This window comes from Neoarius graeffei, chromosome 16 (assembly GCF_027579695.1).
Source record: "Neoarius graeffei isolate fNeoGra1 chromosome 16, fNeoGra1.pri, whole genome shotgun sequence".
Taxonomy (NCBI): Eukaryota; Metazoa; Chordata; class Actinopteri; order Siluriformes; family Ariidae; genus Neoarius; species Neoarius graeffei.
The window spans coordinates 63,813,052-63,885,140 of NC_083584.1; the positions used below are offsets into that span (position 1 = coordinate 63,813,052).

At 39.8% G+C, this 72,089-nt stretch overlaps 3 protein-coding genes across 4 annotated transcripts; 2 read left to right on the forward strand and 1 right to left on the reverse strand.

Moving 5' to 3' along the window:
• Positions 1-7,932: 7,932 nt before the first annotated feature.
• otx5 (orthodenticle homolog 5) lies at positions 7,933-14,691 on the forward strand. 2 transcript variants are annotated; one of them, XM_060942211.1, is made up of 3 exons: positions 7,933-8,033; positions 11,769-11,964; positions 14,056-14,691. In XM_060942211.1, the coding sequence occupies exons 1-3, from the start codon at positions 7,933-7,935 to the stop codon at positions 14,689-14,691; spliced, it is 933 nt and encodes a 310-aa protein (XP_060798194.1). The 2 variants fall into 2 exon arrangements, with proteins under 2 accessions (XP_060798194.1, XP_060798195.1); XM_060942212.1 differs by having other exon boundaries at positions 7,933-8,029; positions 11,813-11,964.
• Positions 14,692-29,397: 14,706 nt separating this feature from the next.
• psma6l (proteasome 20S subunit alpha 6, like) lies at positions 29,398-38,304 on the reverse strand. Its single transcript, XM_060942213.1, has 7 exons — positions 38,074-38,304; positions 35,399-35,493; positions 33,604-33,685; positions 33,335-33,490; positions 32,913-33,091; positions 31,989-32,083; positions 29,398-29,738 (listed from the first exon to the last, which is right to left on the reverse strand). The coding sequence occupies exons 1-7, from the start codon at positions 38,147-38,149 to the stop codon at positions 29,681-29,683; spliced, it is 741 nt and encodes a 246-aa protein (XP_060798196.1). The 5' UTR covers positions 38,150-38,304; the 3' UTR covers positions 29,398-29,680.
• A 6,187-nt stretch (positions 38,305-44,491) lies between these two features.
• On the forward strand, positions 44,492-66,019 carry LOC132900174 (inositol-tetrakisphosphate 1-kinase-like). Its single transcript, XM_060942214.1, has 10 exons — positions 44,492-44,574; positions 46,661-46,685; positions 48,255-48,377; positions 49,406-49,523; positions 51,590-51,688; positions 58,438-58,478; positions 58,672-58,837; positions 65,205-65,272; positions 65,475-65,637; positions 65,934-66,019. Exons 1-10 carry the CDS (start codon positions 44,492-44,494, stop codon positions 66,017-66,019), a joined length of 972 nt encoding a protein of 323 aa, XP_060798197.1.
• The last annotated feature ends 6,070 nt before the right edge of the window (positions 66,020-72,089 follow it).

Below are 72,089 nucleotides of genomic sequence, written 5' to 3' on the forward strand. Positions count from 1 at the left end.
GTAGTGCGTAGCCGCCCTTACAGACTACCTGAACACAAAAAAAAGGTGGTTCGGGAAGAACTTGAGACCATGCTCGAAATGGGCATTGTCGAGGAGTCCCACAGTGACTGGAGCAGCCCGGTGGTCTTGGTACCCAAGGCCAACGGGTCGGTCCGGTTCTGTGTGGACTACAGAAAAGTCAACGCGGTGTCTAAATTCGATGCGTACCCAATGCCTCGTATTGATGAGTTGCTCGATCGACTCGGCACTGCTCGCTTTTATTCGACACTGGATTTGATGAAGGGATATTGGCAGATCCCCTTGACTCCACTATCCCGAGAAAAAAACTGCCTTTTCCACACCGTTTGGTTTACACCAATTCGTCACCCTTCCGTTTGGGCTGTTTGGGGCACCCGCTACGTTTCAGCGGCTGATGGACAGAGTCCTCCGCCCCCACGCCACTTATGCGGCCGCTTATCTAGACGATATCATCTATAGTAATGACTGGCCGAGGCACCTTAAACATCTGAGGGCCATCCTTAGGTCACTGAGGCGAGCGGGGCTCACAGCCTCTGTGAAGTGTGCGATTGGGCGGGTGGAAGTACGGTATCTGGGCTTCCACTTGGGCAACGGGCAGGTGCGTCCCCAAATTAATAAGACAGCAGCAATTGCGGCCTGCCCAAGACCAAAAAGGGGGTGAGACAGTTCCTGGGGCTGGCTGGCTATTACTGTAGGTTTGTACCTAATTATTCGGACGTCACCAGCCCGCTGACTGATCTCACTAAAAAGGGGGCCCCAGATCTGGTCCAGTGGACGGAGCAATGCCAGCGGGCTTTTTCCGAGGTAAAGGCTGCACTGTGTGGGGGGCCACTTTTACACTCCCCTGACTTTTCTCTCCCCTTTGTGTTGCAGACTGATGCATCGGACAGAGGGCTGGGGGCAGTTTTGTCCCAGGAGGTGGAGGGGGAGGACCACCCCGTCCTCTACATCAGTAGGAAGCTGTCAGTGCATGAGGGGCGCTACAGCACCATTGAAAAGGAGTGTCTGGCGATCAAGTGGGCGGTCCTCGCCCTCCGTTACTACCTGCTGGGGCACCCTTTCACCCTCTGTTCGGACCACGCACCCCTCCAGTGGCTCCACCGCATGAAAGATGCCAACGCACGGATCACCCGTTGGTATCTGGCACTCCAACCCTTCAATTTTAAGGTGGTCCACAGGCTGGGGGCGCAGATGGTCGTGGCGGACTTCCTCTCCCGTCAAGGGGGGGGGGGGGGAGTCGGCTGCGGGCCGGACAGCCGCCCGGCCTGAGTCGGGAGGTGGGGGCATGTGGCAGCGGGGGTGTGGTCAAGCACCGGTCTGCGACAGGAGGGCGGAGTCAGGGAAGGTAAGTGGCAGAATCACTACACCTGACAGCAATTAACCTGTGTTGGTGTGTGTCTTCCCAGTGACCGCGCCCTATTTAAGGAGGGAGAGCGAGAGCAGAGGAGCTCATCCCTGAACAAGACGCCAGTCGTGTGTGTGTGTGTGTTCAAGTTATAATTGTTAGACTGAAAAGTGTAGCAATAAACGCTATTTTGAACCTGATCTCTGTCCTGCCGTCCTCTGTGCTCCACCCACCAGTACTGAACCGCTACAAAGGTGTACTTCTCTTCTTGGAGTTGGCCTTGCCCTTGTAGTCTGGTCTCTTCCAGTGCAGCTATGTCCATACCATAGCGATCTAATTCCTTTGCAACCAGGGCTGTGCGTCTCTCAGGTCAGGTGTCATTGTCCAGCATTGTTTGGACGTTCCAAGTAGCAACAGTCAGTTTCATCTTTTTGCATTTCATGCCGCTGCAGTGAAGACCCGCTGGTCGCGGTAAACCAGCCAGGTAGTTCTGGGCGAGCATTCTCTACCCCACCTTTTCTAGGGGCTTCCCCTTCCAGGGCAGGCTGTGCTCTCCCTAAATAGGGCAGCCTGGACACTCACACTGCTGCCTCAGCCTACTGTCGCCCAGATCTTCAGTTGAGCTGTGACCCTCAAATGTGAGCCGCCTACGTGCAGGAATCTTGCTAGCGGCTTCCAGCTTCTCAGGCCTTCCGCCATCGCATTCATCCCGTCGCCGCAGGACTTTCTCCTCTCCTCTCCTTGCATAACGCCTTGCACAGTGAGTAAGACAGGTGGTGTCATGCCCCCATCGAACTGTCTCTCTGGACCTCCAAGTCAGGCACCAGGTGGTGCACAGGTGTGCCACAGACCTGGCAGACGTGGAGGTTGCCCCGCAGTGACAACTAACTTGTCTGGTGATGCCATCTGTTGACCATGTATTGTTCCTCCACATGCCATCTGGTGATATGCCATTGACCTATAGGGGTTCCTCTGCCACAGAGCACCAAGGACACCCTGCTGCCAGTGCCCCTGTGAACCGTAACCCTATCAAGGGAGGCTACGGGTGTACTAACACTTGCCCAAGGTGTCCATCCAGGCTAGTGGAGGGAAGGAGGTACCTTACATCTCCCTTCTAGACCGGCTCCAAGCTGAGTCTAGCCACTGCCCACTGAGTTTTGGGATAGATAGATAGATAGATAGATAGATAGATAGATAGATAGATAGATAGATAGATAGATAGATAGATAGATAGATAGATAGATAGATAGATAGATAGATAGATAGACAGGCAGGCAGGCAGGCAGGCAATCTATCTATTTGTCAGTCTGAGATAGATAGATAGATAGATAGATAGATAGATAGATAGATAGATAGATAGATAGATAGATAGATAGATAGATAGATAGATACTGACTGGCAGGCAGATAGATAGACAGATAGTCTGCCTATCTATCTATCTAAGACTGACAGATTGTCTGCCTGCTTATCTATCCATCTATCTATCTGCCTGCCTGCCTGCCTACCTATCTCTCTGTCAGACTGACAAACAGGCAGGCAGGCAATCTATCTATTTGTCAGTCTGAGATAGATAGATAGATAGATAGATAGATAGATAGATAGATAGATAGATAGATAGATAGATAGATACTGACTGGCAGGCAGATAGTCTATCTATCTATCTATCTATCTATCTATCTATCTATCTATCTATCTATCTATCTCAGACTGACAAATGGATTGTCTGCCTGCCTACCTATCTCTCTGTCAGACTGGCAGGCAGGCAGGCTATCTATCTATCTGCCTGCCTATGTTTGTCAGTCAGTATCTATCTATCTATCTATCTATCTATCTATCTATCTATCTATCTATCTATCTATCTATCTATCTATCTGACTGACACACAGATAGTCTGCCTGCCTAACTGTTTGTCAGTCTGAGATAGATAGATAGATAGATAGATAGATAGATAGATAGATAGATAGATAGATAGATAGATAGATAGATAGACTTGTGAATATACGGTTTGTTATATAAAAGCTTCTGCTATTATTGAAGTTAGTGTTGTGTGTGTGTGTGTGTGTGTGTGTACAGATTATACAGTAAGCCTCTTATGAGGTTGCCATGTCCTTAATTTCAATCTCTGCTGGGTCCTAATGTCCTCCACTCTTTTCCTCCATTCCATGTAGTTCATTTCTTGAAGGACATTTTCACTGGGGGAAAAACAAGAAACTGAAATGTTTCCACTGATATAAAAGTCGGACCGGGTTTTATTGATAAGTTTTACATTTCTGGGGGTTTTTTTCAATCGGTGTGATGATGTAAACTAATATTCCAGTCTAATTATTGCATTTTAGTAATTCGTGAATAATGTGCAAAAAAAAAAAAGACTGACTGGGTTTTTGCGAAGGTCACGTGACTGCAAGAACACCCTCCCCCACCCAAAAGACAGAAAGAAAAAGAAAGAAATACCGGAAGTAGACAAATTCCTTTTTTATGCGGTTATGGTTCTTTTTTTAATAATAAATGTTTATTCCAATCTGAAATAAGTTTTCTTATATTTAGGAATTTTATTTTATACTATTGACATTTCTGTAACTTTTTTTTTTGCAGCATTTTGTTTTCCACATGAAACCGTTTCCAGTTTGGACTTGCTCAGGCTGCGTGAGACCATATACTGCAAATATTTTTCATTTTATTTATTTGGTATTTGCTTCATTTTAACTGATTGAAATTGTAATGGGTACAAAAATATTTAATTTTAATACATGAAAAAAATAGTGTTTTATCCCTAAATAGAGTTGAAATCCCCAATAGAGGTTTTTATTTTTAGTTCCTAAAACTTCAAAACATTTTATTATTAAACGTCGGTTTATTCACACGACTATAAACCCATGCTCATTTTCAGGCAGCACTCGGAAGCATGCAGCGAGGAGGTGTCAGCTCAGCTTACCTGTGTGAGCTCCACCAGGTGTGTCAGGATCACTTCCTCAGGTGTGCACGCGGACAGATGCTGCAGCTGTTTAAAAGAAGAAGAAAAGACTTTTTTTTTTCTTTCAGGTTTAAATGTGAAAATTCACCGTGAACAGGGCTAAAGTCAGAGAGCTGTGTGTGTGTTTAGATCTCCGCAGTGGCTTTGTAGATTCAGATAAACCCCTTATTGCAGTTTGGATTTTAAACTTATAATAAATCCGATTCAGTTCACAAAGCGCAGAGAATCGGCTTTGCACGCGCTCAGTTTGGAGCAGAGCTCGAGACCTCACTTTAGTGCACAGTGCCATCCTTCAGGGAGTTTAGTAACAACAACAATAATAATAATAATTGTTGTTTTTGTTATTATTATAAGAAGGAAAAAAGGAGACACACGAGTGCAAAAGTTATAAAATATGTAAAGAGTTGAAATAAAAAAAGAATTGAAAAAAGGAGGAAAGCAGGCATTAAATAAATCGAAGAATTCATTAAAAACTTCTATCTGATTATTTATTATTATATTTTTAATAAGTTAAAGAATCCTCAAATATTATTAGCTATATGTTCTCGTGTGTGTGTGTGCGCGCGCGCGTTATTTTAATAGTACCTCATTAATAATATAAAATAGTTTCATTTTCCTGAACACAATAAAAGACTGAAATTAAAGTTTAATTGACCTAAGTCAGTAGAGTTATAATGTTAAGTATTTAATTTGTACATTTGTGTGTGTGTGTGTGTGTGTGTGGATGGAGATGAATATTCAACTCTCATTTTAAATTATCAGTGATTATGAACTTTTCGTTTTGTTAATTTTTTTATTGTTTTACATTAAAATCCTCCTGATTAATCAGAGCATAAATAATAACCTGAGATGTTCATTATGGTCTGAGCAGAAGAAGGGGGGGGGGGGCAAACAGAGTAAAAGGAAGAATTATAGGAACACGAACATGGGAGAGATTTTTGTTGTTATTATTTATAGGATTGTGTGGGTGAGAAAGAATAAAGTTCTAAGGGATTAAAGGAAACGTGTGTGTGTGTGTGTGTGTGTGAGAGAGAGAGAGAGAGAGAGAGATATCCTCCTCCATCGCTCCGCTGTTTCGTGCAACAGCTCCAGTTATTTCCAGTATCTTGCCATTTGTATGTAATCCACATATACAGTTGCTGCACTGACACAATGATAACCTCCTTTTTTTTGTTATATTTGTTAAAGAATTACAGTATACTGAAGCCATAAAGTCTCTGTATGATTTCTTGCATTTCTGTAAATCAAAACTGTATTTAATGCAGCAGGATATCAGGAGTGCAAATGTAATAAAAATAATATAAATGTAGAGAATGGTTAAGGATTCAGTAGAAATAGAACGAATCCATTTACTATAATTATTTTTATTTCAACTTTTTTTTAATTTCTCTACAACTTTAGTTAATTTATACAGGTTTATTCTTGTTCTTATTATTGAACAAACATTCGTGATTTGGTTTTGTTTTCTTTTATAGTTTATTCTTAAATTGTTTGTCATGCTTGTGTTTTTCATTAAGCTTTTTCCTCACGTTTTACATTATTTATATACTTTAGGTTATTTTTATTGATACTCGACTTTGTAAGGATATTTCTTGTGTATCTATTTACATTTCAGTTAAATGCACTAATTAATCAGCAGTATTTATTTAATAATGTGTTTCATGAGCACATTTATAATGGAGCTTTTTGTGAAGATCTTTTGGAGACTGTTTTAAATCAAATACAAATAAAATTGATTTTACTTTTCATTTGGCTCACTGTTTTTATCCAAAGTGACTTCCAGCTGAGGGTGAAAGATGCTGCTTAAGGACACCACAATGGCACTTGAATGATGATGGGATTTGAATTCACAACCTTCCTCTTAGTAACACAAAGCTTCAACCACTGAAGCCTCAAGTGGCAACATTTCGCATGAACCCTGGAGTGTGTTACTGTCGAGTCTCACCACTTTATTCGGATGAAATTTAGTCAAGCTGCTGCTTCTGCTATTACCACCACTACTTTAACCCCTTCTGCTCTATTCGAGTCTTTTTTTAATCTTTACTGAAAGCAGAATCTTTTATTCAACATTATATAATACGTTTTTGACTCATTTTGTCTTTTAAAAAAGAATAAAAGTATAAATTTGCTGTTTTGGTGCAGCAGCCATTTTTGACCTGAGGATTATCATTTGACACAAATTGCTTCTTTAAATAAAAACAAATTCCCCTTGCTCATACATTCTCACTGTTCCCCAAAAAGCAGATATAAATTCAGTGTTATTCATTTCAAACATTATTTACTGTCTCTGCTGCTCAAAGCAAAGCACTGCTGAGTACCCAAGCTTAATAATGAATGAATGAATGTATTTATTTCAAATAATAATATCTGAGTGATTTCATAAAGATCACAGATATTAAGCTAATCATAAAGTATCACATGATTTCAGATTTCAATCAAGTCTAAAATATTTCATGCTTTATATCTGTAAGCACTGAAGATTATTATTATTGCATTAACACACATGACCTCATCAGTTCTGGTCATATTTTATCACAAGTCAGAATTTCAGAAATTAAAAAGCAATGAAAATCTATTAAAACATTAATTTATTTAAATATATATATATATATATATATATATATATATATATATATATATACACTTTGGTTTGTTTAGTTACTACCCTTGTTTTTGTTTTTTATCCTTGTTAAAGAGCTGTCTGATTTGTTAAACCTCTTTGTTTGTAATAAAACTCAACAACTCGCCAGATCACTGGTGGTGTAGTGGTTAGCACTGTTGCCTCACAGCAAGAAGGTTGTGGGTTCGAGCCCAGTGGCTGATGGAGGCCTTTCTACATGGAGTTTGCATGTTCTCCCCATGTCTGTGTGGGTTTCCTCCAAAGACATGCAGGTTAGGCTAATTGGTGGCTCTAAATTGAGTGTGAATGGTTGTCTGTGTCTGTCAGCCCAGCGATGATCTGGTGACTTGTCCAGGGTGTACCCCGCCTTTCGCCCGTAGTCAGCTGGGATAGGCTCCAGCTTGCCTGCGACCCTGTAGAACAGGATAAAGCGGCTACAGATAATGGATGGATGGATATATTTATTAGCACTTGAATAATTCAGTTCCTCCATTTGTGGGAACTGGGAATTGTAAAGAGTCCCATGATCCAAATGGACGGACAGAAGAAATTTAAGTCTTTTTTGGAGTGATTGGTGGTTTCTGGGGGTTCATTTTAAAGAAAATTTGCAGGACAAGGACTGACAAAAGAAAGAATGCCGAATGGAGGGGGGAATGGGGGGGGTTACAGTATGTTGGAGAGCTTGAGGAGGGAGGGGTTTTCTCCACCTTGTCTTCTAATTAGCCCTCCTCTTCCTTGGTGCTCTCAGTCCTCAGCTGTGTCCCAAACACAACACAACCCTCAGACACTGAGAGAGACAGACCAAGAGAGAGAGAGAGAGACAGAAAGAGCTTGTGAGGTTATATTGAGAGTTTCTGGTGAGACAAAAACAGGTCTAGAATTAGTTTTAGTTGGAACACTGAAGCTGGGTTTTTTCCTCCTTGATAAAGGCGAACAGTAGAGCTAGAGAGAGAGAGAGAGATTAAAGGCAGTGCAGGCATGATGTCCTACATTAAGCAGCCTCATTACGCAGTGAACGGGTTAACGCTGTCCGGCCCAGGCATGGACCTCCTCCACACCGCCGTGGGCTACCAGAGTAAGTGCTTTCAACTTTATTCAACAAAATTCATTGATTTTTTTTTCTTATTGTTATTATAGCTGAGCCAATATTTCCAAAGTTATTCCTCTCATCCTGGAGCATCAAAATCCAGTCCTTCACCCATCTACATCTACAAAGAGTTACAATATTATTATTATTATTATTATTATTATTATTATTATTATGCATTCTTGACTGGAGAACAGTCATTGCTCAAGTGTATCATATAAAGCAGTAGTATTTAAAGGGGCTATTTAGAGCAATGGCCCTCCAGCTTAATATACAGTACTGTGCAAAAGTACTCTTAGGCACCCTATTTTTTTTCATCCAAACTTTGTTATAGATTTCTATTTTATGACTTCTACATTATCGAGTCAGTACAAAAACATTTTAGAGTCCAAACATTCGTATTTTTCCAGCACAAAATTAAATGTTACAGAGAGAAAAAAATAGTTTGTATCTGAGCAGCATATTCCATAAGAGAGCACTTTTCAGATTAAAAAAGAAAGCATAATGAAGGCTGCTGGGTTTTGGTGCAAAATGAAGAAGCGAGTGTGACAGTCAAAGTGTCCAGAAGAACTGTGGCTGGTTCTGTAAGATGCTCAGTAAAACCTACAGCTCATTTCCGCATAAAACTGCACTCACTGGACCTCAGACTACTTTTTTTTTTTTTTTAAAGCAAAGGGTCATCTCACACCAAATATCGACTTTGTTTCATTTCTTATGGCTTACTGATTACTGTTTATAGTATTTTTTTTTAATGTTAACATTTCATTTCATGATTCTCTAATTTATGTCACAGAACAAGAAGAAGATGTTTTCATTTGACTCATCCTGGAATCTCTTAAAAAGAAAAGTTGTTGTTGTTGCACAGAGGTGCCATAATTTATGATTCTTAAATACACGGTTCTTAAAGTGGGGTCCAGGGACCACCAAGGTATCAACATTCTCCTCATTAATATTTTTATCTGAATGATCCAAACCTCAATAACCAAAAAAAAAAAGTAATGTCAACTTTTGTTAATATAAATTTTGCAATTTAAAAAAATTGTGTCCTGTAATTGAGGGGGAATAAAAACTCAAACAGGAATTAAAAAATAAAAAATTAAAAAAATTATGTACACATTAAAATACTTAACATTTCGTAAAGTGAATCAGATGGAGTGAAAATTTTATTTGTTTATTTCTGTATCTAGTTAGTTAGTTTGTTTGCTTGTTTGTTTGTTTGTAAGGTACAGTTAGTTTGTTAGTTAAAAAAGGATACTAAACTGTACCATCGAAATTTTGATAAATGTTCAGCAGGAGACATAAATAGACCCTAATTCATTTTCAGATTAGATTTAAAGGTGCCATGTTTTTAGGTAATGCTACAAAAGGTGCACACGTGATGGTCCCAGTCCAGCAGCGAGAAACGTATAGTTCAGTCCCTTTGTTTTCTCACACTGTGGGTCTTTAAGCATGATTTTATTTACAATGAACTGAATTCCACAAAATATAAACCAGATCTTAAGAGGCACAAAAAAAAACCTGATACCTAATTAATACATTCATGGTGGGACATCATTCTTCAGTCATTTATGGCAATTAAGAGTATCAAGTTAACTATTTACATTATCATCATTGTTAGCCACATAACAGCAAAAAAAGACAAAAGTGTCTTTTCACTTTTCTTTTTTCTGGTGTTTTTCTTGTTGATTTTTGTTGTTTGTGAAGTTTCAGAAAAATGCTGTTGTTGTTGTTGTTGTTGGTGGTGGTGGTGGTGGTGTTGGTGCTGTTCTTCATCATCATCATTATCATCATCATCATCATCATCATCATCAGTATTTCCAGCAGTCTTAATAGTACAGGTGATGTGAATGTGATTAAAATACCATTAATAACAATTTTAAAGAATTAACATTAACTTCCAGATCCTGTTTGCATGGACAAGAACAGTGAGTTATGTCAAAGACATAAACATCCATAAACTGAAAGGTTCCTTAAGGACCAAAGCTGCTAAAATCACCAAACATTTCCCTGAACCCAAATATGGTTCTATTCATATATGTTATCACAACACTTTTTTTTTTTTGAGAGTGCACTTTATTTAATGCAATTCATGAGCCAGTAATTAAAGCCTTCCTGAGCTGAATGTAATGCCTCAGAGGAGAGAAAACACAAATCCGTTATGAGAACCCGAGTTCTGTCCTGGAGCAAATCAAAACCAGACAACATCCTTAATGCTTTTATAACCTTTTACGAAAACTTTTTTTTTTAACAATCTGAAAAATAAGATAATTTTTTCACCATGTGTTGATATTTGTTTCTGTGACTAGAAGATTGGACTTCATACATTCTGTAAGTAGATTATTGGCGGGTTTTATTTGTCAGAGACTCACAGCATACATCATGACTTTGCTGATTGTTGTGATAATTTTATTCCTACTAAGTTTCACTGCTCTGTATATTACACATTAATGCACACAGACGAAGTTACTCCTAGAAGTAGCTTAAATAGTTTTACTTCATAACAGCAGCACAATTAAATTAAATGGGCCTATAATTAAACAATTTTTAAAATATTTACCACCATTTCTTGATTGTATGGTCAAGAGCAGTGATTTACGTCAATTCTGATTTATGTCTATCAAGCATGAAAAGAAAACACTTTTTTTTTTAAATAAAAAGGTTCCACAAGAATTATATCTCTTAACTTATATCTCTTAAGAATTATATATCTTACTTTGAGCGGCAATAAAATATTTTTTTCCCTAAGAATGGACTTTTGCCAAGTGTCCATGCTCACCATAAACATTTAAGGTGCTGTCCATATATTTAAAAAGATTTTAAAAAGAAAAATAAATAAAAATTATTAGTAGCTTGAAAAGCTTAAATTGTAAAAGCTTAAATTGTTTCTCTTCTGTGAGAAAAATCCATCCATTTCTGGTGTTGCTCTTGCTAATAATATAATATATTTCTGTTTTTTGTTTGTTTGTTTGTTTGTTTGTTTGTTTGTTTGTTTGTTTGTTTGTTTGTTTTACCCAATATGATTCAAATAACTCATTGTTCTTATCCATGCAATCAGGATATAGAGGTTAATGGATGTTGTTGGGGTTTTCTTTTCAATTATTGTTTTTAATGTAATTTTAATCACACTACTACTAACTATATTGATGGTGCAATAATAATAATAATAATAATAATAATAATAATGAAATTACACTTTTATTGAATTTTCAATTTTTAAAAACTAAAAAAAGTGACTCATTAGTTCCTCGTTAAATAAACAATTGCAGAACAATGACATCATGTTAATCCGTTTAAAAGTAATGAACATTTCAGCAGTTCAACTACAAACCTGTAAAATAAATTCTAACGCTTTGTTGTTTATGTGTAGCCGATAATAAGGACTCGAGTCATGGCAGATCTGAAGTCTGCTTTCTTTTTGTGTCCATGTTATAAAACATTGACTTTATAAAGCATTTTTCAGTCTCGAGTTATAAGTTTAATCCCACTTACAAATTACTGGCAAGTGGAAATGATGGTGAATAATAAAATATGCTATAAATCCTTTGTAATATTAGGGTGAAGTAATCAAAGATTAAGAATGTTTCCACCACAGACCTTGTAAATTAGAATTATTATTCCAGTGTAGATGTTTTATATTGTAGTTTTTTAATTACAATTTTGTAAAAGTGTATTTTAAAAAGCTCAACATTATTAAAAACATATGAAAGCCAAGGTTACTTAATAGCAGCTGGACTATTTATTTATTTGTTTGTTTGTTTATTTGTTTGGCAGACACACCCCGGAAGCAGCGGCGTGAAAGAACCACGTTCACACGTGCGCAGCTCGACGTGCTCGAGGCACTGTTCGCTAAAACACGCTATCCTGACATCTTCATGCGCGAAGAGGTGGCGTTAAAAATCAACCTGCCCGAGTCCAGAGTTCAGGTAAGAGTTCAGCTTAACAAGCAAAATGTACAACGTTACCCATTTCTATCACATCACTGTTAAATTCTGCTTTCTGACTGGCCAGAAAGAGTTGATTAATTTTCTGTGACCGCAGCTCAGTCAGTAGGACAGTTCTGATAATAACAGCAGCTCATTCGCATAATCTATATCCAATAATAAACAGATTAAAAACATGTCATCGTTGATATGGTGATGTTTTCTGTAACGAGTCTCCATGTCAGAGGTACAGCTATAGCTTTAAAGGAGACATTTTTATTTTTATATCTCACTTTTTCAGTGTTTGTGCACATATATTTGGGTATCTGGAGCCTACCAACCCACAAACTGACACCCTGTCTGTTTACTATGTGGCCTATTTCAGAAAACATGTGACTCAACAAGCTATTCAGATTTGGCTCCCCTTTCTACATCACAAGCTGATTAGAATTATGCCGCCCCCTCATTTGAGTACTTCTACTCATGGCTGTCTTTGAGAACTGGCTTTACGAATGAATATTCATGAGGAAAGTGTGAGGCCTACCAGTGGAGAGGGGGGTGGAGCTCATTATGAACATCTTACCGGGGTGGCATGGGACGCTGGCAGAAAAGAAATCCAAATTTTGAGATTTGCGTGATCGGATTTTTATCACTCATTTGCATGTCATGTCAGTGATACCATGTCCCTGTGTGGATCAATTAACCTGTCAGAGTGGCACCTGATTCTTGTTTGTACTTCCTGGTCTGCTACTCAGGAGTAGGAGATGGGGGGGTTGACCTATGACCTGAGGTCTCCCTGGAAGCCCAAGGTAGAGGGAGTGAGAGAGAATCTATACAATAATGCACCGAGTATTAATGTAAAGTAAATTCAGTCACACTACAAAACACTACCAAATAAACCACAATTCATTCATAACACTGTGACTTTATACTGTAATTTCACTGGCATGTTGCACACCACGAAGGTTAATTGGTTTAGTCTTGGCTCTCAGTTGAGAGTGTTAGGTGATGGATAATGGAGTGATGCTTGAGTACCAAATCAACACAAATGAATAAGAAAAAGTCAAGGGTCAGCCATCAGGTGTCCAGTTTCGGAAAAGAGAAGAAAGAAGAGGAAAAACGTGCAAAAGATAAAGGTGTGGAGCTACGTCATGTCTTTATGAGTATAATATTATGCATGCAATGAAATAGGCTCAGGAACACTTATGTTCACAAGTGGGGGGGGTTGTGGGGCTTGAATATTTACACAATTTTTGTCTTTTTTTGTGTGTGTGTGGTTGGGGGACGCAGAGTGGGGGTTCTTCCGGGGCGCCATTCAAGCTAGAACCAACACTGATGAATAGGCATTCGCTCAAATCGGGTGTTTTGAACAGGGCTGTTTAGACAGGGTGAGAAGGTGATGTGGTGCTTTATCCTTGTGGTGTTTTGACCAAAATATGTCAGACATTTCATTCAGACCTCAGGGAACTGTGTCACCTTTAAGTTTTCTTAAAATGAACTTCAATTTTCGCGAAATTCCACAACATTAAGTACAACTTTAAATGGATTAAAAAGTACGACATGGCACTCATTGATTTGTCAATTAAGTAAAAGTAAAAAAAATTATCATTGTCAATTTGCTGTGAGGGCGGCACGGTGGTGTAGTGGTTAGCGCTCTCGCCTCACAGCAAGAAGGTCCGGGTTCGAGCCCCGTGGCCGGCGAGGGCCTTTCTGTGTGGAGTTTGCATGTTCTCCCCGTGTCCACGTGGGTTTCCTCCGGGTGCTCCGGTTTCCCCCACAGTCCAAAGACATGCAGGTTAGGTTAACTGGTGACTCTAAATTGACCATAGGTGTGAATGTGAATGGTTGTCTGTGTCTATGTGTCAGCCCTGTGATGACCTGGCGACTTGTCCAGGGTGTACCCCGCCTTTCGCCCGTAGTCAGCTGGGATAGGCTCCAGCTTGCCTGCGACCCTGTAGAACAGGATAAAGCGGCTAGAGATAATGAGATGAGATTAATTTGCTGTGGTATCAGGTATGTGGTATGTGCTGTTACTGGAAAATAATCAACTGTTAATTTAGATTTCAAAATGTAATTTTTGTTATTTATTTACAGGTCTGGTTCAAAAACCGTCGTGCTAAGTGTCGGCAGCAGCAGCAACAGAGCAGCGGACAGCCGAAACCTCGGCCTCCGAAAAAGAAATCCTCCCCTGCCCGAGAGACAACCTCTGACCCGAATAATACTAATGCTACTGTTAATGCACCCTACAGTCCAGTAGCTCCACCCCCTCCAGCCCCACCTACAGCCATCACTCCAAGCTCAACTGGCACAAATGCTAACGCAAGTGTCTCCATCTGGAGCCCTGCATCCGTCTCGCCACTGGCTGATCCACTCTGTGTGTCGAGTAAAACCGCGTATGCAATGACGTACGCTCAGACTCCAGCGTACGCTCCAGCCTACGCAACTTCCTCGTCTTATTTTAACGGCCTAGATTGCAGCTCATACCTCTCCCCAATGCACGCACCACTCTCAGCCACTGGGAGTGGCCCCCTTAGCCCTATAGGCTCTTCCTCCTCCATGGCTCTGGGCCAATCACAGGTCTCACAAGGTTATGGCCCCGCCTCTCTCGGTTTTAGCACCATTGATTGTCTGGACTACAATAAAGACCAAACAGCTTGGAAGCTCAATTTTGGTGCAGCAGATTGCCTGGACTACAAGGACCAGAATTCCTGGAAGTTCCAGGTGTTATAGGCAGGGGGCGCAATCGAGGAGGGAATTTCAGACAAGTTAAAATTGTTCATAATTGTGTCTTTGATTTCATTTAATTGCATGATTTCTTGTGTTTCTTGTTGTTGTAAAACAGCAGATGATGTAAATAGAATAGACACTTGCTTTACGCAAATTCAAACTATTCTGATCAGAGTTCTGGTTTTTTTTTTTTTTAAATTAAATAAATAAAAACTGGCAAGCTTTTTTTTTCATTTTCATTTTCAAATTTGTATGAATTCATTTGAACCAAATTGTTCATAAAATTACAGGCAAATTTATGGTGAGTGTGGGGTGGGTTTAACGACTAGCTTATTTATGATTTTATTAATACTGTATGTAATTCCATAAAAATACTTTCGCTCTATAGTACTGTTATGAATTGTTTGCATACAAATGATGTGGGATTTTTAAAAGCCAAATTTTTCAGTAATTGTACAAGATATCAAAATGACAAATGTGTAAAATTTGTAACAAATGGTTTATATCAGGATGATTTAGTGGTTGTGGCTTTTTTGCTTTTTTTTAACAACTTAATTCATATGAAAATTGTCCATATTCACCATATAGACTAGGTGTGATAAACTTTTGCATATGATTGATTTGATTTGACATACACTAAATATGTTAAATGTTTTAAAGCATCTGAGAAGAAGTTTGCAAACATCTCAAAGTTTGATTTTTAGTTTTTGAAAATTCTAAAGAACTGAAGTGAAAATGTCAGTCTTGATCTTTTGTCTTTGTTCATTTGTGTAGACTGTAATAATTCTTGTTTTCATTGCGATTGTGAATTGTTGAATTGTGCTTAATTTGTTTTCAGTTAATAATATCATGGTGTTCAAAGATAATGGTGAGATATCTGTTTCAAAAATTATTTTTGGCTAATTGTATTTTTTTTTTGGGGGGGGGCAGTTGTGTGCTTTCCTATCATTGTTGCTTCTTCTGTAAATATTAAACTACTTGAAAATGGCAATCATGTCTAGTCTTGAATTACAGTTTAGAAAACTGCCAACTTTTTATTTTTAATCTTAGATTTTCTCTCTCCTTTTTTTTTTTTTAAATCTCAGGGGTTAACCTGTAAATGTAATAGTGTTATGGTTGGGTGTGAAAGCTACACAATCATTTTTATTCATAAAAATGAATTTATTCCTTATTTTCTTTCTTATTTTGATCCTTACGATTCTCTGCGTATGCTGTTTCTTCTTGTTTCCCTCACCCCACTTTGTGTTTGCTTTTTCCAACAGAATTTGATAGTTTGTCTGTTTAGAGACATTAAATTCAATTTCAATAAAACAATTATTTGTCCCTGTTCAGTTCTTTATCAGTAATTAGGCATATTAGATAGAGTTTGGCAGGAAGACAAACATGGATGTAATCTGATATGGCTTTTTGAAAGATGTTTATTGATTATTTAAGGAAGGAGTCTCCAGTGTCAGTGCTTTGTAACAGTCTGGAAGTTTCCTGATAAGGGAGAGTCTTTAAATAGAGGAGTTTGGTAACATGGACAGCTGCCTTTAGACCAGAAACAGAAATATTGTAGATTAGATTAGCTAACTAGCTAGCTAATCCCTGAGTGCAGCGTATGACTGGATGGAGACAGTAGACACACACAGGACTTAAAAATACTGTATGATTTATTTGTTTTCCGCCTAATCCCCTCAGAAAAACGTACAAGCTGGCAACCAGTCTGATCTTCCTGACCCCCCCCCCCCCCCCCCACACACACACACACACAGAGCCCTAATCCCTATTCCTTCCAGTTTTCTCATCAGAGTACAGAAAATGTAAATAAAAATATAATAACGGACAAGGAGACAAGTTAGAGATCATGGATGGAATAGGACATAATTTCAGAATCTCTCTCTCTCTCTCTCTCTTGGCTATTCAGACCTGCAGCACATTTTTCTTCAGCTTGGGTTAGGAACAGTATTACATCCAACGCAACTTATTTCTTTCAGTGCTTGAAACAATCTTCTCATTCAAAGATCACCGACTTAGTTTTTTGTATTTCATTTTGAAATTGCTTTTATGTTACATTATACAGCAAAGAACAGAAATATATTTCCTTCTTCAGTCTGCATTTTCTATCCCTGATATTCGTATTTAATAGTGAGTGTTTGTGTTTAAAGGCAGCTGTCGAGACAATAATGAAAAAGCCTGTCTTGGACATTTCTACTCAAGAAAAATCTGGCAACCTGGCAGGGATCAAATACATGCAGGTTATTTTAATAATCTGAATGTAGAGCATGCGCATAACCCGATTCAGAATATGCATAACTTTCCCAACATAAATATTGATGCAACTTCTGTGTCATTGAAAAGGCCTTCACATAGCTAATCATCACAGACTTGCCTCAGTGGGATATGTGGAGATGTTCAGACTTGCTGATGACATTGTTTGCTACACAATTATCTATTGGACAAAAAGAATGTTTCAAAGCTAAAAATAGTTTCAGCAGCCATTTTAAAGCCAGACATTGTTTTCGTCAGCTCATAGTTTGGTGCCATTCACGCCAGAATCAGACATAGGCTAAAGTTTAAAACAGAATTTTATGTTAGAAGTGATTTTTATCCATATAGTTAAGTTAATTTGCATGATGTGAATTGTTGACTATAAGCTTCCATTACATAGGTAAGATACATTAGCCTTGTAGCTCCAGTGCAAAACTACAGAAACATCTTCAGACAATGAAAATGTCTCAGCTGATTCGAATTCAAATACACTTGAAGTAAGAAGAGGCAATCCAAATGAAGAACCCGTGATTGAAGAATTATAAATAGTCACTTGCTTCACTTCTATAAATTTGGAATAACTGTCTTACTTCCTGTCTCTTACAACCTTACCTTGCATCGTGTTATTTATACTGGTCTAATTTTCCAATCCTCTTAGTGTCCTGCCCTCATCACTTCACTAAGTGAATTAGTCAGGATTACTCTCTCTTTCTCTCAGTCTTGTAGCCAATATTCTTTTTCCTCAAGTCTCTGTCTCCATCTACATGGCTTCACCATTTTTCCCTCCATTTTCTATTAGATGATAAGCACACATTTTCCCACCTGTGTGGCTTTCTTATCACTCTCTGTTCTGGAGCTTCTCTAGATAATGATCTGTAGTTGCTTTACAGAGTCTTCATATCCTGAAGATGATCCAGAGCGGCTATGTTCCACATATTCTGGAGATAATGTAAAGCATCATTAGTTCAAGAAATGCTGAACATATCAGAAACAACTCTAAAGATTTTTGAAATAATCTGAAGTTAGCACTAAGATTTCTTGAAATACCCTAGATAAGCCCTAGAGGTTCTGGTGATGGTTTCAAATGCTTTAGATGTTCTGGATATGACCTGAAGTTGCTCTCGAGATGCCATTCAGAGATTCTGAAGATGATTAAGAGCTGCTATAGTGATTCTAGAAAGGATCTGCTGCTAGCCTAGAGATCCTGAAAACGTGAAGCAGTTCTAGATGTTTAAAAACTGATCAAGAAATGTTCTAAATGTTTCAGACATTTCTTATAATAATATGATTATAAGATATGCTCTAAATGTGCTTTAAAGATTCTGTTGATGGTTTGGAAATTCTCTAGCTATTTTTGGATATTATCTGAAGTTGCTCGTGGGGTTACCAAAAAATATTCTGGGTATTCTGAACATTTTTAGGAGATGCTCAGGAGATTCTGGGGATAATGTGATCACTTCTAGTAAAGATTCTGAGATTCTCCTATTCTGGATATGAGGTAGTCAATAGCTACTCCGAAGATTCTCGAGTCATAATCAAGATGATGTGAAACAGAACTTGAAATAGTATTTCAAATCCACTTTAGAGATTCTGATCTAAAAATGCTCTACATATAGACCCCTTCGCATGTTTGTAAACAAACCGACCGTTGCCAGGATGCGCGCGCAGCCTGGACCCAGAAACAATGGCGCTGCCCATAGACCGGCATTATGAGCTGTCAGATTATGCCAAACAATTGTCGTTACAAGATCGAGAATGCTACATAAATAAGTTAACTCTAACAAGTGGACATCGCCTACCGGATCCGCATTTAATTAAAGAGTGGACGGACGATGTTAGTAAGTTCCCTGGTATACAATGGCCAGATATATACTCGTACCTTATTGACAAGACTTCAGTGTACACCCAAGAAAAACTTCGTGCCTACAAGTCTTTAGATGCATATGATTATGTTATGTGCGGGCATGTACAACTTGATTAACAATGGGACATTCATATTCATTTTGTTTTAATCAAATTATGCCAGTGATGTGATGGCAATGTGGCTTTAGCTACAACAGCAAATACCAACACTAAACAGCAATTTGCAGGAGGTAATGGCATGAAAGGAATGATAGTGTAAAGAGTGCAGCTAAGAGAAATCAGAGCTGCGTAAAAAGCGAGAGGCAGAGAGCAGAAATGAAACTGAACGGGCGGGAGCTAGGTTAGAGCAGTCAACATAAGTTGGCATTTAGAGTGAGGGCACACAATTTTACCTTTCCATCCTTGCTTTAAAATTGTGATTTTCGGCATACACAAATAATGATGGCACAAAATCTGGACTGCTTGAGTCAAGCGAGACCTCTCCTACAAACAAAATTGCATGCAAAGCTAAGTTAACATGCTAACAATATTCATTACATTGTGTAACTATGACCCAGCTAATCAGACAAACGTTACCAAAGTATTTTGCTACATCAATAAACGAAGACTAGAAAGAATAAAAAAGAAAGATTTAATAAATAGCCTGATCTTACCTGTGATGAAGTGGGCGCTGCAAACCCACGCATTTTTGATAGTGCTTTCATCCCAGTCTATATGTTTGATGGCTTGTAGCCATAGACGTCGGCGATTTTTTTGGAATGGGTGAGATCCTGCTGGAATTCTGAACATTTTAACCCCATCACTGCTACGATTCTGACACCTGAAAACACAACAACTAGGCATTTCTGAGTCTTTTTTGGGTCCAGGCTGCGCGCGCAATTTCCGCTTACGTATGAATGACGTTTACTGCGAAGGGGTCTATTCTACAGATGATCTGCAGTTGGCCAAGTGTCTTAAAGCAACCAAGAACTGCTCTGGAGATTCTGGAGATAAGGTAAAGCAGACCTGGATATTCTACTCAAGAAATGCTGAACATGCATGGAACAAGTGTCAAGATTCTAGAAAAGGACTTGAACTTCCCTAGACATGTTCTAGAACTTCTGAATTTATCATCTGAAAATTCTCTAGCTATTTTGGACAAAAAAAGGTGGTCTTGAAGTGCCTAAGAGCTGCTCTTGAGATTCTGGGGATGGTGTGCCATGAACACCTAGTGATCATCTAGAAATTTCAAAGATTATCTGGAGTAGCTCTCAAGGGTCTTGATGCACTCAAGAAATTCTACATATGATCTTAAATTGCCACACCTCCACTGGATATGCAAAAGAACTGAAATGCCGAAGAGCTGCCCTGGAGATTCTGGAGATGACCTGGAGCTACCCTAGAGATTTTGGAGATGGTGTAAAGCAGCTCTAGATATTTTAAAACTGATCTATTTTCCTGAATTCCACAGATGAAACTGACATGGTTTTGAAAATATGACAGAGGTGCTGTAGTGTTTTGAGGCATCCAACTTGGATGATCCAAGAACTGGATCTGGAACTACTCTAGTGGTTCTGAAGAGGATCTGAAGCAGCTAAAAGAATTCTGGAAATTATATGGGAAATTTTCTCTTTTAACGACAGCGGAAATGATTTGAACTTACTCAGAATTCTCGATAACTCTTCTAGAGATTCTATAGGTTATAAGTATGCTTTAGATATTCTGGAGATCTACAACCCTGATTCCAAAAAAGTTGGGACAAAGTACAAATTGTAAATAAAAACGGAATGCAATGATGTGGAAGTTTCAAAATTCCATATTTTATTCAGAATAGAACATAGATGACATATCAATGCAATCATTTACAAATCTCAAAAACTGATATTGTATTCACAATAGAACATAGACAACATATCAAATGTCGAAAGTGAGACATTTTGAAATTTCATGCCAAATATTGGCTCATTTGAAATTTCATGACAGCAACACATCTCAAAAAAGTTGGGACAGGGGCAATAAGAGGCTGGAAAAGTTAAAGGTACAAAAAAGGCACAGCCGGAGGACCAAATTGCAACTCATTAGGTCAATTGGCAATAGGTCATTAACATGACTGGGTATAAAAAGAGCATCTTGGAGTGGCAGCGGCTCTCAGAAGTAAAGATGGGAAGAGGATCACCAATCCCCCTAATTCTGCGCCAACAAATAGTGGAGCAATATCAGAAAGGAGTTCGACAGTGTAAAATTGCAAAGAGTTTGAACATATCATCATCTACAGTGCATAATATCATCAAAAGATTCAGAGAATCTGGAAGAATTTCTGTGCGTAAGGGTCAAGGCCAGAAAACCATACTGGGTGCCCGTGATCTTCGGGCCCTTAGACGGCACTGCATCACATACAGGCATGCTTCTGTACTGGAAATCACAAAATGGGCTCAGGAATATTTCCAGAGAACATTATCTGTGAACACAATTCACCGTGCCATCCGCCGTTGCCAGCTAAAACTCTATAGTTCAAAGAAGATGCCGTATCTAAACATGATCCAGAAGCGCAGACATCTTCTCTGGGCCAAGGCTTATTTAAAATGGACTGTGGCAAAGTGGAAAACTGTTCTGTGGTCAGACGAATCAAAATTTGAAGTTCTTTATGGAAATCAGGGACGCCGTGTCATTCAGACTAAAGAGGAGAAGGACGACCCAAGTTGTTATCAGCGCTCAGTTCAGAAGCCTGCATCTCTGATGGTATGGGGTTGCATTAGTGTGTATGGCATGGGCAGCTTACACATCTGGAAAGACACCATCAATGCTGAAAGGTATATCCAGGTTCTAGAGCAACATATGCTCCCATCCAGACGACGTCTCTTTCAGGGAAGACCTTGCATTTTCCAACATGACAATGCCAAACCACATACTGCATCAATTACAGCATCATGGCTGCGTAGAAGAAGGGTCCGGGTACTGAACTGGCCAGCCTGCAGTCCAGATCTTTCACCCATAGAAAACATTTGGCGCATCATAAAACGGAAGATACGACAAAAAAGACCTAAGACAGTTGAGCAACTAGAATCCTACATTAGACAAGAATGGGTTAACATTCCTATCCCTAAACTTGAGCAACTTGTCTCCTCAGTCCCCAGACGTTTACAGACTGTTGTAAAGAGAAAAGGGGATGTCTCACAGTGGGAAACATGGCCTTGTCCCAACTTTTTTGAGATGTGTTGTTGTCATGAAATTTAAAATCACCTAATTTTTCTCTTTAAATGATACATTTTCTCAGTTTAAACATTTGATATGTCATCTATGTTCTATTCTGAATAAAATATGGAATTTTGAAACTTCCACATCATTGCATTCCGTTTTTATTTACAATTTGTACTTTGTCCCACCTTTTTTGGAATCGGGGTTGTACATTGTTGTGAGATGCCCAAGAGATGCTCTAGAGATTTTAGAGATTATCTGAATTTACTCTGGTGTTTCTGGAGATAATCAAGTGCTTGAGTTTGTTGAGATGGTCTAGAGATGATCTATGTAGACTTTCTTGTTCTCTAGTTTTCATTGTGTCATTCTCAGATTGCATGTTTCTATGGCCTTTCTTATCAATACAGCAGATCCAGAAGATGCTGATTTCCAACAGATACCGGTTATGGCTCTAGGCTTGGAATAGTGAATCCAGTAGAAGCTCTAGGAAATTTGTTTGGTGCAGGAAATTGTTCTGGTGTATGGTGTCTTCCATATTTCTGAAGATGTTCTGTAGATATTCTTCACATAGTCAGGTTGTGGTTTCAGAAGATTCTCCAGTAATGACCTGGTGTTGATTTGGAGTCAGAGCTGGACTCTGGAACAACTCTAAAGATTCTGGAAATACCTGGTTAATTTTATATCTGTATATAAGCATCATGTTTTTTAAATTTGGAAACTAGTGGAGAAAAGATAGCAATGGAGTGACATGGGTGAAGGTTGAGGTTAAAGACATTCTGGGTTAAGAAGTCAAGCAAGATTGCAGAAGCCAGCTCTCAAGATGAGGAATGACTGAACACAAACCTGGGTGGGTTTCTTGGAAATAAATCTTTCTCATGCTGTACAAGCCTGTGTGCTTGCGAGGTCCAAGTGACTGACTGATGATACATGTATTTTAAAATTAATAATGTGCATAAATTAGATATAATTTGAATAATCATGCATGTGATGCAAAGTGTATAACTAACTTTTAGCCAAAAATGTCACTGACATGACATGTGAAGGCAGATTTGAAGGTCACCACCAGTCAACACCTCGCTAACATAGATCTATCCTTCTCCTCCACCTCATGCACTTTCCCTCCCTCTATTTTTCCCCTGTTTTTGTTTTTTCTAATAGCTTTCCCATCTCTCTGTTTTCCCTCTCACTCCCTCCATTCCTCACTTTCAATCTTACCGTTCTTAATCCAGCGGTGACCTCAATCCTGTGATGTAATGGATCACATGACACGGAATAGAAGTGGCAAAGGAGAGAAAAACACACGCTAATCCAGACAAGTGCAGGCATTTCGTCCAATCAGAGCACTCTATCAGGGTACATCTAGTTGGGGGGTGTTGTTGAGAGGGTAGAGTTCGGAAACAACATGTTGTTAATTTTTTCAGAATTCAAGGTCAAGAGTATTTTTTCCAATGGTGTTTAGGAGAAGTGGGATTTTCTAGAATATGGGGAAATCACAATGGAGGACAATGAAGTAGAAAACGCCTGAAAGAATTCCTTTTCATATTGTGCTAAAAACAGTAAAGAATGTTATATCATAATATTATGGTATGCTAAAAGTCCAAGCGTTCCTGTTTTACTTCATCACCATTTTCAGACAAAGTGATGGTTTCCTCTCTTTAAATGAGTTGTATGTTCTGCAAGCTTATAGGACAGCATTCTTGAGGTTCTTTCAACTTCAGAATTCAAACATTTCACAAGCCATGGAAGTTTACTTAGCAGTTAATGCCAGCCAAACTTCAATTACTGACTAAATTTGTTCATAGAGAGTCTTCATCTCATCTCATTATCTCTAGCCGCTTTATCCTGTTCTACAGGGTCGCAGGCAAGCTGGAGCCTATCCCAGCTGACTACGGGCAAAAGGCGGGGTACACCCTGGACAAGTCGCCAGATCATCACAGGGCTGACACATAGACACAGACAACCATTCACACTCACACCTATGGTCAATTTAGAGTCACCAGTTAACCTAACCTGCATGTCTTTGGACTGTGGGGGAAACCGGAGCACCCGGAGGAAACCCACGCGGACACGGGAAGAACATGCAAACTCCGCACAGAAAGGCCCTCGCCGGCCACAGGGCTCGAACCCAGGACCTTCTTGCTGTAAGGCGACAGCGCTAACCACTACACCACCGTGCCGCCCTTCATAGAGAGTCTTTTCTTAGTAAATTACTAACACATCTGAGGGAAATCCTGATATGCCTGACAGCTTTGTGTTTTTTCTACTGTCTCAGTGCCTTTACAACGTGCAATGCAAAAGCACTGAATGGCTATGTGCTAGCGAGCACAACTCTTAGTTTCATTTTCAGCAAAGCAACAGCAAAGTGTTCCAGTTGCCTAGCAACATAGTTCTCTCAACTCTCAACACTATTAATTAGTGTTATTTAGTACAGTATAACCATATCAAAAATAGAAATACATTCACAAGTTTAAAAAAAAGCACCATTTCTGACAAGTTGACATTTCCAACCAACTAGCTCTTACCTATAGATAGTTTTCACTGTCGTCACGGCATTCCGGGGAACGCCCTCCAGCCGCCATCTTGTGGGGCTAACAAAACGGACCATCGCTATTACCGGCTACGTTATCTCGGACGAATTTATAAAGTTATATAGTCAGTTTTCTAAAATAAAGATCAATGTCGGCAAAATCAAGCAAACGGAAGTATATGGATACATTGGGCAACATCTCACGACAATTGTATGCAGCCAAACTGGCCTTGATTGGGGGAATTGACCCCTACGAAGTGGACAAAGATGCATTTTCAAGTGACTATGCAGGGCTGCCATCCATATCGTACCCTGATATTGTGAACTATTTCGTGAATAGTAAAAGTGCCTACACACTTGATGACCTCAAAGCATACAAGTCGCTGGAGTCATACAATTATTTTGTCTGTGGCTGGGTCCGTGAAGTCCACCATATAAAACCAAGTGACAGTCGTGTCCTAATTACAGCCAAGGTATGTAAACATTGGAATTTTAGAGCTCTCAACACTGCATATAAATATATGTGTGTGTATAATATCGAGTTGATTTAAGACAAATTTTACATCCATTAGTGGTATTACAGTACCATGTCAGTTCCAGTTAGGCATCCTCCAGAGATTGTTTACACAATGTTTTGGTTTCCAAAAACAAACTTAAACACAATTGATTGTTTATTTAAACAACTTACCACTTATAAAATGATCGGAGCAGACTTTGCTGTGTTTGGAAGGCTGATAATCCTTGCGGTTGATTCTTGCAAGCCATAGATTTCTCCTTTGTATGCTGAGTTTCTTTGTTTGCTCGCCTTCGTGCTCCTGTACAGTGGGAATTCCATAAAAGCTCCACTTGACATCATCATTTGACCTATTACGACAGCCATGAATGCAACAGGTGTGCACCACTGCTAGCTTTAAATAGCCTGCTTGGGTTCTTTTGAAGACTTTGTACTCGTGCGTTACAATGTGTGCTCAGTGACCCGTACGGTAAGCTTGACCCTCAAGATGGCCGCCACTAGGGAATCCCCAACTCTGTGATGTCATGTGAAAACTATCTATTGCTACATGATATTGTATGACAAAAAAATGTTTATGTGACAAAAATTAAATCTTACCTGAAAAATAATTCACCATTCTACTCACAATATATGACGAAATGTACTAACTTACCTCACTGATGAAAATGTCAAGATGAGTTCATTGGAGAAATTCTTTTTTCCTCTCAGCTTCAGGCACTCACTTTGCAAATGTAACGATAAAGCTTAGTGGTTAAAGAAAAATCCTGTCATAATCAGAATTTACAATGACTTTCCATTCTGATAAAAACGTTCTATCCTCTTAGGGGGAAAAATCACCTTTTGTAATGTTTGTTGATTCTGTTTTGTTAGGTAAATAGAATACTATATATACTAGTGCATCTCAAACAATTAGAATATCATGAAAAAGTTAAATATTTTCCAGCAGTTGTTTAAGAAAGTGAACATTTAATATATTCCAGACTCATTACATATAAACTAAAGCGTTTCAAGCATTTTTCTATTTTAATTTTGATAATTATGGCCTACAGCACAAAAAAATAAAAATAAAAATCTCGAAATATTAGAATATTTCATTTTGAGTTTGCGTAAAACAGCATAAATACCGTGTACCTCTCTGTCTAGTTCAGTACACACAACCACAATCATGGGGAAGCCTGCTGACTTGACAATTGTCCAGAAGATGATCATCGACACCCTCCACAAGGAGGGTAAGCCACAGAAGGTCACTGCTGAAAAGACTGGCTGGAAAAGGTGCACAAGCAACAGGAATGACTGCAGCCTTGAGAGGATTGTCAAGAAGAGTCAATTCAAGAACTTGGGAGAGCTTCACAAGGAGTGGACTGAGGTTGGTGTCAGTGTATCAAGAGCCACCACACACAGATGTCATCAGGAAAGGGGATACAAATTTCGCATTCCTAATATCAAGCTACTCCTGAACCAGAGACAATGTCAGAAGCATCTTACCTGGACTAAGGAGAGAAGGAACTGGACTGTTGCTCAGTGGGCCAAAGTCTTCTTTTCAGATGAAAGCAAATTTTGCATTTCATTTGGAAATGAAGGTCCTAGAGTCTGGAGGAAGAATAGAGAGGCACAGAGTCCAAGGTGTTTGAAGTCCCGTGTGATGTTTCTGCAGTCTGTGACAATTTGGGGTGCCATGTCATCTGCTGGTGTTGGTCCACTGTGTTTTATCAAGTCCCAAGTCTATGCAGCCATCTACCAGGAGATTTTAGAGCACTTCATGCTTCCATCTGCTGACAGACTTTATGGAGATGCTGATTTCCTTTTCCAGCAGGACTTAGCACCTGCCCACAGTGCCAAAACTACTACCAAATGGTTTGCTGACCATGATATTACTGTGCTTGATTGGCCAGCCAACTCACCTGACCTGAACCCCACAGAGAATCTATGGGATATTGTCAAGAGCAAAATGAGAAACACCCGACCCAAAAATACAGATGAGCTGAAGGTCACTATCAAAGCAACCTGGGCTTCAATAACACCTCAGCAGTGCCACAGACTGATCGCCTCCATGCCACGCAACACTGATGCAGTAATTCATGGTAAAGGAGTTCCAACCGAGTACTGAGTATATAAATGAACATACTTTTCAGAAGTTGGACATTTCTGTATTGTAAATCATTTTTTGATTGATCTTAGGAAATATTCTAATAATTTGAGATACTGGATTTCTGATTTTCATGGGCTATAAGCCATAATCATCAAAATTAAAACAAAAAAAGGCTTGAAATATTTCACCTCGTTTCTGTTTGTTTCCGACCTTGACTTTTGTGTACGCTCTGATATTACATTCGCACATCGATCAACCCTTGCCTGACTTTGATTACAACTTCCGTATAACGATTTGGATTTTGCTGCCAGTTTGCAAAGCACCCGCTCTCCTCTGCGCATGCATCAGTAAGTGCCTGCACTCTGACAGTAGGACTCAATTAAATGTCAAAGTTTTTGACATTCTTTGGTTGGTTTATGACTTAATGTATTAAATTATAATCATTTCTTTAATAACATATGATTTATTTATGCATTACTCTGTCAAGCCATATTAATTACTTTTATGTGTGATAAGTGCTTTACAAATAACCTTTGCACTTATGAAAATTTAAGGACATCTATTAAAGGAATGCTTTATAAATGGGGACTTTAGGTTTATGATAATATCTATGACTATCCAACAAAATTCTTATTTATTTTACATTTATTGCTAAACTGATTTGTTTACAGCGGCACGGTGGTGTAGTGGTTAGCGCTGTCGCCTCACAGCAAGAAGGTCCGGGTTCGAGCCCCGGGGCCGGCGAGGGCCTTTCTGTGTGGAGTTTGCATGTTCTCCCCGTGTCCACATGGGTTTCCTCCGGGTGCTCCGGTTTCCCCCACAGTCCAAAGACATGCAGGTTAGGTTAACTGGTGACTCTAAGTTGACCATAGGTGTGAATGTGAGTGTGAATGGTTGTCTGTGTCTATGTGTCAGCCCTGTGATGACCTGGCGACTTGTCCAGGGTGTACCCCGCCTTTTGCCCGTAGTCAGCTGGGATAGGCTCCAGCTTGCCTGCGACCCTGTAGAACAGGATAAAGCGGCTAGAGATAATGAGATGAGATGAGATTTGTTTACAAAGAATGTAAAATAGAAAAATGAAGATTATTAGTACAATGGTTTGTGTAAAAACTATTTTTCTTTCCAGGGATCATCTGAATGTCTCCATAATACAGTGTCATGTTCTCCAGTTATTATGAGGACCCTGTCATATGAGGACCCTGTCATTTGGTCCTCACAAAAACTAAACACATGCTCTCTCTCTCACACACTCACAGAAATTGAAATGACCACACACGCACACCAAGCAGCAAGTGTTTGATGATGAGGGGTGTCCTCACAAAGCCTTTGTCCCTGACTGGTACCATTGTGTGTGTATGTGTGTTGGGGCATGACTGCAGAGCTGCAGGTTGAGCTCGTGGCTGAACAAGGTTAATCCCTCTGTGCACTATGCTGTACTAATCACCGGGCCTCACTAATCTCTCTCTTTCTCCCTCTCTCTCTCACACACACACACTTACTTTCTAGCTTGTCTCTCATCTTTCCCTGTCTGTCTGTCTTTAAAAGAAATGTAGTAAAGCAGATTTAAATGAAATTGTCATATTTGTCTCACACACACACAATGTATGTGGCAGAGCTTTTAGCATCCTGTTCCAACCCCCCTTCTAGACATCTGCCCTCTTTTCTACCCTCTTCCTCTCTCACTCTCAGATTAATCTGCATTCTGTTGGTCAGCATTTTGCAAAAGCAGACAGACGGCTTGCCAGTAATCCTGCTGCCTACGAAAGCACACATAAAACACACACACACACACACACACCTTGGAGAAGGTGAACTTGCACAAGGACCCGCATACACACGTGTATATCTAAACACCATACACAAATGCTGTCATATAATACATTACATACATCCACATAGCAGCAAATATGGAAGTTTCAGCAATGTACCAACTAAATACTAACTATAACAGCTTTGTGTTGTATTGCAATCACCACAGCTGTCACAAAATTAAAAATAAAAATCACAGATCATCTGCATATGCTTCAGAAACCCACTCTGAGAACCACTATCAACCTGATTCAATAGAATTGTTGTCATTGTAACCAAAATCCATGATGCCAACATGGTCAGGAGGCATCAGTTAATTTGGGAAGTGCCCCTGATCTGACACACCCATTTTCACTTCATGAAGTGTTACAGAAAAAGCAGATGAGTTGAAGTAAAATGTGCAGTTCTCCTATTTTTCTATGCATTTGGTGCCATCTGTTGGTCGGACGAAGAACTGCACACTCAGGCATTAAAAACAGAACATTTTTGCTGGTGGATGTTTTTTATTTCAGTGATGTGCTATAAGTTAAAACGGTGTGTTTAATAAAAAATATATATACCTATAGAGATATGTATGTCATCAATAGCATCAAATTCCTCTCACTGAAGATTTTTTATCTCATCTGGGACTCAGCAAAACTGCAACATGGTGTGTGTTTCTCATGAGACATTATTATTATTAGGGAAAAAACAGCTGTACTGAAACATAACAGCAGGTTCAACATGGTGACCCCACCCGTGATGGGTGTGGTTGATAAAGGCACGCCTACTCCCTTTCTGCTATTGCCATCAGGTGAGTCTCGATCTCCTCCTCACTTAGAGTTCTGTGAGAGAGAGAGAGAGAGAGAGAGAAATTCTGACACATTTTCTAATGTACAAGTTGTTAAGCAACTGGTTTAAAAGCCAGGAGAAATAAAGAAAGAAAGATTTGCTGAAGAAGTTAAAGGAAAAGAAATATTGAGACTCCAAAGAATATAAGCGATAGATAGATAGATAGATAGATAGATAGATAGATAGATAGATAGATAGATAGATAGATAGATAGATAGATAGATAGATAGGTGCTTGAAAGTTTGTGAACCCTTTAGAATTTTCTCTATTTCTGCATAAATATGACCTAAAACATCATCAGATTTTCACACAAGTCCTAAAAGTAGATAAAGAGAACCCAGTTAAACAAATGAGACAAAAATATTATACTTGGTCATTTATTTATTGAGGAAAATGATCCAATATTACATACTTGTGAGTGGCAAAAGTATATGAACCTCTAGGATTAGCAGTAGATTTGAAGGTGAAATTAGAGTCAGGTGTTTTCAATCAATGGGATGACAATCAGGTGTGAGTGGGCACCCTGTTTTATTTAAAGAACAGGGATCTATCAAAGTCTGATCTTCACAACACATGTTTGTGGAAGTGTATCATGGCACGAACAAAGGAGATTTCTGAGGACCTCAGAAAAAGAGTTGTTGATGCTCATCAGGCTGGAAAAGGTTACAAAACCATCTCTAAAGAGTTTGGACTCCACCAATCCACAGTCAGACAGATTGTGCACAAATGGAGGAAATTCAAGACCATTGTTACCCTCCCCAGGAGTGGTCGACCAACAAAGATCACTCCAAGAGCAAGGCGTGTAATAGTCAGCGAGGTCACAAAGGACCCCAGGGTAACTTCTAAGCAACTGAAGGCCTCTCTCACATTGGCTAATGTTCATGAATCCACCATCAGGAGAACACTGAACAACAATGGTGTGCATGGCAGGGTTGCAAGGAGAAAGCCACTGCTCTCCAAAAAGAACATTGCTGCTCGTCTGCAGTTTGCTAAAGATCACGTGGACAAGCAGAGAAGGCTATTGGAAAAATGTTTTGTGGACGGATGAGACCAAGATAGAACTTTTTGGTTTAAATGAGAAGCGTTATGTTTGGAGAAAGGAAAGCACTGCATTCCAGCATAAGAACCTTATCCCATCTGTGAAACATGGTGGTGGTAGTATCATGGTTTGGGCCTGTTTTGCTGCATCTGGGCCAGGACGACTTGCCATCATTGATGGAACAATGAATTCTGAATTATACCCGCGAATTCTAAAGGAAAACGTCAGAACATCTGTCCATGAACTGAATCTCAAGAGAAGGTGGGTCATGCAGCAAGACAACGACCCTAAGCACACAAGTCGTTCTACCAAAGAATGGTTGAAGAAGAATAAAGTTAATGTTTTGGAATGGCCAAGTCAAAGTCCTGACCTTAATCCAATGGAAATGTTGTGGAAGGACCTGAAGCGAGCAGTTCATGTGAGGAAACCCACCAACATCCCAGAGTTGAAGCTGTTCTGTACGGAGGAACGGGCTAAAATTCCTCCAAGCCGGTGTGCAGGACTGATCAACAGTTACCGCAAACGTTTAGTTGCAGTTATTGCTGCACAAGGGGGTCACACCAGATACTGAAAGCAAAGGGTCACATACTTTTGCCACTCACAGATATGTAATATTGGATGATTTTCCTCAATAAATAAATGACCGAGTATAATATTTTTGTCTCATTTGTTTAACTGGGTTCTCTTTATCTACTTTTAGGACTTGTGTGAAAATCTGATGATGTTTTAGGTCATATTTATGCAGAAATATAGAAAATTCTAAAGGGTTCACAAACTTTCAAGCACCACTATAGATAGATAGATAGATAGATAGATAGATAGATAGATAGATAGATAGATAGATAGATTTGTTGAGTAAGTTAAAAAAGGAAGTACTGAGACTCCAAAGAATGCAGCAGAAAGAAAGAAAGAAAGAAAGAAAGAAAGAAAGAAAGAAAGAAAGAAAGAAAGAAAGAAAGAAAGAAAGAAAGGTAAAATGTGATGGAGAAGGGGAGAGTGGGAAAGAAAGATGGAAAGAGAATGGAAGAGTGAAGGGAAGAAATGTATACACTGGGATAAAAATGTTCAGGAAGAAGAGAGAGGAAGGATAGAGGGATAGAGGGGCTTCGCTCATCACAGGAAAGTGAGATGAATTACAGTAATAATGAACTTGATTGACAGTTCTTCATACTCAGTGCAGAAACATTACATTTTTGCTTCATACCTGAATTTGGGCTTGTCTTTACTAACCACGCCCACCTCCAGTTCAGTGGCCTTAAAGTCCATGGATAACACCGATGAGAGGCAGGAGATCGCCAACTAGAGGACAGGAGGAGAACAACACTCAAAGACACGCCAAGGATGTGCTCTAACACTGTTTTTAGTCACAGGTTGATTCGACATCATTGTAAACTCCAGAGTGTGATTTATCCAGCTTTAACCAACAAATCAGAAGTCAGTGAGCTGATCTGGCTCTGTATGGAAGTTTTTGTGTTCAAAAGAATCTTGTGTATTTGTGGTTGCAATGTGAGCAGGCAACACATTTGCCATTCATCCAGGTGAAGTCATAAGAAGAGTGCTGCTAGGCAACATGCTAGTAGGCTAGCTAAAGACTGAGGGTAGTGAATCAACACGTAGCCATAACGTCCTGAGAGGCCTTGGTGCAGTTCATGTGGAAATGATATCCGGTGACGTGTCATGCTTGTGGCAGATCAGCAAACTGAATGGACGAACACACTACGCGACTTGCTATTAACAAGTTGTGCCCAAGATACAGACTATGAGACTACTTTTTTCTATGTAGCCTTGAAGAGTGCCAACCTTTTTTCTGTAGTCATGGAAATTGTTCTAAAATTTTAAGAGCACCACCTGCAGTATTGGCGCACTTGTATGTCTAGTTCAGTGGTTTGCGCAGCTCTCACAGATATCATCTCCGTGTGACGTACACTCAGGCCTTTCCATAGACAATGCATGTAATGGTGCAGTAACAATGAAATCAAGAAAAAAACAGTTAGGCATATCGACATTTTTTTCAGATGTTTGTTTGTGTTTTACTTTCAAAAATGACTGAAAATATGCCAGAATTACACTTAGCATCACGTGCTAACCAAATGTCCTTATATTCTGCCATACAGGAAAACCGATCTACCTGTACTGTCCTGTCGAAAGTAAGCTCTGGTTTTTTCTTTATTTTTTTCTCCAGGTAGCTGTTGGCCTCTGTCTGTTTGGCTCCGACAGCCGTGGCGTGAAAACCACAGAAATATCCGGCCGGGTCGCACTTATACAGGACGGGGCCGTGCTGAGGATCCACAGCTATCAGCATCATACCTGACGCAGGTCAAGACAGGTTTTGTGATTATGTGCATGAAATAAAAAGGACTTAATGATAAACTATATTAGTCTCATAGGCAGTTGGCCTTGAAATAATCTAATGCCATACATAGACTCATAATTAACTCCAGTTAATTCAGTTCCAAGTTGTGACGCTTCAAAATGTTTAAGGGGTCAATACTTATGCACTGTAGGACAGAGAAATAAGCAGGAACTAGTCAAGAATGAACAGGAACTCACAGCAGCCCAGAGGCCTCATTTCAGCGTTTTGTGTGTAAACCTGCGAGATATCAGCGATGCGTCGACACAACATGTCCGCCGTGATGTCATAGCCGAACTTATACTTCCACTCAGCAGCCTCCACGCGGGCACGGTGCACCTGAGAGCGGCTGTCGGCTACAGAACACAACACGACAACAGTCAAACAGTCTGTGTGTGTGTGTGTGTGTGTGTGTGTGTGTGTGTGTGTGTGTGTGTGTGTGTGTAAGAAGACAAAATGAGAGCCTCACCATAATGTCCAGTCATCACACACCCAATGCGCGGCGTGAGGCGGAACATGTTTGTAATCGTAGAAGCGTCCAGAAGCTTATCCTGCGTGTGAGAGGAGGCAGAATAACCGATAACACACACACACACACAAAATAACTGTCTTGCAAAATGTAATGCAATAACTTTCTGCTTTCTCTCTTTCTCTCTTCATTTCTGTGGAAACTTAATACCTCGCTTGAACACTGAAATCCAAATGAACCCACAGACATCTTATCTTTCTTCCTCCAAATGTTAGTGGATGAAGTTTGCTTAATATCTCTTTAACATTTTTTAAAAAATCAGTTTATCTCAATATAAACTATCTTGATGGAAATGCAGCCCTGAATGCTTGGTGGCAGGTGTGTGTGCTCAGGTGAGATTAGAAATAAGGGATTGATGAATTAGGACATCAGGTTTTAACTTGAAATAGAAGATCATAGTAAACTTTACCCCATTAACTCATCCTGCCTTTCTTGCTAATTTAGACCGTCATTTATCAATCTTTTTTTTTTTTTGTAAAATTGTCAAAATTTTCATGGACAAACTGAATGAAAAATTCAGACCAGGTTTACAAAAGTCGCTGATTGTCTTCAGAATCATGTGCGTATGTTAATAAATAGAGACTAAACGGTGAAAGAGAGCCTCCTCAATGTAGAGTGCACTAAATTATCTGATAATTCAGCTACTGACAGCTATCATAGATACATAACCACTCTTGTCTCTGTTTTCTGATTAAACTGCTGTCCGTAAGATTTGATGGATTTGTTTTGGATCATTTTCTAAGCTGTTAATATAAAATGGCTCAATTTCACAAATATAATCCATATATCAAATTGCAGTAACTCACTAACTATTATACGATTTGAATTGAATCATGTTAGTGAATGTCCTTATATGTAAATCTATGCTAAATCAGGAGCCCTTATGGGATACGAACAATTTGACGAACTTTCCACGAATGCTACATTTTCTGAGTTAAAGGGTATATTCTGGACCAGTTTCGGGTTTTTTTATATGAAAGTACGTCCCTTTACACACTCATCCAGAAGGGTAATTTTGCACAAGGCCATCTGTCTACAGCAGAAAAAAAATAAAATAAAAAAACGCGTCTGGAAAAATCCCAAGGGAGTCTGGAGCCAGATTCGTGACGTCACCTGCGGAAGCGCCAGCAGGCTGCGCGAGCTTTGCACGGTTTCAGTCCACAGCCTGTGTAGACCAAGCGCTCCCATTTCTCTCTCATTGTCCGGTCTTTTGGGAAACGATGAGTCCTAATCCCATCATGATTGGTGTTGCTACACCCTCCTACGATACATCTGTTAACCATTTTAATAATTACGCGATAACATTGAAGAAATTTGCAGAAAACCACCAGGTCGTTTTCTCATAAACAAACCAGCGCTGACATAGGATTCAGAAAGAGGTGTCCTGCATGCGACGTCACGAAAACCAATGTTTGCCGGGAAATCCAAATGCCAAGTTTTTTCAGAGGCGGACCAATTCGCCTCAAATGGCTTGATTTCAACTGAATTTTTCTGGTATTGAGCAAGGTAAAAAAATTGCAGAGAATGCAAAATGTGACAGATATTTGACCAAAGTTGAATATAAAATAGGAGAATTACATTGATCTTGCTCCTGAATTTACCCATGATATGCACTTTAACCTTCCTGTGAATGTTTTACAAATAAATTAACTCGTATCTAGCTTGATACTCAAGGGACAATATCTGAATAAATGAGAAGTACGACACTTCGGGGTTTAGTTGTAACGAGACCTACCGGAACTTTCTTCTGTGTGACAACGATGGCGCATTCTTGTCCTCTGATGCCCACCGAGGTCAATCCGCTCTGACTGATAGCCTTAAAGGCGTACTCTGAAAAAACAGACACACAATGCAAAATAACGTGATGTCAAGATACAACCCCGATTCCAAAAAAGTTGGGACAAAGTACAAATTGTAAATAAAAACGGAATGCAATGATGTGGAAGTTTCAAAATTCCATATTTTATTCAGAATAGAACATAGATGACATATCAAATGTTTAAACTGAGAAAATGTATCATTTAAAGAGAAAAATTAGGTGATTTTAAATTTCATGACAACAACACATCTCAAAAAAGTTGGGACAAGGCCATGTTTACCACTGTGAGACATCCCCTTTTCTCTTTACAACAGTCTGTAAACATCTGGGGACTGAGGAGACAAGTTGCTCAAGTTTAGGGATAGGAATGTTAACCCATTCTTGTCTAATGTAGGATTCTAGTTGCTCAACTGTCTTAGGTCTTTTTTTGTCATATCTTCCGTTTTATGATGCGCCAAATGTTTTCTATGGGTGAAAGATCTGGACTGCAGGCTGGCCAGTTCAGTACCCGGACCCTTCTTCTACGCAGCCATGATGCTGTAATTGATGCAGTATGTGGTTTGGCATTGTCATGCTGGAAAATGCAAGGTCTTCCCTGAAAGAGACGTCATCTGGATGGGAGCATATGTTGCTCTAGAACCTGGATATACCTTTCAGCATTGATGGCGTCTTTCCAGATGTGTAAGCTGCCCATGCCACACGCACTAATGTAACCCCATACCATCAGAGATGTAGGCTTCTGAACTGAGCGCTGATAACAACTTGGGTAGTCCTTCTCCTCTTTAGTCCGAATGACACGGCGTCCCTGGTTTCCATAAAGAACTTCAAATTTTGATTCGTCTGACCACAGAACAGTTTTCCACTTTGCCACAGTCCGTTTTAAATGAGCCTTGGCCCAGAGAAGACGTCTGCGCTTCTGGATCATGTTTAGATATGGCTTCTTCTTTGAACTATAGAGTTTTAGCTGGCAACGATGGATGGCACGGTGAATTGTGTTCACAGATAATGTTCTCTGGAAATATTCCTGAGCCCATTTTGTGATTTCCAATACAGAAGCATGCCTGTATGTGATGCAGTGCCGTCTAAGGGCCCGAAGATCACGGGCACCCAGTATGGTTTCCCGGCCTTGACCCTTACGCACAGAGATTCTTCCAGATTCTCTGAATCTTTTGATGATATTATGCACTGTTGATGATGATATGTTTGAACTCTTTGCAATTTTACACTGTCGAACTCCTTTCTGATATTGCTCCACTATTTGTCGGAGCAGAATTAGGGGGATTGGTGATCCTCTTCCCATCTTTACTTCTGAGAGCCGCTGCCACAATGACCTATTGCCAATTGACCTAATGAGTTGCAATTTGGTCCTCCAGCTGTTCCTTTTTTGTACCTTTAACTTTTCCAGCCTCTTATTGCCCCTGTCCCAACTTTTTTGAGATGTGTTGCTGTCATGAAATTTCAAAATGTCTCACTTTCGACATTTGATACATTGTCTATGTTCTATTGTGAATACAATAGCAGTTTTTGAGATTTGTAAATTATTGCATTCCGTGTTTATTTACAATTTGTACTTTGTCCCAACTTTTTTGGAATCGGGGTAATTCTCTCAGCAGACTGGACATAAAGTGTATGCTACGTACTGTACGTAGGACGACGCAGAAAAAAGATGTGACGCCGTCTATGAGGGAATCTTTTCCCAACAATGCTAACAATTTTTTTTTCTTCAGATTCACTAAATTATTTAACTTATCCAGCTAGTTTGTTTATGCTAATATTTCAATTGTTAGCAAAACTAGCTAAAGTCAACTGGGGGGAGGGGGAAGGGTACTAGCTATACTGTACTTTTTTTGCTTGTTCCTTAACTTTTGTACCCTTTCAAAGATTCACATGGAAATGTGAATTTAGTGAACGTTAAAAAAAAAAGCTCAACCAATGAATGAAAATATGAATAAATACAAACCAAACACAATTCATTTGCTAGCTGAAGTGTCTTTTGGTTTGCTCTGTAAATAATGCTAAGCTAACGTTTTGTTAAATTATAACTCGCTAAGCTCATCTTGCCAGCCAAACAAAGTCACAAATGAGTTATTTCTGTGACAAGATTTGTGTTGCTTGTTGTTCATAAAACTAAATGATTGTATGACATGCTCATTTTAATAGGTCGTGTTAGAAGGCTAAGCTAACACTGAAAGTGTTAGCCTCTCACCAGCTAAGCTAGGCTAGCTAACCTGACGATGGCATGACAGTCCAAACCTGGACTAGACCTGTGGCACATAAAGTGCACTGGACAGGGCGGAAGAGACATTATTTTATTTAAAAAGTCAAATTAAATTTTAAAATAAATACATTTTTACAAGTGGGTCCGGACTCCCTAGTTGTGTAGTGCATTTATAAATGGACTAAAAGAGCAACAGGTTTGTGTTGAACCTGCCGAATACCAAACAGGACAGGATTTACAGCCTAAAAAATAAGCTTTACACGCATATGATGCTTGCTATAATAATAATAATAATAATAATAATAATAATAATAATATGAAGCATGTTGAGATCGCATTGTGCAGCCCATCAGCCCTGTGTTAGAGATCTCACCGACTTGATACAGGCGCCCTTCAGGAGAGAAGATGGTGATATGGCGGTCAAAGCCAGCGTTTGAACCCCGAGACATTGCGGATAAATGTTAAAAATACAGATTATTCTACACAGTTTAGAGTTTAAACATTGGCAAGAGAGATTCCTGAACTCTTGTGTGCCCAAAGCCGCTTTCCGCTGTGTGTCTGTGTGTGCTTTTTTTTTTTTTATTTTACTTTCACTTTCTTTTTAAACGCCGTTGCCGACAGGAGTGTGAGTGAGCGTGAGTGTTTCTCATACTTCCGTACTAGACAGTAGGCCAAAATAGTAGCCATGTCTCTACCTCACATATGGCCTGCGCCTACTACTGAGTAGGGTAGTATGCAGTGTTGAATTGTTCTCATATGAAATATAAGGAAGTCAAGAACTGTTACAAGGAAGTGTGGATATTAAAGTAACATTCAGCTCTACTGCCCAGTGTCAAAATCATCATCAGTAATAAATCATGAATTTAACAATATAATTAGTACGATACAATCAGCGGCGGCACGGTGGTGTCACGGTGTCGCCTCACAGCAAGAAGGTCCTGGGTTCGAGCCCCGGGGCCGGCAAGGGCCTTTCTGTGTGGAGTTTGCATGTTCTCCCCGTGTCCGTGTGGGTTTCCTCCGGGTGCTCCGGTTTCCCCCACAGTCCAAAGACATGCAGGTTAGGTTAACTGGTGACTCTAAATTGATCGTAGGTGTGAATGTGAGTGTGAATGGTTGTCTGTGTCTATGTGTCAGCCCTGTGATGACCTGGTGACTTGTCCAGGGTGTACCCCGCCTTTCGCCCGTAGTCAGCTGGGATAGGCTCCAGCTTGCCTGCGACCCTGTAGAAGGATAAAGCGGCTAGAGATAATGAGATGAGATGAGATACAATCAGCTTTATTTTACATGCAAATTACAAAATAGCCTATATGACGTCATGAAGTCGGGCAAGTGACATAAAATTGGTCATTTGGGTTATAGGAAGCCTTTATTCAGATAGATAGATAGATAGATAAATAGGGCGGCACGGTGGTGTAGTGGTTAGCGCTGTCGCCTCACAGAAAGAAGGTTCCGGGTTCAAGCGGCGAGGGCCTTTCTGTGTGGAGTTTGCATGTTCTCCCCGTGTCCGCGTGGGTTTCCTCCGGGTGCTCCGGTTTCCCCCACAGTCCAAAGACATGCAGGTTAGGTTAACTGGTGACTCTAAATTGACCGTAGGTGTGAATGGTTGTGTGTCAGCCCTGTGATGACCTGGCGACTTGTCCAGGGTGTACCCCACCTCTCACCCATAGTCAGCTGGGATAGGCTCCAGCTTGCCTGTGACCCTGTAGGACAGGATAAGCGGCCACAGATAATGGATGGATATATATAGATAGATAGATAGATAGATAGATAGATAGATAGAGAGAGAGAGAGAGAGAGAGAGAGAGAGAGAGAGAGAGAGAGAGGATGGCACGGTGGTGTAGTGGTTAGCACTGTCCAGGTTAGGTTAACTGGTGACTCTAAATTGACCGTAGGTGTGAATGGTTGTGTGTCAGCCCTGTGATGACCTGGCGACTTGTCCAGGGTGTACCCCACCTCTCACCCATAGTCAGCTGGGATAGGCTCCAGCTTGCCTGCGACCCTGTAGGACAGGATAAGTGGCCACAGATAATGGGTGGATGGATGGATATATATATATAGAGAGAGAGAGAGAGCGGCACGGTGGTGTAGTGGTTAGCACTGTCGCCTCACAGCAAGAAGGTTCTGGGTTCGAGCCCAGCAGCCGGTGAGTTTGCATGTCCTCCCTGTGTCTGCATGGGTTTCCCCCACAGTCCAAAGACATGCAGGTTAGGTTAACTGGTGACTCTAAATTGACCGTAGGTGTGAATGGTTATTTGTCTCTATGTGTCAGCCCTGTAATAACCTGCCAACTTGTCCAGGGTGTACCCTGCCTCTCACCCATAGGCTCCAGCTTGCCTGCAACCCTGTAGAATAGGATAAGCAACTACAGATAATGGAGATATATATATATATATATATATATATATATCAGAATACAATAGGTCACTACAAAAGTGATAAAGAATCTAAATAGAGTGACAGTTACAATTATCGACACCTTAATGATCTTTTGGCTGTTGCAAAAGTAGAAAAGCCTTTCAATACATAAACTGTGCATGAATACTCACTCAAACTTTCACTTGAAAAAAAATGAGTTGATTCCCGATTACTTAGCGTATCAGATCACGTGACACCGTTCCACAGTTATCGACACCATTCCACAATTATCAACATCCAGATGGTTATTTATTAAAAAAAATAATCAGTATGTGGTATTAAGTTAAAAAAACATAGTTTGTATTTAAAATTTGTTTTATATAGATTTATATTTAGTATAAAATATCTTTTATTTAAATATATGGATGTCGGTGTTTATGTAAATGAGGAAGCAATTCTCATGTTTGTAAACAAATGAACTGATAATGTTTAACGTGCGTCAGAAAATCTTTCTGTTCCACTTTCTAAGTATTTTCGTAGATCACCTTTTGTTCATCATTCATTGTTGTTTGTATTAATTTCTAGTTGTGTAGTTTACCAATAAATGTCAATAGGGAATTGACATTGTAACCACATGAAAATACAGGTCAAAGATCGCATGTCACTCCTTGAGCCAAAATATAAAATGTCTACTGATATTGTAATATGTGGTCGATATTTACAACAAACTGCAAAAAAAAAAATTCTGAATGGAATAGAAAAATCTGAATATTTCAAGCATGTAATTTTTATATGCTTGGAATTGAATTCTGGTCTAATTCTATTTATTGCAATTGGACTCCAAATACTCTCTAAACATTCCATTCTGTAATGAATCAGAAAAAAAATTGTCAAAGATCCCAGTACTTTTATTTTTTTAAAGTTCTTTATCTACTTCAACAATGTTACACACAGATCGATCCATAACAGTTGTAAATGTCCCTTTATTCCACAGGGTGTCAATAATGGTGGACACCGGTGAAAGTGATCACTATTATCGACACCTCACGTGACTTCTCAAACGCACGTTTAAATACAAAATGGTGACTGTCAAATGAAAGCATAAGAAACAAAGTAGGTTTCGACAAGAAGATCATGAAATATCTGTGAATTTGATGAGTAAAAGCATGTCCATGATCTTTCCACCTTGCTTACCTGCGATGATAATGTCTGGATTTTGCTCAAATTGCTGATTGTGATTAAAAAAAATCCATCTCAGATAACGAGTTGTGTCATCAGACGACAAGATCAAAGGGCGAGGCAGGTCTTCCGATTGATTAATTAACCAATAATAACTGTTGGACCTGAAACTCACCTTTTAAATAAATTGTTTTTATTGGTAAATCTGAAAAGGTGTCAATAATTGTAGCCACTGCTCTAGTTTTATAATCACTGCATTATGAATAGTAGAATAAGAAACCATTATTTGTCACATGCACACTCAAGCACAGTGAGATTCATCCTCTGCATTTAACCCATCTGAAGCAGTGAACACACACACTGAGAGCAGTGGGCAGCCACACTAGAGTGCCCGGGGAGCAGTTAGGGGTTAGGTACCTTGCTCAAGGGCACTTCAGCCCAAGGCCGCCCCATGTTAACCTAACTGCATGTCTTTGGACTGTGGGTGAAACCGGAGCACCAGGAGGAAACCCATGCAGACACGGGGAGAACATGCAAACTCCACACAGAAAGGCCCCTGTCGGCCACTGGGCTCGAACCCAGAACCTTCTTGCTGTGAAGCGACAGTGCTAACCACTACACCACCGTGCCTCCTATTCTTAAATAGTATTCCATATTATTGAGTAATGATCCATCTACCTCGTTTTAATTCATTTTTCCTTCTTTTATTCCTTTTAGACGTCTTTTTCTATATTTCTATTCTTCTTTGAGCGTTTCAGATTTGAATATTAATGTCAGGGAGTAAAACATCGGGTTTCATTTGCAAGAAATTCAAAAGTAAATGAAGCAACACACACTTAAAAAAATCTATATTTAAATATTTAAATTGAAATTCATTTAAATATATAAACATTCTTAAATACTAGCCTATAAGTTAAAAACTGATTCAATCTGGAATGTCGAAATGCTATAAATTTTAATCAGCCTAAATAAACTGTAAGCTATGACCAACATTCTCTCAACGTTCTCCAAGTTTCATATTTATTCCAGTAAATTTACATATACAAAGGATATAAAAAGTGCACACACCCTGTTAAAATGATTGGTTTTTCTGATGTAAAAAAAAATGAGACCACGATAAATAATTTCAAAACTTTTCCCACCTTTAATGTGACCTATAACCTGTACAATTCAATTGAAAAACGTAAAAAATAAAAAAATGTACAATAAGCTGGTTGCATAAGTGTGCACACCCTTAAACTCATACTTTCTGATTTACATTCTGATTAACCCCAAATAAAGTTCAGACATTTACTCAGTTGCATCCTCCAACAAAAGCCATGGTTTGCAGAGAGCTTACAAAGCATCGACGGGATCTCACTGTTGAAAGGTATCAGTCAGGAGAAGGGGACAAAAACATTTCCACGGCATTAGATATACCATGGAGCACAGTGAAGACAGTCAAGAAGCGGAGAAAATATGGGACAACAGTGACATTACCGAGAACTGGACGTCTCTCCAAAGTTGATGAAAAGACAAGACAAAAACTGGTCAGGGAGTCTGCCGAGAGGCCTACAGCAACACTGAAGGAGCTGCAGGAATTTCTGGCAAGTACTCGTTGTGTATTACATGTGACAGCAATCTCCCGTATTCGCCATATGTCTGGACTATGAAGTAGGGTCAAAGAAAAACATCCAGGCCTAGCTAAATTTTGCAAAGAAAAAAAAAACATCAACTCTCCCAAAACCATGTGGAAAAATGTGTTATGAAACCAAGGTTGAACTTTTTGGCCACAATTCCAAAAGGTATGTTTGGTGCAAAAACAACACTGCACATCACCAAAAGAACGCCATACCCACGGTGAAGCATGGTGGTGGCAGCATCATGTTTTGGGGTTGTTTTTCTTCAGCTGGAACAGGGGCTTTAGTCAAGGTGGAGGGAATTATGAACAGTTCTAAATACCAGTCAGTTTTGGCCCCAAACCTTCAGGTGTCTGCTAGAAAGCTGAAGATGAAGAGGAATTTCATCTTTCAGCATGACAATGACCCCAAAAAAGTTTTGGAATGGCCCAGCCAGAGCCCAGACCTAAATCCAATTGAAAATCTGCGGGGTGACCTGAAGAGGGCTGTGCACAAGAGACGCCCTCGCAATCTGACAGATTTGGAGTTCTTTTGCAAGGAAGAGTGGGCAGATATTGCCAAGTCTAGATGTGGCAGGCTGATAGACTCCGACCCAAAAAGACCGAATGCTGTAATTAAATCAAAAGGTGCTTCAACAAAGTATTAGTTTAAGGGTGTGCACACTTACGCAACCAGCTTATCTCATCTCATTCATCTCATTATCTCTAGCCGCTTTATCCTGTTCTACAGGGTCGCAGGCAAGCTGGAGCCTATCCCAGCTGACTACGGGTGAAAGGCGGGGTACACCCTGGACAAGTCGCCAGGTCATCACAGGGCTGACACATAGACACAGACAACCATTCACACTCACATTCACACCTACGGTCAATTTAGAGTCACCAGTTAACCTAACCTGCATGTCTTTGGACTGTGGGGGAAACCGGAGCACCCGGAGGAAACCCACACGGACACGGGGAGAACATGCAAACTCTGCACAGAAAGGCCCTCATCGGCCACAGGGCTCGAACCTGGACCTTCTTGCTGTGAGGCGATAGCGCTAACCACTACACCACCGTGCCGCCCCCAACCAGCTTATTGTATATTTTTTATTTATTATGTTTTTCCCCCAAACAGATTTGTTTTTCAATTGAATTGTACAGGTTATAGGTTACATTATAGGTGGGAAAAGTTTTGAAATTATTTATCGTGGACTCATTTTTTTGCATCAGAAAAATCTATCATTTTAACGGGGTGTGTAGACTTTTTGTAGCCACTATAGGTCAATAAAATGCAAAATATGAGGCTGTAGAATGATTTTAAAAACATTTGTTATTAGTTTTATATATTACGTGCTGCAGCACTGTAACATCTGCAGTGTCATAAAAAGTCTACATAAATGCAATCAATAATTTATTCTTATTCCTTTTTTATCACTTTTATTGTTGTTTTAAAATACTAGTGATGTAAACTGTGTATGCAAATCGCAACATATTTAAATATGTATTAAGGAGAACCTTTGGCTCTGCCTCCCCTGTCCTGAGCCCCTGAGCATCCCGATGTCCACTTTCCTACTCACTCACTCACTCACTCACTCTCTCTGTCTCTCTCTCTCTCCCTCTTTCTCTCTCTCTCACTCTCTCTCTGGAGGTCGAAGCGGACATGGCGAGCCGGAGAGTGGGCTTCTGTCTGAGTGTGAAGAAACGGCGGAGGATGAACCTGAGCGTGTTCGCTCACCTGTGCGCGTGAGAACCGGAAACCTTTTTTTCCCCTTGAGTTAATTAACAGAAGTTTAATTTTCATGCATTATATGATGTGGAAAGAATCCAGCGTATTCTGTGTAGTGCACTTATACAGGAAGGAGGAACGTCATATATTATTGTATTAATTAATGTGGTGGACTCTTTGTTGCACTACATAGGGTGTAGAGTGCATTTTATAGTGAGCAGGACCCTTAATAGGTCAAGGTTAGATAGAAATGCACATTAAAATTCATATTTTGTTGTTATTTGATTGGATATCTAGTGCACTACTTGTCACTCCGTGACGTCATTATGCCATACCGTTGCATATAAGAAGCAGGGACGAAAGTAGTCGGCTATATGCAGTACACACACACACACACACACACACACCTGGATTAGTCTGCTTCTATAGGCTATTAGTGAGCTGAATTACACTCACTATTGACCATTTACTGTATTTCATCCTGTACTTACAGGCAGTAGGGAGCTGAAGCCCAATTTGCATTTTTATGAGACTAAATAGTGTGTATATACAACATATTTCTCTATTATACATTCAGGAGATATGTTGCTATTAATGTGGTCATGTGGTTTCTAATCGCAATACATAATGTAATATTTTATATACCATAGTAATCTAATGCATATCACCTATTTAGTGTATTAGATATCTAATAAACACTAATTAGGATGCAGCTCCAGACTCCCAATAAATACTCTCAGTGGCCACTTTAATAGGAACTTGTTGTTGATTCTAAGATCCCTGTTCTTGGCTGCAGGAGTGGAACCCAATGTGTTCTTCTGCTGTTGCATGCTGAGCTGCTTTTCTGCTCACCACGGTTGTAAAGAGTGATATGAGTTACTGTATCCTTCCTCGCAGCTCAAACCAATCTGGCCATTTTCCTCTGACCTCTTTTATCAACATGGCGTTTGTTTCCACCCACAGAACTGTCACTCACTCACTGGCTGATTAGAGAACTGCATAAAACTGCACGTGGATGGGTGTTCCTAATAAAGTGGCCAGTGACTGTACATAGCATATGTATTGAGTTCCAATAGTCTGATACCACACTGAAAATCTGGGATGATTTTTTTTTTTTTTTGTAATTTATTTATTTATTTATTTTAATTTTTACAACTTAAAACTGCTCCTTACTGGTGCAACAGAAATGTGTTCAACCTATCATCCAGACATCATAAGTTTAAACCCCAACAATGCCACAGTTATCTGTGGCCAGGAGGCCAAAACAATAAACCTGGAAATGCTCTATGTGTGGGAGGGGCATAATTTCTCTCTCCCCTGTCAATCACAGCCACACTACCCAGCTGTTCACATTTGTGAGACCATGTTTGCAAAAAAAGCAAAGGGGAGTCCCATATACGATTCATACATTGGGGGAGTGCCTGTTAGAGAGTGCACTTGTCCTGGGCCATCGGCATAGTGAGGTAGGGTGGCCAGTTCCTTTCCTCGCCGCCTTTAACTTCCCCAGTGTTTCCACCAGGTCCCCATTCACTGCTGGGTGGACAGGGAGCGAGCCCCAGATCCCCGTCGAGCCAAGGCTCGAACCAGGGACCGTTCGCTTAGCGGTCAAGCGCTCTAACCACTTGGCCACCTGCGCTCCACCATGTTTGCAGAATAGGGCAGATAACACTTTCCTTGGTATTTAAGACTCTCTGAAGGATTATGTATATATCATCAGACATGAGAATTACATTTATATCAAGGTTGTCATTAAAGCAAAAGGGGATTGCCAAATAATAACAAATTCTGAAATTCATGTAAATTTTGAAGAAGATAGTATTTCAGACTCAAGTTGTTGCTTATATAATTTGGAATGAATTTGTACAATTATAATGGAAAAAATGCATTAAATTTGAAAAGAATGTAAAATAAAAGTATCTCCACAAGTGGCCTCATATTTTTGTACCCCACTATATTTCATACCGCACATATAGGGAACATAATCCCAGTTAGCTTTTTATTAGACATCTAGCACACTAAAAGGGTATATGTAGTCTGGAGATTAAGTAGAACAAACCTTAGTAGACATGTTGATATTAATGTGGTTATTTGGTCTCTCTTTAGAGGCAGAGGGATTGAGGTGGTTGAGGTAAGTTTCTCTAAACGGCTCATTATTTTTAGCAGTTGTATTTGTTACTTAATTAGATGTACATAAAAGTATTTTATTGTAATTAGAAATAAGTCCAATTATGAGTAAATCTGTGAGTCAATCAAGAAGTCAATCACTGAGTCAACTACTGTGTCAAACAATGAATGAATCACTGAGTCAATCACTGAGTCAACCATAGTGTCAAACAATGAGTCAATCAATCAAACAATGAATCAAACAATGAGTCAATCAATGAGTCAAACAATGAGTCAATCAATGAGTCAATCACTGAGTCAACCATAGTGTCAAACAATGAGTCAATCAATCAGTGAAACAATGAATCAAACAATGAGTCACTCAATGAGTCAATCAATGAGTCAAACAATGAGTCAATCACTGAGTGAGTCAATGAGTCAGTCAATGAGTCACTCAATGAGTCAATCACTGAGTCAACCATAGTGTCAAACAATGAGTCAATCAATCAGTGAAACAATGAATCAATGAGTCACTCAATGAATCAAACAATGAGTCAATCACTGAGTCAACCATAGTGTCAAACAATGAGTCAATCAATGAATCAATCAGTCATGGTTAGCTCATCTCATTATCTCTAGCCGCTTTATCCTGTTCTACAGGGTTGCAGGCAAGCTGGAGCCTATCCCAGCTGACTACGGGCGAAAGGCGGGGTACACCCTGGACAAGTCGCCAGATCATCACAGGGCTGACACATAGACACAGACAACCATTCACACTCACATTCACACCTACGCTCAATTTAGAGTCACCAGTTAACCTAACCTGCATGTCTTTGGACTGTGGGAGAAACCGGAGCACCCGGAGGAAACCCACGCGGACACGGGGAGAACATGCAAACTCCACACAGAAAGGCCCTCGTCGGCCACGGGGCTCGAACCCGGACCTTCTTGCTGTGAGGCGACAGCGCTAACCACTACACCACCGTGCCGCCGTCATGGTTAGCTGTCTATCAATAATGATGAAGTAAGAGCTGGTAGTCCTCAGGATAATAGGGGTAAGATCTGGAAACAGTGTTTGGGGTAACAAGGAAAGTAAGAAAAGACTACATTGAGTCATAAGTGTCAGTGTTCAGGTCTAAGAATAAAAATAGGTGAGTCAGTAGACGACACAGTCATGACGACTCCCTAAAACACCAGAACCTCCTTATTCATTGGTTAAGAAACTTAAAAAGACAAATATCATTGTACACACACATTCTCTCTCTCTCTCTCTGTCTATTGCAGGTGGCTTTGTTTTCATTCCTGTGTTACTGTCACAGGCACCTGCGGTCATCAATTCTACAACTCACACACACACACACACACACACACACACACACACACACATTGTCTGTCAAAAACACTAGAATCCATGTCTACTTACTGTTTTGTCCAATGTAAAATAACAAATTGTGCTGAACACAAATGAAAACTGATAATGAATAGTCCTATGGATTGTCCTCCGTTTTTTCTTTTGATCAGGTCCCACTGATATTTTAAATCTTCTTGATAACCACCGCTTGTCTGAGAGATGCAAACTTATTTTTCCACTCAGATAGACCTAAGTCAGCCAATGGAGTCTCAGGGCCCATTCGACATCATCATACACAAACTCTCTGATGTGATTGTAGAGGCAGAACATGACAGCCAATCACGTCAGCTTCTCGACAACTTCCAGGTAGCACAGCCAAACATGAAAATACAACTTTAATACACCACACTATACCAAAGAATCATTTGGTAACAGTTATATTGGGTAAAATAATTAGACTCCAGTGGAAATCACTCCCTGGAAAGTGAGACTCACTGATCAATCAGATAATCCAATAGGTCAGCTCATCAAATAATGCAATCAAATCATCCAAGGAGATAATCCAACAGGTAACAGGTCAGAATAGGTCCAGATCAGACTATCCAATCTGTTTATCCCATCAAGTCATCCAGTTAAACAATCTAATCAGTTTATAAATTAGTTAATACAATGGAATGTCCAATCAGATCCTCCAACAGGTTACCAGTCAAATTATCCAATAGGTCATCTAATAGATCACCAGTCAGGATCATCCAACTGGACAAACCAGAAAGATCAGTCAAAAGATAATCTAAAAGTCATCCAACTAGCTTATTCAATGGGATCATCCAACAAGTGACTGATTAGATCCTTCAGTAGATCACATGTCAGACACACACAGCATCATTCAGTTAGATTATCAGATCAGATCATCCAGAAAACACCCAATCAGTTACTTCAATAGGTCACCAGTGCAGTGAAAGAATCCATTAATCCAATTAGTGATCCAATCACATCATTAATTCAGGTGGCTGATTAGAGATTCTCCAGTGGGTCACAAATCAGACTTTCAAATTAGACTGTCCAATTAGATCATCTAGTAAGGCATCCAATCAGTTTATCCAGTAAGTCATCTGCTTCCATGATCTAATCAGATCATCCAACTATATAATGCAATTGTTTGATGCAATGAGCTATCCAATCAGATCACCCAAAAGGTCATTAATAAGGTCACTTACATTCACTAACAAAGTTTTCCATCAGATAATTCATTTGGATTATTGTTACTACCAGTGCTGTATGTTTGTATATGATTATCAGTGTATGTCTATGAGTACCTCGTGTGTGTGTGTGTGTGTGTGTGTGGACACCTGTGAGTGATAAAGACCATATAATGTGCTTTTATTTTATTTCAGACTTACGTGTACACACACCCTCACACTGTCCTACTGGATCCATTGCCGGCCATGAGACAGTTACTGGACCGCTTTGCCTCATGCCGCATCATCAGCAAACTCCAAAACACACTGCAAGGTCCAACATACACTCTTCACACACACACATACACACACATACTCTTCAAATTAAATCCCTTTTGCTTTATGAATACATACAATGTCTTGCAAAAGTATTCATCCCCCTTGGTGTTTATCCTATTTTGTTACATTACAAGCTGGAATTAAAATGGATTTTTGTAGTATTAGTACCATTTGATTTACACAACATGCCTACCACTTTAAAGGGGAAAATTGTTTTATTGTGACACAAACAATAATTAAGAAGAAAACACAGAACTCTGGAGTGTGCATAGGTATTCACCCCCTTTCATATGAAACCCCTAAATAAGAGCTGGTCCAAACAATTCACTTCATAAGTCCCATAATTACTTGATTAAGCTCCACCTGTGTGCAATCAAAGTGTCACATGATCTGTCACATGATGTCTGTATAAATCAACCTGTTCTGGAAGGACCCTGACTCTGCAACACTACTAAGCAAGCAACATGAAAACCAAGGAGCCTCCAAACAGGTCAGAGACAAAGTTGTGGAGAAGTATAGATCAGGGTTGGGTTATAAAAAATATCCCAAACTTTGAATATCCCAGGGAGCACCATTAAAGCCATTATAGCAAAATGGAAAGAATATGGCACCACTACAAACCTGACAAGAGAAGACCGCCCACCAAAACTCACAGACCGGGCAAGGAGGGCATTAAACAGAGATGCAACAAAGACACCAAAGTTAACACTGAAGGAGCTGCAAAGATCCACAGCGGAGATGGGAGTATCTGTCCATAGGACCACTTTAAGCCACACACTCCACAGAGTGGGGCTTTATGGAAGAGTGGCCAGAAAAAAGTAACTGCTTAAAAAAATCACATTTGGAGTTTGCCCAACAGCATGTGGTAGACTCCCCAAACACATGGATGAAGATTCTCTGGTCAAATGAGACTAAAATTGATCTTTTCGACCATCATGGGAAATGCCATGTGTGGCACAAACCCAACACTCTGAGAACACCATTCCTACAGTGAAGCATGGTGGTGGCAGCATCATGCTGTGGGGATGTTTTTCATCTGCAGGGACAGGAAAGCTGGTCAGGGCTGAAGGAAAGATGGATGGCACTAAATACAGGGCAATTCTGGAGGAAAACCTGTTTGAGTTGGCCAGAGGTTTGAGACTGGGATGAAGGTTCACAAGCCAGCAGGACCCGAAACATACTGCTAAAGCTACACTGGAATGGTTTAAAGGGAAATATTTAAATGTCTTAGAATGCCCTAATCAAAGCCCAGACCTCAATCCAATTGAGAATGTGTGGCATAACTTGAATATTGCTGTACACCAACGCAACCCATCTAACTTGAAGGAGTTGGAGCAGTTTTGCCTTGAGGAATAGGCAAAAATCCCAGTGGCTAGATGCGCTAAGCTAATAGAGACATACCCCAAGAGACTTGCAGCTGTAATTGCAGCAAAAGGTGGCTCTACAAAGTATTGACTTTGGGGGTGAATACCTATGCACACTCCAGATTTCTGTTTTTTCATCTTAATTATTGTTTGTGTCACAATAAAACAACAATTTTCACTTTTAAAGTGGTAGGCATGTTGTGTAAATCAAATGGTGCTAACCCTGCAAAAATCCATTTTAATTCCAGCTTGTAATGCGACAAAACAGGACCAACACCAGGGGGTTACTTTTGCAAGACACTGTAACATAGTAACAGTTTAGACATATTGTTAAAGCCTAAGTTACGCAATTTGGAAAATAAAGCATAACATAATCTACGTACCTTTGTAATACATAGCTAATTGACCCTGTGTTCTGTATCACAAATTAGCATGGGGTGAAGAAGAGATTAGCACTTTTATGTAGAGTAATAATTTCATATGAATCCCAAATTCACACAAGCTAGCCGGTTACCAAGCATTAGGCTATAAAAGTCTAAAATGAAATGTTCACATCAAACCAGTTCACAAACCTTAAGCTCCAAATATTTGTTACCTGCAATGTTTTAGGTTTACTTGGGTGTGTTGATTTATGTTCTCATTTTTTTTCAAAATGTATTTATTGCAGTAACTTTCCTTTTTGTTCCCTCTTGTACAGGAAAGAGTATTTGCTGCCCACCGTATTTAGAAATGAACACCACCGACATGTCTGCCATCCAGGAAGCAGTGGACCGGAAACAGCTCACTTACCCTTTAAGTCAGTCAAACTATCACACAACCCCAAATCAGAAAAAGTCAGGACGGTATGTTGAAGTTGAAACTAAAACTAAAAACAATTATTTGTAAATAATCTTTGACCTGTATTGCATTCAAAACAATCCAACAGCACGTTATTTCATGTTTTACCTCATATTAATTTGATTAGTTTTTCAAAGTAAACACTTATTTCAATTTTGGTTCCTGCAACACATTTGAAAAAAGTTGGGACGGTAAAGCATTTACCACTTTATAATGTTGCCATTCCTTCTCACAACACTTAAAAGGTGTTTAGGAACTGAAGACAACAAGTGATTAAGTGTTTCAGGTGGTGTTTCCCGTTCTTCCTGCAAACAGGTCTTAAGGTGTGAAACAGTACTGGGTTGTCACTGTCGTATCTTGTGTTTCCGAACTCTTCACACTTTCTCTATTGGGGACACACCCTCTTCTTCCACAGCCATGCCTTTGTAATGTGAGCAGAATGTGGTTTTGCATTGTCTTGTTAAAATCTCCCTGGAAAAGATGTCATCTCGAAGACAGCATATGTTGCTCCAAAATCTCAGTGTACTTCTCTGCATTAACGCTCCATCACAGTAGTGTAAGTTACAGTGGTGCTTGAAAGTTTGTGAACCTTTTAAAATGTTCTATATTTCTGCATAAATATGACCTAAAACATCATCAGATTTTCACACAAGTCCTAAAAGTAGATAAAGAGAACCCAGTGAAACAAATGAGACAAAAATATTATACTTGGTCATTTATTTATTGAGGAAAATGATCCAATATTACATATCTGTGAGTGGCAAAAGTATGTGAACCTTTGCTTTCAGTATCTGGTGTGACCCCCTTGTGCAGCAATAACTGCAACTAAACGTTTCCAGTAACTGTTGATCAGTCCTGCACACCGACTTGGAGGAATTTTAGCCCATTCCTCTGTACAGAACAGCTTCAACTCTGGAATGTTAGTGGGTTTCCTCACATGAACTGCTCACTTCAGGTCCTTCCACAACATTTCGATTGGATTAAGGTCAGGACTTTGACTTGGCCATTCCAAAACATTAACTTTATTCTTCTTTAACCGTTCTTTGGTAGAACGACTTGTGTGCTTAGGGTTGTTGTCTTGCTGCATGACCCACCTTCTCTTGAGATTCAGTTTATGGACAGATGTCCTGACATTTTCCTTTAGAATTCGCTGGTATAATTCAGAATTCATTGTTCCATCAGTGATGGCAAGCCGTCCTGGCCCAGATGCAGCAAAACAGGCCCAAACCATAATACTACCACCACCATGTTTCACAGATGGGATAAGGTTCTTATGCTGGAATGCAGTGCTTTCCTTTCTCCAAACATAATGCTTCTCATTTAAACCAAAAAGTTCTATCTTGGTCTCATTCGTCCACAAAACATTTTTCCAATAGCCTTCTGGCTTGTCCACATGATCTTTAGCAAACTGCAGACGAGCAGCAATGTTCTTTTTGGAGAGCAGTGGCTTCCTCCTTGCAACCCTGCCATGCACACCATTGTTGTTCAGTGTTCTCCTGATGGTGGATTCATGAACATTAACATTAGCCAATGTGAGAGAGGCCTTCAGTTGCTTAGAAGTTACCCTGGGGTCCTTTGTGACCTTGACGACTATTACACGCCTTGCTCTTGGAGTGATCTTTGTTGGTCGACCACTCCTGGGGAGGGAAACAATGGTCTTGAATTTCCTCCATTTGTACACAATCTGTCTGACTGTGGATTGGTGGAGTCAATTCTTTAGAGATGGTTTTGTAACCTTTTCCAGCCTGATGAGCATCAACAATGCTCAGAAATCTCCTTTGTTCATGCCATGATTCACTTCCACAAATGTGTTGTGAAGATCAGACTTTGATAGATCCCTGTTCTTTAAATAAAGCAGGGTGCCCACTCACACCTGACTGTCATCCCATTGATTGAAAACACCTGACTCTAATTTCACCTTCAAATTAACTGCTAATCCTAGAGGTTCACATACTTTTGCCATTCATGGATATGTACATAATATTGGATCATTTTCCTCAATAAATAAATGACCAAGTGTAATATTTTGGTCTCATTTGTTTAACTGGGTTCTCTTTATCTACTTTTAGGAGTTGTGTGAAAATCTGATGATGTTTTAGGTCATATTTATGTAGAAATACAAAAAATTCTAAAGGGTTCACAAACTTTCAAGCACCACTGTACTTTTGCCAAGTTGATGCTCATCAGTGCTTCCACCCTTATTGAAGTAGCTCCCCCAAATTTTAATTTTTTGAATGTTACTCAACAAGGGAAAGGTGGAGGGATCGCAAATATATTCAAAGTCTCTTTTCAGTGTAAACAATCCTCACTTGGTGATTTTATGTCCTTTGAACACTTATGTGCACTTGTTACATGCTCTCCTAACATATTATTATTAACTATTTATAGGCCTCCGAGACATTCAGCCAAAGTCTTTCTTGAAGAGTTTGGTGAACTGTTATCAGTCATTTGCTTAGAGTTTGATTGTCTTATTATATCTGGGGATTTTAACTTGCATGTAGATAATACTGATAACATTTATGCCAAAGAACTACTTGCAATTATTGACAACTTTAACCTAGTACAACATGTACAGGGGCCGACCCACTCTCGTGGTCATACTCTTGACCTCGTCATCAAAAAGGGTCTTACTGTTTCTAATACTGTTGTTGACCTGGCCTTATCCAATCATTTCTGTGTTTTCTTTGATGTTTCTATGTCTCCTCACATTCAGAATAGCTCAACGACTATAGGTAGGAGAGTCATAAAAGACAACACATGTGCTCTCTTTGAGCAAGCTCTCTCGCAGAAATCAACCAAAATGTCAGACTCTGTAGATGATTTACTGGAATTTTTTAATTTAAATATGACCCAAATTATGGATGATATTGCTCCATTCAAAATCAAAAGAGTCAATGATAAGCAGAAAGCACCATGGAAGCAGTACCCGGCTGTTAAACTGCTAAAGAGAGAATGTAGAAAGACTGAAAGAAAATGGCGCAAATCTAAACTTCACGTTCATTATCAAATCCATAAGGAGATGCTTTGTAATTATAATTATGAAATTCGTAAAGCAAGACAGTCTTTCTTCTCCAATATCATCAGCAGGAATATGAACAATGCCCGTGTGCTATTTTCAACAGTAGAGAAGCTAACTAATCCCCCACCACAATTAGCACCTGAACTTCTCTCAGTTAATAAATGCAATGAGTTTGCATCCTTTTTCAAAGGTAAAATTGATAAAATACGGCAGAATATTCCTCATAATATATCTCAGTTGCAAAAAATTGAAAAACTGCAATCACCAATGACACAGATAGATAACTTTAACACAATATCAGAATTTTGTTTAATTGATTATGAGACCCTTGAAAAAACTGTACAAAATCTCAGTTCCTCAACATCTGAATTGGACATTCTGCCCACCAACTTTTTTAAGTCTGTTCTTCATCTTATAATTACAGATGTGCTTCAAATTATAAATACATCCCTGGAGACTGGCGTTGTTCCTGTGTCCCTAAAAAAAGCCGTTGTAAAGCCCCTTCTTAAAAAAAATAATCTGGATCCTACAGTATTAAATAACTACAGGCCAATATCAAATTTACCATTCATTGGGAAAATCCTTGAAAAAATTGTCTTCAATCAATTAACTGCCTTCTTGATAGCAAACAGCCGTTTTGATAATTTTCAGTCAGGATTTCGTGCCAATCATAGCACTGAAACAGCGCTGATTAAAGTTATAAATGACATACGTCTTAATACTGATGCAGGCAAAACATCGGTCCTGGTATTACTGGACCTCAGTGCAGCTTTTGATACTGTTGATCACAACATACTGCTATATCGACTTGAACACTGGGTTGGATTGACTGGTAAAGTTATAAATTGGTTAAAATCATACTTAAAAGATAGAAGCTTCTTTGTTACCCTGGGAAATTGTTCCTCAACGTCAATGCCCTTGACCTGTGGTGTCCCCCAGGGGTCGATTCTTGGACCATTACTTTTCAACCTTTATATGCTCCCACTTGGGCAAATTATCAATAAAAATTCAATTTTGTATCACTGCTATGCAGATGACACCCAAATTTATTTCGCTCTATCACCTAATGATTATGCCCCCCTTGAATGTCTCTACCAGTGTATCGATCAAATCAATAGCTGGATGTCACAAAATTTTCTTCAGCTGAACACAGATAAAACAGAAGTAATTCTATTTGGAAAAAAAAGATGAAAGACTCAAGATTACCACTATTCTTGACACAAAAGGGATGAAAACTAAAGAAATGGTTAAAAATCTTGGTGTTTTCATTGACAGCGAGCTAAACTTTGATAGTCACATGAAAGCAATCACTAAAACGGCATTTTATCACCTAAAAAACATTTCCAAACTAAGAGGACTTATGTCAAAAAATGATCTGGAAAAACTAATACATGCCTTCATCTCTAGTAGGGTTGATTACTGCAATGACCTTTTCACAGGCCTGCCAAAAAAGACCATCAAACGACTTCAGCTGGTTCAAAATGCAGCGGCTAGGGTTCTCACACGAACAAAAAGAACAGAGCACATTACTCCAATTCTAAGGTCCCTTCACTGGCTTCCAGTAAGCTACAGAATTGACTTTAAAGTATTGCTGCTGGTGTACAAATCTCTAAATGGTACAGGGCCCAATCACCTCTCTGATATGTTGCAGCGGCCTAACTCAATCAGATCTACCAGATCGCAGCAGCAAAATTTACTGGTAAAACCTGTTGTTAAAACAAAGTGTGGTGAAGCAGCTTTTAGCTACTATGCAGTACAGCTATGGAACCAACTGCCAGAGGACATTAAAAATGCTCCTGCTGTTGGCAGTTTTAAATCTAGGTGAAAGACCAAGCTGTTTTCAGATGCTTTCTGTTAAATAATTAATATTGTCTTTTTTTTATAATTTTTACTTTCTCTGCATGTTTTAAATTTACTTTAATTTTAACTCTATTCTATTTTATTCTTTATTCTATTCTGCTGGTTTCCTTTTTTTCTCCTCCTATTTCTACTTTATTTTATTATTTTATTTCTACTATTGTTTAATTCTTATTATTTTCTTTTAATTATTTTAATTCTTTTAATTAATTGTTTTAGAATAAAAATAAAATTATTTTATGTAATTTTATTTCTCCATTGTATACTGTTTTTGTTTTTACTTCTGTAAAGCACATTGAACTGCCATTGTGTATGAAATGTGCTATATAAATAAACTTGCCTTGCCTTGCCAAGGGCACTGACACAACCCCATGCCATGACACACCCTGGCTTTTGGACTTGTTCCTGGTCACAGTCTAGATGGCCTTTTTTGTCTTTGTGGATCACATGGTTTCCATTTTTTCCAAAAACACCTGGAATATTGATTTGTCTGACCATAATACTCATTTCCACTGTGTGATGGTCCATCCCAGATCCCTCCGAGCCCAGAGAAGTTGATGGCGCTTCTGGACACAGTTAACATAAGGCTTCCATTTTCCACAGAAAAGTTTTAACTGGCATTTGTGGATGTAATTCTGTATTGTAGCTTGACAAAGGTTTGCCAAAGTAATCCCAAGCCCATGTGGTTCTATCAGCTACAGATGAATGATAGTTCTTGATGCATTGCTGTCTGAGGGATTGGAGATCACGGGTGTTCAGGTTAGGCTTGTGCCCTTGCCCTTTACACACCAAATTTCCTCCATACTCCTTGAATCATTTAACAATATTATGCACCGTAGAGGGTGAAATATCCAAATTCCTTCCTATGTTTCTTTGATAAACATTGTTTTTAAACATTACAATTTTCTCATGCACTTGTTGACTAACTGGAGATCATCAGCCCATCTTTGCTTCTCAAAGACTAGGCCTTTCCTGGATACTGATTTTGTACCAAAGCATGATTACAATCACCTGTTGACATCACCTGTTTCGAATCACATCATTATTTAATTGTTTTACCTCATTACTAGCCTTAAATTGCCCCATCCCAACTTTTTTTGGAATGTGTTGCAGGTCTGAAATGCAGGAATGGATGGATGTTAACAAATGAAATTAAGTTGCCCAACAAAAGATTAAATATCTTGGATTCATTCTGTCTGCAATGAAATACAAGTCAAAGGAAATTTAGAAATTACTGCTTTCCCAACTTTTTCTGATTTGGGGTTGTATATTTATTAACAAATTTCTTAGCTAAAACTAACTAGCCAACTAGCTAACAAGGTAATGCTAGCAAGTAAAAGGATATATTTGTATACCTTATCGAGGTAGATATCTAAAAGTTTTTAGCCAACACTAGAACAAGCTAATGCTATAATCTAAAAGAGAATAGTATCCTATTTTGCTATTATTAATAATGAACTACTATTTTTATATTGTGGATTAAAATTTAAATCACTAACAATGCGTAGATGAGGAAACAAATAGTAAGCTACACTTATTGGTGGTTTGATCCAATTAGCAATTTTTATTTGCAGTTTTGGACATGAGCATTCAAGGATGTTGTAAAAGTGGGGAAGAGACTGAGTATTGTTCAAAATTGCAGTTATTAAATCTGTAGTAGCTGCCCATTTTAAATTCACTTTAAGTAATAATAGATTTAATGTTTAAATATGGAATTTTTCTAATGTTCACAACACTATTCTTTGGTGAGAAGCTTCCTGGAATGAGGTTTACCTAAGATACCTACGCTAACTACCATTTACAGTTTGCTAACGTGGTTTTTTATTTTGTAGTCTGTAAAACCAGGGTGGCCCATGGATCCCGCTCACATGAGGTGCGTTCACTGAATTAAATGAAGTTTTTAGTAATTTTGTTCTTGATTGTTCTACTATAACCACACATCTTTCATAAACACCATTTCTATACTCTATTGAATCCATTGGATGTATCCCAAATCACCTTATTCACCATTTACATCATGTCACCTTCAGATTCCACAGTGCATTATGGGTATTCTCTCTCTGTAGATGTCTTTAATCTTCAATCAGGCTGGTCTGAGAGATGCTCGTCCTCCATGTGTCCTCCAGAGTTTTGTGAATCACGGTGCCGTGCTGTACAAAGTGTTTGTTGTGGGTGAGCAGCACTTCACAGTGGAGCGACCGTCGCTCAAGAACTTCCCCACTGGACCCTACGGTGAGTGGGCACTACCACAGTCATGGCTTAATTTCAGTACCATTTTAAAGACGTCTGTGTCAAGTCAACATAAATATTGTTCTATTACTTTATCCACCTTACATTCATACTAGAAAGTGGACATGGAGCAATCACTGCTATGGCCGTTTGTGGGTGTGGCCTGTCCAGTGATTTCTTAGCTCCAGTGAGAAATGGTAGTAGGTATACTATATCTAAAGCTAGCTAATTAAACACAAATTAACCCTATGGGGTCTGAGGGTATTTTCTGGCACTCTAATGATTTTGGCATGCTCTGATTTCAATAAATCTCAACAGTATTTTCAAAGTCATATGACTTTTTTGTATACAGCACAAGTTCAGCTACAATAATATCTATATCGTATGTGTGTCATGATTGTACTTTTCAAAAAATAACAGATAAATGAAGATGTTGTAAAAAGCAGTTTTAGAACTGTGTGAAAAAACATGACCTAACCCATTGTGACGAACCATTTTGATCACTTGAGGTGATTCTGTTCAGTCCTGGGAATGTATCAAGCACAAAAACTTAAATCTGCTCCATTGATTTGGACAATTAACTGGCCATCAAAAAAAATTTGTCCTATTGTTTTGGGATAAAGGGTTGGCAGTGGTATTCAGTGAGAAGTGTAAAAAATTCCATTCCATTCAATGAGAAGAGTGAAAACCCCTCCCACTGCCGACTCTTAATCCCATCAGGTCAAGTCCCAATGGGTAAGGTCATGTTTTTTCACACATTCCAACACAGTTCTCAAACTGCTTTTTACAACATCTTCATTTATCTGGTATTCGACTTTATTTTGGTATTTGACTCACTTCAGTGTGTCTTGAAATTAACTCTTGTACTCTTTTACTGAGTTCAGAACCACAACCAACTCTGTTACTCTGTTACACAATTAGACTACTCTGTAATTTTGCTCCCACTCCAACTCCAAATTTTACTCTCTAAACTCAAAGTAGAGCAAAATGAACTATTTATGAGGAAAATACTTTTAACTCTGGAAAAAACCTGTGCAGTCATTTTTCCTGTGTATGCACTACAGTGCACGCATATCAACTGAAATGTTCATAATAAATATGAGCATGGATTGAGTCAAAGTTAAAAAAATAAAGGGCTCTACTCATCATCAATTCTCAAGATTGAATTGAATCGCTGTCCTGAATCATGAACTGAATCATGAAATGAATCGCTGTCCTGAATCATCCAAAGCACATAAAATCTATGTGCCATCTTGCAACAAGTTTTACCTCCAAATAGCCTAAACTATGGCTGACAGATTTTATCCTGTTGATGGTGGGTGTTCCCACCATGAAAGAGAAACCAGTTGAAACCGAAAGAATGAAAGTGATTATAATGCCATTACCATGTGAATAGTCTTTTATGAATGCGTAATTGCGCATTCTGCGCTCCGACTCCAGTGTGACTGAGTAAGGTGACAAGTTTTGTTTCATCTAATTTAGGTAATTTAAAAACTATAATATTATTTGGCAGTGGGCACATAGGAAAGTGTAAAGTAGAAAGTTTCTGTCAATATGTTTATCATGGGGACAGCGTGGCTCAGGTGGATAAGGCGCCATACTATAAATCTGGGGACCCGGGTTCGATTCTGGCCTGAGGTCATTTCCTGATCCTTCCCCGTCTCTCTCTCCCACTCATTTCCTGTCTCTACACTGTCCTATCCAATAATAAAGGTGAAAAAAGCCCAAAAAAATGTTTATCATGCTTGTATGATAAACTCAAAGATATTTAGTTTAACCAACATCGCCTCCACTGCTAGCTGGCTCCTAGCTGGCTAGCTGGCTCCAACCTCATATGGATCCATCAAGCTGGCTATTTTCCACATCCTCCACGCTGTGGCTGCTCATCTTGGTTCAACATTTGTCTCTTTATCAACCATAGTCAACACCACCCATTTTCAGGATCTGCTTTTTCACAGTGTCGGCCATGGCACTTCATTACACACCAACCAAACTCCACCAGCTTATTCCCAAACTGCCTCCTTCCACCGAACTCATCAACATGCTACGAAACTCTGGTCTTCTACGCCGACCCTGTTACATTCATCAAGGATCCCGCCGCAAATTCATATATATTTCAAGTACTAATAATTCCATTCCAGCTCTATGGACCGACCGCAGTTCACACATCGGCTCCCGCACTTCCTCCCTACGTCATCACAACACACGTCATCAGAACACATCCTCTGTGAATTTTTTCAACCTCCGGAAAATCCCAACCACCTCCCCAACAGCTTCAAAACAAAAGCAACTGAAAATCGCCCTCTTCAACACAAGATCCCTCAACAATAAAAGCCTCATCCTAAATGAATTCATTACAGACAACAAACTCGATCTGCTGTGCCTAAATGAAACATGGCAAAAACCCCTGGACTATTTCTTACTCAATCAAACCACCCCTACAGGATACTCCTATCTGGATAGCCCACACACTGAGGGCAGAGGGGGTGGCATTGCTGCTATTTTTAACCAAGACCTCCAACCCCGCGCACTGTCCCTCCCCTCTGCCCCATCATTTGAACATCTTGCTTTTAAACTTCCTGGGCCTAAACCTCTCATTACTGCTATTATTTACCGCCCCCCCAAACCCAACCCATCTTTCCTATCTGATCTCTCTGAATTCATCACCACACTTTTTTTTTTCTCATCATCTCTTTTGCTCCTTGGCGACTTCAACCTTCACATCGACTCCCCGGACTGTAAAAATGCTATGGACCTCCTCGACCTGCTCAACTGCTCCAGTTTCACCCAACACATCAACTTCCCCACCCATAACCGTGGACACATTCTAGACCTGGTCTGCTCCACTGGCCTTCACATCCACAATATTTCCAGCCTTGACCTCTCCATATCCAACCACCTAGCCATTTTATTTGACATCGACATTCCCACCCTCAAACCAAAACAAAACCGCAGGATCACCTTCCGTAACCTCAAATCCATCTGCCCAGTCACTCTCTCCACCTGCATATCAAACTCTCTTTCTTGCCTCACCCCCCCAAAAAATCCAACCCCCATGGACCTTGTCAACATCTACAACAACACTCTGTCTACCTCCCTCAACACACTGGCACCTTTGAAGACCAAAACAGTCACCTTTACCCACTTGGCACCCTGGTTCACTCCGGAACTTCACAAGCTCAAGAAACAACTCCAACAACTAGAACGACTTCACAAAAAAAACGGCCTCACAGTCCATTCCCTTGCTTACAAAGATCATATGCAAGTCTACAAATCAGCTCTCAACAAAACACGTTTCACATACTATTCTGGCATCATTCATTCTGGTTCTTCCAACCCACACTCTCTGTTCTCCACCATTAACAAACTCCTCAAACCCCATGACAACATTTCATCCTCATTCACCCCAGAGAAATGTGATAACCTCATGTCATTTTTCAATTCAAAAATAGAAACCATCTACAACCAGCTTGCATCCTCCACTACTACTACCCCACCACCTGAACCCACACTCTTTTCATCCTCTGACCAACGGCTATCAACCTTCTCACCCATAACCTCTGTCGACCTTTCCAAAATACTCTCTACTATGAAATCATCTACCTCTCCTCTGGACCCCATGCCATCTCAACTTGTCAAAGACTGCTTCACCCCCCTCGCCTCACTCATCATAGATATCATTAACTCCTCCCTCACCTCTGGCATAGTCCCCCCACCTCTCAAATTGGCAGCCATCACTCCTCTCCTTAAAAAACCTGGTCTCGACTCCGATGATCCCAACAACTACAGACCCATCTCCAACCTTACATTCCTGTCAAAACTTCTGGAAAGAGCCATTGCAATTCAACTCAAGACCCATCTCCTCTCAAACAACCTGTATGAAACATTCCAATCTGGTTTCCGCACCCACCATAGCACCGAAACGGCCCTCCTCAAAGTCACCAATGATCTCCTTCTTTCCTCTGACTCTGGCTCCCTCACCATCCTCCTTCTCCTTGACCTCAGTGCTGCCTTCGACACAGTCAATCATTCCATCCTTCTCAACCATTTAGAATCCATTGGCATCACCAATCCCGCCCTCTCCTGGTTCAAATCCTACCTGTCTGAAAGATTCCACTATATCACCATCAACCATCATAAATCCCACACCACCCCTGTCGTACACGGAGTCCCTCAAGGTTCAGTCCTGGGCCCCATTCTCTTCATTCTGTACATGCTTCCACTTGGACACATCATCCGTCGCCATAGACTCCAATTTCACTGTTATGCCGACGATACCCAGCTTTACATCACCACTAAAACCATCTCCCTTGCCATCCTCTCCACCCTCACTCGCTGCCTTACTGACATTAAAACCTGGATGAACCACAACTTCCTCAAACTAAACAGCAATAAAACTGAGATCATCATCTTTGGCTCAAAATCCATCCTTCCCACCTGTCAGAACTTCTCACTCTGTATCGATGGCCATTCTGTCATTCCCTCCCCCCTCATCAGAAACCTTGGAATCTACATGGATCCTGCACTCTCATTCAAATTACACATTAATCATGTAACCAAAACATCCTTTTTCCACCTATGAAACATTGCACGCCTGAGACCCACTCTTTCCACCCCAGCTGCAGAGACATTAATTCATGCCTTTATCACCTCTAGACTCGACTACTGCAATAGCATCCTGTATGGCCTTCCCTCTACTGTTCTTCAAAAACTACAATATGTTCAAAACTCTGCTGCCCGGCTGCTCACCCGCTCTCCCTCCAGAGAACATATCACCCCTGTCCTCCGTCAACTTCACTGGCTTCTCATAAAACAACGCATACACTTCAAGATCCTCCTCATCACCTACAAGGCCCTCAACAACCTTGCACCCTCGTACCTGACTGATCTCCTCCATCGCCACTCCCCCACCCGCCGACTATGCTCTGCAGATGTCAACCTCCTCACTCCCATCACCACGTCCAAGTAGCGGACCCTCGGAGACAGAGCCTTCGCCATCGCTGCCCCCACCCCCTGGAACTCCCTCCCCCTGGCCATCTGTAACTCCGATACACTACTTTCCTTCAAGTGCCATCTCAAAACCCACCTGTTCAAGACTGCATATGACACTTGACACATCACCTTCCTGCAGATCACCTTCCTATTTATCTGTTGTCTGTGTGTGTATTTTTGAACCTCCTGTAAAGCGTCTTTGGGTACCATGAAAAGCGCTATACAAAACAGATGTATTATTATTATTATTATTATTATTATTATTATTTATCTAAATACATTACCTACTCATTCTAAACTTGCCAAGCTTCTCCTGGTGACTCTCTCTACCCCAAAGGGTTAAATAGTGCACTAATCAGTGTGAAAATTGGTTGTTTGATTTACATGTTATGTCCTAGGGTTTGTATTAACTTCATTGGCAGATTAGCAAATCTAACTGTACTAGTTATGTACTGTCAACAGAAGCACCAATGATCTACTTCCTTCCATGCTTTATTTTGCTTAATAATGCCTAGTGAGACACTGTTTGATTTACGACCTTCCAACTGCGTTTTTCTAGATATCTTTTGTCACAGCTGATTTTACTGTGTGAGATAATTAGCAAGCTAACTTACAATACTTAAGATATGATGGCTAGTAGCAAACAAATTTAACTAGCAGGCTAGATGGCTAGTTAATATGAATAGACCATATACACTGATCAGCCGTAACATTAAAATCACTGACAGGTGAAATGAATAACATTGATTGATTATCTCATTACAGTGGCACCTGTCAAGGGGTGGGATATATTAGGCAGCAAGAGAACAGTCAGTTCTTGAAGTTGATGTGTTGGAAGCACATCTTTCTAGTTCTGTGTTGGACACCTTTCAGTTTTATCCAGGATTAACATTTTCAGCAGTTTCTACTACAGTAGCTCTTCTGTGGGATTGGACCATATGAACTAGCTTTCGTGATCCATGTGAATCAATGAGCCTTTGACACCCATGACCCTGTCGCCGATTCACCGGTTGTCCTTTAGATCCTTGGACCACTTTTGGTAGGTACTAACCACTGCATACCGGGAACACCCTACCAGATGTACCATTTTGGAGATGCTCAGACCCAGTCATCTCGCCATCACAATCTGGCCCTTAAAGTCACTCAAATCCTTACGCTTGCCCATTTTTCCTGTTTCCAACACATCAACTTCAAGAAGTGACTGTTCTCTTGCTGCCTAATATAGCCCACCCCTTGACAGGTGCCACTGTAATGAGATAATCAATGATATTCACTTCACCCCTCAGTGTTTTTAATTTTATGGCTGATCAGTGTAACTCAGAGTCAATACTTTGAACTACTGTTTTTATCTTGATGCTGTATGCATTTTTGTGCTTAGACAGGAAAACAATCTTCTTTAACAGCCACGAGGTGTCAAAACCTGAGTCCTGTTCCCATCTAACTGCAGTAAGCAGTCAATTTTTTTTACATCTGTTTTGTCTAATTAGTAGAAGTAATGTTAGCATTATTATTAATAAGCAATTTAGCATTATTTTCATTAGTAGCATTAATTATTTGCTTTGTAGCTCATGGCTTTAATAACTATATACTATAGTTATTATATTTTACATCTTTCACACTTGATAAACGGTGAGTGATTTCCTCCTAGCTGGATGAGACAATGCCTCGAGTACCTGCCCCAAGTGATGACGCAATGGTTGCCATGGTGAAGGAGCTGAGGGCAGAGCTCGGAATGGGTTTGTTTGGCGTGGACGTCATTATGAACATCGATACACACACACTCACCATCATCGACATCAACATATTCCCTGGTGAGGGCACGCACACAAATCAGACCAGCGCACACTACAATCGATCAATATAAGTTAACAATTCACATCAATGTCAGATTATTTAGTGGTAACAAATCTATTAAGATGGATTATCTTGTAGTTTTTATGGAACCAAGTGCAACAGTTCTACTAGTGGTGATAATAATAAAAAAAGGATATTAGGTAGTAAGGTTGTTTAAATCTTACAAAGTTAAGTAATTAATGTCCACGTAGGATTCTCGCTTATTTATTTTGATCAAATTCGACTAAATTGGCCTGTTTTTTGTTTCGTGCAGGCTATGAGGGCGTTCCTCAGTTCTTCTCTTCTCTCCTCAATCACATCGAACAGCTACTGGACACATCACACGATACCACACACTGAACCTCTCAAACTACCACTAATCTATGATGACAACCTGTTAGCGAGTGTAGTATCCTGCTAACTGGAGGGCTAATTTGTCATTCATACTGTAATGAATAAGTTTATATTTAACATGTTTGTACAGTTTACTCTTTGAACTGAACAGCTACAGGTACAGTTTCATACAAAACAAGCAAAATAAAGTATATTTACATGTCCCATATGGTCAAAGTCCCTCTCACGCCAGAATCTGGTCTTCCCAGGCAGTCTCCTGTCCCAGTACTAACCAACTCTTTAAGGCATATGGGTGCAGTGCCGATCTCTGTTTCTGTAGCCCTCAGCCTCTCACCTATACAGCTAGGGTTACAGTGGGGGCCGGGTCCTCTGGTACCCACAAGAGTTTGACTCTCCACTCGCATCTGTATTGCAGCATGCCTTGTCAGATGGTAGTAGGTACCATTTTTATGATGGTCTTTGGTATGACCCAACCACGAGTAGAACTCGTGATCTCCCGGTTGAGAGGTGGATACACTAACCGCTAGGGGTCCCATACGGGCATGTGCCTCAACTTGTATAAAATTTGAGGATGAATCCACTTGTAATGAAAAAAGAACAAAAATTTCCACACGTTATTGATGACAATCAGATAAAGAAGATTCCATGTTTCAGGTAAAAACCAAGCACTTTATTGAGTGGAATGGTCTTATTTTTTTTTTTTCATTCCAAGGTCATTCTGATAGTATAGGTGTACTACAATACATGTACTCATGCCCTTCAGTGACCTCTTCCTGATCACCATGTTTAACTCCACATAAAAGAATTTTGAAGTTTGATGTCTGTATGTAATGAGGACGCAGGGCATTAGACAAGGATATTTCAGAACATTTCTCCTACCCACCAGCAGTGGTTGGACTTACCCGAATACGAGCAAAACGTCTTCCATTCACTTCCAGGTTACGCCCTGGTTTTAAAGCACTTAAACAGTTCATGAACATGGACATCAAAAAGGTTTTTTTTTCCAACTTTATTTATGCTTCAACACAAATAGGAACAATGACAAACTCGAAGTGGTACCATTCAAGTACAGTCTGTCCAAAATCAAAAGCACACCTCCTACAAATGCAACTCATACAAGGGATACACTTAACTATCGATTACTCAAAAGAACAAACAAACAAAAGGCGTTACACTGGTAGAGAAAATTAAGCCATGAGAACAACAACAACAATAAGAAGAAGAAGAAGAAGAAGAAGAGAATGAGGCATGACAGTAAATTATATTCAGACATAAGTGTACACAATTTTCTGGCATGGGCATTTTTGACCTTTTTTATTAAGCAGAGACAACTCATTTTAGTACATTCCACAATGGGGGGATTTGGCAAAGTGACATTTATGCAGGCTTGTAGTACTCGAGTCTGACTTGTGCCCTAATTTTAAGGACTCGTGACTTGACTTGGACTCGAGCACTGATGACTTGGACTTGGACTCATGCATTAACTGCATTCGGACTCGTAAATTGGAGACGAGGACTTGGATTTTTTTCTTTATTTTTTGTAACATGCCGTAATAATTTGGCATACACTACCATTCAAAAGTTTGGGGTCACTTTGAAATTTCCTTATTTTTGAAAGAAAAGCACTGTTCTTTTCAATGAAGATCACTTTACACTAATCAGAAATCCACTCTATACATTGCTAATGTGGTAAATGACTATTCTAGCTGCAAATGTCTGGTTTCTGGTGCAATATCTCCATAGGTGTATAGAGGCCCATTTCCAGCAACTATCACTCCAGTGTTCTAATGGTTTAATGGTCTAATGGTGTTTGCTCATTGCCTCAGGCCAAGTTTACATTAGACCGTATCTGTCTCGTTTTCTTCGCGGATGCACTGTCCGTTTACATTAAACCGCCTGGAAACGCCGGGAAACGGGAATCCTCCAGGGTCCACGTATTCAATCCAGATCGTGTCTGGTCCGGTGCTGTGTAAACATTGAGAATACGCGGATACGCTGTGCTGAGCTCTAGCTGGCGTCGTCATTGGACAACGTCACTGTGACATCCACCTTCCTGATTCGCTGGCGTTGGTCATGTGACGCGACTGCTGAAAAACGGCGCGGACTTCCGCCTTGTATCACCTTTCATTAAAGAGTATAAAAGTATGAAAATACTGCAAATACTGATGCAAATACTGCCCATTGTGTAGTTATGATTGTCTTTAGGCTTGCCATCCTTCCACTTGCAAGTGGTAAGTGATATGCGCTGGGATCACACACACAGCGGCTCAGTCCCGAATTACTGCTTGTGCACTTCACTCGCGCACTCTGTGAGCTGCGCAGGGCCGGAGTGCGCACCCTCCAGAGGGCACTCACTGTTCAGGGCGGAGTGATTTGGAGCGCAAGATGCCTGCGGAGCCGAGCGGAGCCGTGTATTGGTGTTGCTGTGTGCACGTGAATCGTGTATTGGTGTTGCTGTGTGCACACTAATCGTTTTAAAAACGTTAATCTGATGATCCGCTGATACGGTCTAATGTAAACCCCACCTCAGAAGGCTAATGGATGATTAGAAAACCCTTGTACAATCATGTTAGCACAGCTGAAAACAGTTTAGCTCTTTAGAGAAGCTATAAAACTGACCTTCCTTTGAGCAGATTGAGTTTCTGGAGCATCACATTTGTGGGGTCGATTAAATGCTCAAAATGGCCAGAAAAATGTCTCGACTATATTTTCTATTCATTTTACAACTTATGGTGGGAAATAAAAGTGTGACTTTTCATGGAAAACACTAAATTGTCTGGGTGACCCCAAACTTTTGAACGGTAGTGTATTTATATCTACATTAATTTTATACTAATTTCATGTAAGAGTGTCACACCTGCGCGCCTTGGCGCGTGCATCAGATAGACTCTCGGATGCGCTCCGGACAGCGCGCGCTCCAAGCGGAGACTCTCGCACGTGCTGTAAACGACTCACATCTGCACAGGATTAAGGCGCAAACAGCGCACTGATATTAAAACTGTGAAAACACACTTACTTTGCGAAGTATTGAGTTGCATTGCTGACATGTTACCGAGCCTTATTTCCTTGTTTGGTTTCCTGATCCCTGATTTTCTGTTTCTTGTCTTTGATTCTGCCGAGTCTACGATAGCCTGTTTGTGCTTCGCTTGACCTATTGCCTGTTTTACCATTTTACAATTTTGCCTGCCGCTCTGGATTGTTTCCCTGTCGTCACTTGTATAATAAACACACCTTCTGCACTTACATCCGTCTCCCAACCATCTCCGACAGAATACTTCACACTCCCTGATAAAGAGAAGCACATTCACCTGTTCATACGGTATGTTCAGGAACAAACTAATGTTAATGGCGCTAAAACAACCACTGTCACATGGTGCGGTAGGAGTCTTGTGCTCAGACTCGACTCGAAATTTTTTTAATGACTCGGACTTGAACACTGGGGACTCGAGACTGGACTCGGACTCGAAGTCTACAACACTGCGTTTATGTATATAGTATTTGGTTATGATGATGATGATATTGTTGATTAGAAATTCAATGCATTTATTCTTCAAAATCATTCCAAACAGGATAGTTTGGAAAGAAAAGAGATCTACATTTATGGATTTGGAGCTTAGCCAATTATGCAAGGAGTTCCATAAGTTTTGAATGGTATCACAAGCAAAATAAATAAATAAATAAATAATAAAAGAGATGCCCTGTTGTCTCTGCGTTTATGTTGCAAGGGAACAATTATCTACATCAAATTAAAATATTTTCCTAAGGAATTCATTTGAAGGATAAATTTAATTTAGTTTTAAAATGTAATTCTTTATATTTAGGAGGAATTGGAAATTTTAGGGTGGTACAGTGGTGTCGTGGTTTGCACTGTCGCCTCACAGCAAGAAGGTCCGGGTTCGAGCCCCGTGGCCGCCAAGGGCCTTTCTGTGTGGAGTTTGCATGTTCTCCCCATGTCCGCGTGGGTTTCCTCCGGGTGCTCCGGTTTCCCCCACAGTCCAAAGACATGCAGGTTAGGTTAACTGGTGACTCTAAATTGACCGTAGGTGTGAATGTGAGTGTGAATGGTTGTCTGTGTCTATGTGTCAGCCCTGTGATGACCTGGCGACTTGTCCAGGGTGAACCCTGCCTTTCGCCCGTAGTCAGCTGGGATAGGCTCCAGCTTTCCCACGACCCTACACAGGATAAGCAGCTACAGATAATGGATGGAAATTTTAGGAACCTTGTTCTAATAGCCAATATTTCAGTTTTCCCATAGTTTTTAAGATTAAGTGTCCTCCTTGTTAAACCAGTGTACATATTTATCAGATATTGCCTCAGAAATTTGTTATTACACTTTTTGTGTAAAAAGTCCAGAGTTCATATAGATCTTCTGTAATTTAGGAATTGGTGTGTTATCTAGATTATTTTTAATGAGCTGAATAAGTGGTGTTGGAATGTTCTGTGTTACCTTAATATAGTCTTTGATAGAGCAACTCAAGTTATATTTATAATTAAACTCATCCAGTTTAAGTATATTACCATTTCCATCCATCAGATGCACAATTGACTATATTTATCTTTCCATCCATTCTTCCATAAATATAGATTTTGTTTTGCTTAATATGAGCCTATTATTCTGCACTGGGACATTGTCAGGACTGAAATTATATTTGTAAATCATTTTCCAGTATGGCAGGACGTGTTGGTGGAAGGTAGAGAGTTTAACAGGCAGTTTAGATGTTTCGAAATCACAGTTTATCAAAAACTCCACACCTCCCAGTTTACTGAACATAAGTGAAGGTAATAAGAACCACACCTCCTCATGATTCCTTAGAAAAGATTGAAGCCATTTAATTTTTAATACACCATTCATGATTTCAAAATCTATCGCTTTGACCCCGCCTTCTTCATAATTTCTGAGCAAATCTCCTTTTCTGATGTAATGATGCTTATTTTTCCAGATGAAATTAAAATGCAATGTGTTAATTTCTTTGATAATCTTTGGAGATATAGCCAAGGAGTATGCAGGGTAGATCAGCTGAGATATGCAGTGTTTTGCAAAAGTATTCATCCCCCCTTGGTGTTTGTCCTGTTTTATCACATTACAAGCTAGAATTAAAATTGATTTTTTTTTTTTTTTTTTTTTTGGGGGGGGGGGGGTTTAGCACCATTTCATTTACACAGCATGCCTACCACTTTAAAGGTGCAAATTGTTGTTTTATTGCAACACAAACAATAAGATGAAAAAACAGAAATCTGGCATGTGCATAAGTATTCACCCCCTTTCGTATGAAACCCCTAAATAAGAGCTGCTCCAACCAATTCACTTCATAAGTCACATGATTACTTGATTAAGATCCACCTGTGTGCAATCAAAGTGTCACATGCTGTCTGTGTAAATCAGCCTGTTCTGGAAGGACCCTGACTCTGCAACACTACTAAGCAAGCAACATGAAAACCAAGGAGCCTCCAAACAGGTCAAAGTTGTGGAGAAGTATAGATCAGGGTTGGGTTATATAAAATATCCCAAACTTTGAATATCCCACAGAGCACCATTAAATCCATTATAGCAAAATGGAAAGAATATGGCACCACTACAAACCTGACAAGAGAAGGCACCGCCCACCAAAACTCACAGACCGGGCAAGGAGGGCATTAATCAGAGATGCAACAAAGACACCAAAGATAACACTGAAGGAGCTGCAAAGATCCACAGCGGAGATGGGAGTATCTGTCCATAGGACCACTTTAAGCCGTACACTCCACAGAGTGGGGCTTTATGGAAGAGTGGCCAGAAAAAAACAATTACTTAAGAAAACACATTTGGAGTTTGTCCAACAGCATGTGGCAGACTCCCCAAACACATGGAAGAAGATTCTCTGGTCACATGAGACTAAAAAATTGATCTTTTTGGCCATCAATGGGAAATGCCATGTGTGGCGCAAACCCAACACCCTGAGAACACCATTCCTACAGTGAAGCGTGGTGGTGGCAGCATCATGCTGTGGGGATATTTTTCATCTGCAAGGACAGGAAAGCTGGTCAGGACTGAAGGAAAGATGGATGGCACTAAATACAGGGCAATTCTGGAGGAAAA

Coding starts and splice junctions, on each gene's coding strand:
- otx5 (XM_060942211.1), top strand. CDS start 7,933: ATGATGTCCTACATTAAGCAGCCTCATTACGCAGTGAACGGGTTAACG. Junction 8,034..11,768: donor GCCGTGGGCTACCAGAGTAA/GTGCTTTCAACT, acceptor ACTTAATAGCAG/CTGGACTATTTATTTATTTG. Junction 11,965..14,055: donor TGCCCGAGTCCAGAGTTCAG/GTAAGAGTTCAG, acceptor ATTTATTTACAG/GTCTGGTTCAAAAACCGTCG.
- psma6l (XM_060942213.1), bottom strand. CDS start 38,149: ATGTCTCGGGGTTCAAACGCTGGCTTTGACCGCCATATCACCATCTTC. Junction 33,491..33,603: donor TGTGATGACTGGACATTATG/GTGAGGCTCTCA, acceptor TGTGTTCTGTAG/CCGACAGCCGCTCTCAGGTG. Junction 33,092..33,334: donor AATGAGGCCTCTGGGCTGCT/GTGAGTTCCTGT, acceptor GACCTGCGTCAG/GTATGATGCTGATAGCTGTG.
- LOC132900174 (XM_060942214.1), top strand. CDS start 44,492: ATGGCGAGCCGGAGAGTGGGCTTCTGTCTGAGTGTGAAGAAACGGCGG. Junction 44,575..46,660: donor GTGTTCGCTCACCTGTGCGC/GTGAGAACCGGA, acceptor GTCTCTCTTTAG/AGGCAGAGGGATTGAGGTGG. Junction 58,479..58,671: donor ATGGATCCCGCTCACATGAG/GTGCGTTCACTG, acceptor CTCTCTCTGTAG/ATGTCTTTAATCTTCAATCA.